At 36.1% G+C, this 72,089-nt stretch overlaps 5 protein-coding genes across 5 annotated transcripts; 1 reads left to right on the top strand and 4 right to left on the bottom strand.

The window, feature by feature from the left end:
• Nucleotides 1–8,280: 8,280 nt before the first annotated feature.
• Nucleotides 8,281–13,968, bottom strand: LOC144439806 (dapdiamide synthesis protein DdaC-like). Its single transcript, XM_078129040.1, has 5 exons — nucleotides 13,842–13,968; nucleotides 12,427–13,097; nucleotides 9,732–9,917; nucleotides 8,850–8,982; nucleotides 8,281–8,665 (listed from the first exon to the last, which is right to left on the bottom strand). The coding sequence occupies exons 1-5, from the start codon at nucleotides 13,966–13,968 to the stop codon at nucleotides 8,367–8,369; spliced, it is 1,416 nt and encodes a 471-aa protein (XP_077985166.1). The 3' UTR covers nucleotides 8,281–8,366.
• Nucleotides 13,969–15,791: 1,823 nt separating this feature from the next.
• Nucleotides 15,792–19,536, bottom strand: LOC144439805 (dapdiamide synthesis protein DdaC-like). Its single transcript, XM_078129039.1, has 4 exons — nucleotides 18,922–19,536; nucleotides 16,961–17,146; nucleotides 16,282–16,414; nucleotides 15,792–16,090 (listed from the first exon to the last, which is right to left on the bottom strand). The coding sequence occupies exons 1-4, from the start codon at nucleotides 19,534–19,536 to the stop codon at nucleotides 15,792–15,794; spliced, it is 1,233 nt and encodes a 410-aa protein (XP_077985165.1).
• Nucleotides 19,537–29,559: 10,023 nt separating this feature from the next.
• Nucleotides 29,560–35,919, bottom strand: LOC144439804 (dapdiamide synthesis protein DdaC-like). Its single transcript, XM_078129038.1, has 6 exons — nucleotides 35,742–35,919; nucleotides 34,948–35,011; nucleotides 33,950–34,421; nucleotides 31,634–31,819; nucleotides 30,504–30,636; nucleotides 29,560–30,319 (listed from the first exon to the last, which is right to left on the bottom strand). The coding sequence occupies exons 1-6, from the start codon at nucleotides 35,917–35,919 to the stop codon at nucleotides 30,021–30,023; spliced, it is 1,332 nt and encodes a 443-aa protein (XP_077985164.1). The 3' UTR covers nucleotides 29,560–30,020.
• Nucleotides 35,920–37,640: 1,721 nt separating this feature from the next.
• On the bottom strand, nucleotides 37,641–42,523 carry LOC144440394 (dapdiamide synthesis protein DdaC-like). The gene is made up of 4 exons (XM_078129764.1): nucleotides 41,894–42,523; nucleotides 38,876–39,061; nucleotides 38,210–38,342; nucleotides 37,641–38,020 (listed from the first exon to the last, which is right to left on the bottom strand). The coding sequence occupies exons 1-4, from the start codon at nucleotides 42,512–42,514 to the stop codon at nucleotides 37,722–37,724; spliced, it is 1,239 nt and encodes a 412-aa protein (XP_077985890.1). The 5' UTR covers nucleotides 42,515–42,523; the 3' UTR covers nucleotides 37,641–37,721.
• Nucleotides 42,524–47,553: 5,030 nt separating this feature from the next.
• LOC144439803 (dapdiamide synthesis protein DdaC-like) lies at nucleotides 47,554–69,255 on the top strand. Its single transcript, XM_078129037.1, has 5 exons — nucleotides 47,554–47,901; nucleotides 59,343–59,747; nucleotides 65,218–65,403; nucleotides 65,803–65,926; nucleotides 68,957–69,255. The coding sequence occupies exons 1-5, from the start codon at nucleotides 47,554–47,556 to the stop codon at nucleotides 69,253–69,255; spliced, it is 1,362 nt and encodes a 453-aa protein (XP_077985163.1).
• Nucleotides 69,256–72,089: the final 2,834 nt, after the last annotated feature.

Here is a 72,089-nt window from a genome sequence, read left to right as displayed (position 1 = left end):
ACACAGTTGTGATAAAAAAAAACTATTTTTTTGCACTCGCGCTGCGATCTATATTTGCCATGGGATGTCGAACACTTGATACTAACCCTTAACCTTCCATGGTCAAATTCGTTTACTAGCCATAAGCAGAAAGGTGCGAATCGGTGTCATACTGGTCGTACCTACACAATGCAGTACATACATGTTTTCTTTCTGACGTCCTACACCTTCACAGTTTCCCTATTATGTTGCCTTCAATAGAATACTGTATTTGACGACATAAATTCAATCAGCCAAACACATAGCCTACAAGCTCTGCGTTATAATGTATATAATATAGGCTGGCGTATATATATATATAGTGTTCTTTTAGACAAGGTCCACAGTCGGTGTACTCGAGTACATTAGGGCATGTGATTGTGTATAAAATCAATAATAGCATTAAAAATCAAGATAGCGTCTCCCCAACACTATGAAATTAACACCAGTCCTTCACTGTACAATGTTCTTTTGAATGCTTGTGCGATTTTTTTTTCGTATGCATATTCTGGTGATGACGTCATCATTTATTTAATGAAAATTGCAAGTTTTGGAACTATCGAAATCGCATGCACAAAGACTCAAAAAATCGCCAACTTTAGACGTTATACATTATTTTCGTTTGTTATGTTATAATATCTAGCTAGGAAGACATTGCTAAATCAATCTGTTTTTAGTAAACGTATATGTTAAAGTTACGAGGTTTATTCGAATATTGGTAAAAATAAAGATTATTGTTGATGCGCCGAAAACGATTAAAACAACCCGTCCATTCTCCCGTGAATATTTAAGTACTGAATGTTACTAAATACTTGACGGGAAAAAATAGACGGAAACCTTCCATCTTATCCTTGAATATTGATTTCAAATGCAAAAAATCAGCGATTCTATCGTCAGCAGAATAGATCGTTGACCTCAGTTGCTGCGTAGTTGAGCCAACCAATCAACGCTTGCGACCTAGGTTCAACGTTATAAAGGTCATATTAAAACAAGATGGCAGCCTCCTGTGCCTGAGATTTCATATGCTCAGGAAAATCCTCAGTAGATTGAGGGAAATCGAACATTTTTGTCATTTCCTATCATGGGGAACATTTTGAATATTGCCGTGTCTCTTGAGGAAATTTTGGTATGTATGTTGTGTAGTTTTTGGTGTAAATATACAGCTTTATGTAACATTACACATCCAGACTCGTTGATTTCATGAATGTCGAATGTGTGTTTTGATTGTATTACCACAACATTGGACGAGAAAATTCGAATGATTCCCATTTCAAAATGTCAATAAATAGTATCATTTTTCACATTAACATAATATATTTACAATGTTACGTAAAATCAGTCGTGTGCGCGGCAAATTCGATTTCAATCTCAGTTTTGGCGGACTGTCGATGTGCAGTGTCCAATTCTCCGTTTGAGTTTGGTCGTATGTACATGACTGTAGAACACCATTTGCTGTTTCTCTGAACCTGTTGTGGTATCATGTGTGAAGCTATCAACTGTGGGTATGCGAAGGCTGCTGTGAGGTATACAGGCATTGGCGATAATGGGGAAGTTGATTGGGAGAAAAGGCGTCAGCGTTTTCTGTCAATATTCAGTGGATATACGTCATTCGACATTAACTATTCCACATTCACAAAGAGGGGGAAGAAAATAATCAGTGATTTCCATGTATGGCGAAAACAGAATATTAAGAGAAAGTCTGAGTTAGAGGATTATATGGGCCATTTTTCCGAGGCTGCATGGTCTAATTTGCCAACAGCTCAAAAATCACAGCACACTCTGAGACAGTGTCAGATGTGTGAACAGCATCACCGTTACTATCACAAGCTATATCCTGAGAAGAAGAGGCACAGTGGAAAGAAATCAAGTGAGTCAGTCAAGGGTTCCAAGGGGAGTCTTTCAGAGAACACAGGCATTCAGCTGTGTATGAACAAAGAATATTGCACACCTGAATGTCTAAGTAAGACAGAAGTGAAATACATAGGTAGAGACATACTGCAAATGTTGAACAAACCTATTGATAAGTCAGGTACAACAGCTTTAGATACTCCAACTGCACTACCTTATGAAGAAGGTGGTATGACACTAAAGCAGAGTAGAGCTCAGAAACAGAAAGCAAAGCGTGCTGTGTTAAGAGAAGCGACAAGAGCCCTTGAAAGGAAGTGGGAAACGAATGATGCAGACACATTTTTAGCAACACGTGAGTCATATAGTAAGAGAAGTAAACGGAGATTAAGTCAGTACTTTGAGAGTCCACAACAAGCTAAACAAAGAGTAAAGAGAAGGAAAGAAATGGAAGAATGTGGCACACGTAAGAAGAAAAAACATTGCTCTGATTGGCAAGACATGGACTTCAACAGAGAAGAGTTACTGAATGAGGTAAAGAATTACAAAGAGGGTGACAAGGTAAGAAAACTAAATAATTTATTTGCATAAAAGATGAAATTGTCACGATGAATTACTAGTATTTTACTGAGAAAGCATAATATTGTATTTTCATAGAAGAGTACATTTTGTCATTTGATTGGGATTATGGGTACTCCATGCACTATTGAAAGGGGCATGCCACCCCATGAAATAAACTTATTTTGAAACAGAGCAATAGCAATCAGTACGTTATCACACATGGCATGGGGTCTCCATTGTAACTGTGCTACATTCTATCACCCATAAATGAAAAAAGGGGCTACACTCTGTACTTATCATTTGTTATTTTTTTTAAAAATGTTTTCAGATTAATTTTAGTGACCTTGCAAGGAGGCATGGAATAAATGATGGTGTTACAAGTGGCGTGGTGGTCAGGTCTTTCTTAGAAGAGAGTGGTCTCGATGTCAAGACGTTTACACTGTATAATAAAAACCCAATCCGTAAACCAAGGCGAGCAATATGTAGACCCTATGGAAGAAAAGACATTAGAGGACCAGTGACAAGAACTAATATAGAAATTAAGGAAACAATTAAAAGTAAGATAGATGAAGGAGAGTTTGTTCTTGGTGATGTTATAGTCCCTAGAACATATAAGAAATTAGTGAAAGATGGTGATGGGGGGTTGAAAGAGACTATGTTAACAGTCAGAGGTAGAAAAATACCACTACTTGAAATTCGGAAAAGGATGTTAAAAAGACAAGAGGATGCAGGTATTGTTAGGGCTAAACCATCCACTTACTATAATACACTCAATGCTGATATTGTAGAGCAAAGACTGAAAGCTATCGGGGAATATGATGCTGTAGACAGTATTCAGATTATGAGAGTAAAATTACAACAATATGAAACTACCCGCCATATGTTGATATGGCATGATCACAGCACACTGTTAAACACAGGCTACATGGCATTTACTGTTAATTGTGTGTATGACCCTGCTTTCTATTTTACAAGTGAAGAAATGGGTGGTGTAGATGTGCAAACACTTGTTGAAGAGCCACATGTGTATATACTTGGTAACAGCAGAGCCACAGAAGCAGATCAGCTGTCATACATTGATACCAGGGCAGACTGTCTGCATGACATGGCACTTCAACTTGAAACCAGCAAGGGAGGCAAGGTGACAGATGTGATGAGGATCATGAATGGAGATAAACCTGCACAACAGTTTGAAGTAGGTGAGCAAAAAGGGGGTGACTATGGTTGCTCGTTGTGTCAGCTTCATAACGACCATAATGAAATCTTTGGCGTTTACTACAGGCACCTGTCATATCCTTAAAAGACAGAATTGAGATTGTGATGGATGGGCCAGCTGGTGCCAACAACAGGAATAGTGGTGTGAAGCCTTTCCTGGGTTTGACAGTCAAAGAACTAAAGAGAGAGTGTGAAGAGAGAGGCCTTGAGACTGAAGGAAGCAAGAAAGATCTGGAAAATACATTGAAAGTTCACCTTGGAGGGGTTCAAAGATTGCCAGCAATGTTATTGTCTACAGAGAGAGCCACCCTAAGAGATCTTCACCTAAGTAAGTTTGAAGTTCTCACCACAGAGCCACTCCATGTGTTGAAAGAGCACATCAAGAACATCATCACTGAACTGCCTCCTCATTTGTCTCCAACAGAAAGGGCAGTGTTTGAGTCCACATTGAATACTCTGTTTGGAAATAAACATGTCATTCGTGGAGTTGATTATCGTGAAGGATTGATATATTTGCTGAAACAACTGATGCAAGCAGATGCAAGCACAGATGTTATCACACTGCTATCTACCCTTACAGAAATCAGTCTCCTTTTATACAGCCAAGACCAGAAAAGAAGTCCTAAGTACCTTCTACGACTTAGTAATACTGTGTTCCTTCATGCGATGACACTGAAGAAACTTGTTGGACCTAGCCCAAAAGTGTTGACAAAGAGGAAATTATATGGTCTGTATTGGCATGCTCTTATCGGGCATGCTGCAGTAGAGGCTAGGATTGTTTGCCTACGATCAGTAAATGCTGAGGAACAGGAGCGGTTATTCAGTGCTATATCTTGAATATCTTTAGCGACATCGAGTAGAAGACCTGGAGAGATAATACCCAATGGGCTGGTGAGGATTCAGGCAGAACAGAAGACCAGCACTGACAAGGCCATCATGAAGTCCGAATCAAGAATAAGCGCTTTGGAATCACATGTACTGCAACAACGCTCAGACACCATCATACCCTACCATATCATCAAATCCAAGCAGCGACAGTATCAGTCACACTTGAAAAGAATTGCTGATTTTCTGTTACCAGGAAAAGGTGTATGGTGGAGAAAGTGTGATTCAGGGGTTGAATTCATGGATGGTCCTGTTGAAGTTGAAACTAAACCTGAAGGTCCACAGATGCACCACTTTCGCTCTTCATCGATAAAAGATGAACATGAATATCTAGATGCAGTGTGGCAGAAGTGTGTGGACAAATTACAGAATGGGATAATAGAGTTACCCATCACAAAGGTATTCATACCAACTGAGATCAGAGTATTAACAACAGCATTTACATCCAACAACGATGAAGCTATAGAGCCAGTAGAACCATATGGAGATGAGGAGGTAGAAGGTGTAGTGTCAGTAGCCTCAAATAGAAATGAATTAGAAAACATAATGCCAGAACAACCAAGTGAAAATATGGTGGAAACAGATAAGAACTTGACAGAAGTGTACATCCAAGATGAAGCAAGTAAAGGTGATGTGAACAATGAAGAAGGTGCCTCTACTGAAGAGACACTTGTTGGTTTCAGTTGTAGTGATCCCATCATCGACCCCAACTCAGATGATACTCCTGCCGATGTAAATGAAATCAACCCAACTGTCACACAACACACTAACACAGCTACACATAATGTAAAAGACACTAACAATACAATAATACAGAGCTCACAATTCAACAATGTTGACATCACAAACACAAGTACTGTGAATATGCACAATCACATGTACAAAACATCAACATGTATAACCATCAGCAAAATAGTTCAAACTCATGAGCTACAAAACCTTGACAGGTTAAGACAGCTGGTAAGGAAATACCCACGTGACAAACACTACATAGCCGAGTATGAAAGATCCCTGGCAATAATTCAAACACTAGTTGTCAGGAAGTACAAGCAGTGCAAGCAGGATCTACAACAATGGGAAACTGATTTCTATGTCAAATACCAAAGGGAGCCCCTAGTACACGACATAAGAAAATGTAAAAAATCTAGATTACTATATGAAGACAAATTGACTGCCACAGGTACTTTAAAACGTTGGGGAATACTGTCTGAACATGAGTAAACTAATAGTACAGGTATGCCAGTATTAATGTGACTAGCATGCCTTCATCAGGCTAAAATAACATGAAGTGTGTGATGTCTATAGTACAGGTATGCCAGTGTTGGTGTGACTAGCATGCCTTCATCAGGCTAAAATAACATGAAGTGTGTCATGTGTATAGGAGTGGTATACCAATATCTTGTATTACAGATAAGTTTGTATTGCCTGACCTATGTGAATTATAGAGATATGTGTGCCATTACAATATATACAATACAGATACATGTATTAAAGTTTGTATTACCTGACCTATGTGAATTATAGAGATATGTGTGTCATTACAATATATACAATACAGATACATGTATTAAAGTTTGTATTGCCTGACCTATGTGAATTATAGAGATATGTGTGTCATTACAATATATACAATACAGATACATGTATTAAAGTTTGTATTACCTGACCTATGTGAATTATAGAGATATGTGTGTCATTACAATATATACAATACAGATACATGTATTAAAGTTTGTATTACCTGACCTATGTGAATTATAGAGATATGTGTGTCATTACAATATATACAATACAGATACATGTATTAAAGTTTGTATTACCTGACCTATGTGAATTATAGAGATATGTGTGTCATTACAATATATACAATACAGATACATGTATTAAAGTTTGTATTGCCTGACCTATGTGAATTATAGAGATATGTGTGTCATTACAATATATACAATACAGATACATGTATTAAAGTTTGTATTACCTGACCTATGTGAATTATAGAGATATGTGTGTCATTACAATATATACAATACAGATACATGTATTAAAGTTTGTATTACCTGACCTATGTGAATTATAGAGCTATGTGTGTCATTACAATATATACAATACAGATACATGTATTAAAGTTTGTATTACCTGACCTATGTGAATTATAGAGATATGTGTGTCATTACAATATATACAATACAGATACATGTATTAAAGTCTGTATTACCTGACCTATGTAAATTATAGAGGTATGTGTGTCATTACAATATATACAATACAGATACATGTATTAAAGTTTGTATTGCCTGACCTATGTGAATTATAGAGATATGTCATTAGAAAACAAAACAAAGAAGATTTATGGGAGATGAATTTTCAATATGTAGTTTGTTGGAAGAAGTAAACTTTTTGGATATATGTATGCTAAAACTTATTGATGTACAGTGGTTTATTTGTAAATGCAATTTTATTTCCAGTATATTTTCACATTCATTGAATGCATAGTAATCATCTTGCCAAACAAAACTGTTGTGAGAATGAATGTATGGAATATATCATTATCAGTCGGCTTAAAGGATGGAATATAATTTTATCGATTCAATAAAATATTTATTTTATTTTCACTGTTGGTGTGTTTTCTTTTCAAAGTATTCACATAGATTTGACCACATATTTGACTATACCATTATTAAGATAAATAGAAAATAAAGTAAGTACCAAAAACCTGTATAATGTATATAGAATATACAAATAGAATATAACAAAAATTCAGGAGGCATGTATTACAATAATTTTCAAGATGAGAATAATAGCCTGACACACTGAAGTTACATTAAATTGTAGTTTATTACTTTATTCAAGTTACCTGGAACAAGATATCGGCTATAATTGTGATCTGATTATCAAATTTTCAGCAGTCTTGAACCTGGATAGGGTATGAAGCTTAAGGAATATGAATATATGAATTATTCATGAGGCGACGCAATTTTGAATAAATTAACGTTGCGTCACAGGCCATAATGTACTCGAGTACGATGTAAGATATTTAACTTCCAATCAACGACAGAGTTCAGAGATCTCGTCATTCAGGACTACATAGCATATGATATCATATACCATTAACTTTTGGATCCATCAGACACACACAATTCATGCCGTGTAGTGATCACAGACTGTTTACGTTGTTCACCTATATGTCAATACAATATGCTAATTATCTGTCAACTGACTTAAATACCACATAAACATTTATTCATCCGGCAGCCTAATTGATAATTCACTATCAATTAATTTACATACAAAGTTAACACGCTCTGATTTACATACAACTTAAACATGTTAGGTCAATCAGGGGTCACTTCTAAGTCTATGCACAGGTTAACATACTTCTTCAACTTTGTAACATAATTTTTCACAACCTTTTAGAAAAGAATTTGGTTATGGAAAATAACAAGATTTGCCAAAGCCACTTATTATCCACTTATATTTCACTAACTTAAATAAGACATCAACATTAGTTCATATTGTTAGAGTTGAAAATTCGATATCTAGACAACATTAGTATTTAAAGGTAATATAAACCATTCGAATACATTGGTTCCTTTAAGGTACGACAATGTCCAAAGCATTAATTCTGTTTTGCTTATTCATTAAAATAATTATAGGATGTGAGTACCAATTTATATTTGAATTGGGATAACCATTTTGACAGTCAAACAGGCAGACAAATATGATAATAAAATGCCATTTACTGAAGTTACAAAGTGCTACAACGTTACCATTTGTACAATATGTGATACCATAATGCCAGTAAACAGTGGACACCATATGTTAGCATTGGTGTCCTTAGGTTCCTATTCATTTGTTAAAGCGACTAGCAGTTTACGATTGCACGTATAACCGATTCTTGCATGCTGGGCGTACATATTATCATAGACCAAGACATCAGATTTCTGCATCTGAAAACCAACTGCTGTCTGCCACAGGACATCACGAATATGCTGGATAACTTCGGGTTCAATTTCACTTCCATCACCATAGCTACTGTGGTAGGGGTATTGCCAATTTGGGATGTCCAAGTCAACAAAGTTTGGATGATCAAAGAAATACGATGCATGATGACCAGTTATTTGGTTATACCATACACGTTCACCTTTTGCAGAAAACAAACAAAAAGAGTGTCGGTTCGATATCTGTACATTAAATAGGGAGGTGAACATCAACTCAGACTGTTAGTACAACCAAGTCACGTTGTAGACTTTTGTCCAACTGCAAGTTGAGGACAGCAATTTCTCTTATTTAGAATAGAAACCAGAATAGAAAGTTCGTTTACTAACCTGTCAATGGATGTGTTCGGAATACAGGTAGATTTTGCCAATAAAACAACGAATCGTTCACCTCCCAACGATATTCAAATCCATTACCTTTCAAATACGTCACTACTTCGGTTTTGTCGTCGGTTTGAAAAGTCTACAAAGGAACAAAATGTTAACATCTTATGAACGAATAAATACATTTATACTGCCGTGTACATAAAGGCCTGGGACTTCTCTGCATATAAAATAACTCGGGTTGTCACTAGACCTGGAAGAATAGAGGTTGCAATGCGAATGCTTTAATTTTATGAGTTTATCAAGGATGTAATGGATTGTATGTTTTCCAGAGAGTTGAGTAAGTATAGGACAGTTGTGCCGATATTGATCAGAGCCAGGGGTAATAATTGTAAAGCGCCTTGAACACAGAGTGGGAAAGAGCTACACACAAACTAACATCATTATCATTATTGTTAGTATTATATTGGAATTGGAATTGTCGAGACATGGACGTTGGATTGCAAATTAGACCTTTAATTGAATATTTAATGTACCATGCATAAGCCAAGATATTGTCTTTGAACAGAAAATATTGATTATCTACCCTGGCTGATGTAATTAAGTCACGTGTCTACGTCGAAATATATGTCTAAACTTTATGTATCGTCATTATGTGCTCCCGCTTGTTCATAAATTACGCTTAAAGAGGTACACTTATATAGTACTCAAACCTTTGTCTTAAGTTAGCAGAAAAGATACTCTGGCCTAAGATTGTGTCACTACTCATCCGTAGACAAGGTGACAGGAACCCTTAAGCCACTCATCTTTTCCTTGGGTAAACTTGAAAATAATATTGACCTTAGCCTAGAAATAAAATATATATTATCTATGATTATCAATACTCACTTGTTGCCAACTTCGATGCGAATCATTCCTTTTCTTGCAGCCAACATAATTGTAATATCTAACTCCAAGTCTCTCAAATTTTTCAACAACTTTTTTATTTAGTTTCGGTAATATATCTCTCACGTCTGCTATTACACTTTCTCCTCCATGGCCTGGTGTAGCAGGATGATCACAGTAAAACAATACCTGTATAATAAAAAAATCATTGGACGCAGATGAATAGATGAAAGTAGGCATACTGCAATAGAATAGGAATTTAAGAATTCATGTACAAAAGTTGGGATCAGTTTATTTGTTATGTTGTGTGTTGATATCACATTAATTACGAAAAAGTAATAAAAATGAACGCATCAAATGAATACTCTGCTGACCCTGCAAATGACGTTTACTGGTCAACATTTGCTAGTACTGTTGCGCCCGCACCTATTGAATGATGACGCATATGCGCACGCATATATGTTTTCAAAATAAACGAACCTGACAACTTCTGTTTGTTTTGAGAATTACAGGAGCATAGAAACTTTATCATTTTTTTCTTTTCTTGAGACAAACTTGCCACCCTTGTTCCAGAAAATGATTCACAATGAACAGTTGTTAATTATTAAAGAAATGCAGTTTTCTATGTCCCTGTTGTCTTCTGAACTATCGTCACTGTTGCCATGTGTTAACCATAGGGAACAGTGTGCTTAGAGAGTTAGAATGTACAAGGTGCGTTTGATAGCACAGTTCGTGCTTGTGTAACATTCTCATTCAGTTTCCGTCCTGCCTGTGGGTTTATCCAAGACAGGTTGTTTCCCTCACGCTCGTGAAACTCTCTGTGTTTGGGTGACTAACAGTCCCTCGAGAAAACAGACGTACGATTAGATTAGATTAGATTAGATTAGATTAGATTAGGTATATTTTATTGTCAATAAAAAACATGGAAATTCGTCTTGGCACCAGGCAAACATCAAATGTAATAAAAGACATGATAATAGTACAGACAGAAACACCAACCGAGCCACAATACAATACTAAATATGACAATACTTTCTATGTAACTACGGTAGACAGATTCTAAAATGTGAACACTTACATTAAAGCTTCTGAGTTTCCTAAGCATGAATAGACGATGCTGTGCCTTCTTGAACATGCAATCAACGTTTTATTTGAAATTCAATTTATCATCCGCAACCTTGTGACACCCAAGTATTTAATAGTATGATACTGCCCTCTTGATCAGTCAACATGTGTATAATGTTACCACCACCCTCATTCATTATTCTAAATTACAGCCCGAGAACCAATGTGTAAAAAAATAGTGCAAATGGCGTTGTATCACAACTGTGCATTTTTTTAAAATTGTTTATCCATATGGTGATCCATGCTAGGTATAGGTGTTCATTTGCCGAATGACTATCTAGTTGCCTATCCAACAATGTTGTTATCTAGGCATTATATGCGATCATTTGGCAGTTACGATGGGTGTGGTCATGTTTCTAGACATATCTGCATACATTTCGAATATTTCTTCACTTGTCTATGAATCCCTTATGTTCTGTTTGCAATATATGTGCTCATTTCGCTGTCGCTATGGGTGTGGTCTTGTTATTAGGTATATTTGCGTGTATATTTGAATGTTTTTTTTCATTTGTCTATTAATACATGTTGTTATATTTGCAATAAATGTGACTGTTGCTATGGACGGGGTCTTTATGCTAGGCATATTTACATGCATTTTAAGTTATTCATTTGTCTACTAATTTCTGTCATCCTTACAATATTGGTGATCAGTTGGCTGTTGCCATGGGCGTGGTTTTGCTACTAGGCATATTTGCATAAATGTTATGAATGTTTATTAACTTTTCTATTGGTTATATTATTATTATCTTTGTGAAAAACACCACCTTTTGGCCGTTGTTATGGGCGTGGCCATTGTTGCTAGGGATATCTGCATACATTTTTTGAATGTCTACTCACTTGCCTACCATGTGATGTTATTTGACCAAAATATACTACCATTTGGTTGTTGTTAAGGGCGTGTCATGGATGCTAGGGCCAATTTTGTCAAAAGATTTGGAAGAAAATCTGTAGAATAACACTTATAAAACATCTCACCAAATTTCAGTCACATTGATCAAGTACTTTTTGAGATATAGATTTTTTGACCAAAATTGAGTTGTTTGTATCTAATATGCATATTACTGATTGAGATCATTATATGCTGAATATTTCTTCATCTGTACACCCCAGATGTATCCACATTAAATTTCACCCCAATCTGTTCAATCAGCCAAAAGTTTGAGAATTAACGACTTTTTGACCAAAACAACACATTTGTTGCCCTAATTTGCATATCATTGATGGAATCATGTCATGAACAAATCTTAATTTGCTTACCCCTAAAAATGTTCCCACCAAATTCACGCCAATCTCCCGTTCGTATTGACCCGAAACGCACATGATAATTTTCATTTGAACAATTTCCCAACTAGATAGACACCCAAGGTAACATAACCACCAAATATTACAGTAATCAGTCCAGCAGATTTTGACTTTAAGTTCTTTAAGTTGTTTACACACACACACACACACACACACACACACACACACACACACACACACACACAGGCAAACAGTCACTTAGCGATGCCTATAGTACTACTGAACCTTCAGTTCAGTTGTGCTTGCAATTACTGAAGGCTCCCTAACTAACCTTCATTGGAGGATGACTGCTGTAAGCCATTTCATTGTGTGGCTCTATGGTAAAGATAGGTGGGTCGTTATCACTGGCAGTGAATACCAAGTCGCTGACCTCATGTCTTGCCCCATTACTTCCAGCATAGCTTGCACTTTGGTAGCCTAATGCTTTAACAAATCGTGAGAAGTCATCAGCATTCCTCAGCGGTAAGCTTCTAAACAGAATGGTCCCATAGTTGTGAAGTCGTTCATCTATTATGGCACGAGCTCTTTCTGCTCTCGTTTCAATCGGAAAATTCGATAATGCTGCTTCATAAACTGCTGGCCTGTTTTCCCTGGGACACGCCAGATACTGGGGTAAATTGTGGCCAGGAAATGTTGATCCAGGAAGCCATTCTCTTTCTGCTATGCGAGGCTGGAAATGGGGCTTCGTAATCTCAACACGTTTGTGATAAACAAAGCTGCTTTTTGCACTCAAGCTATGACATCTATATGCTATGGGATGTCGAACACTTGGTACCAATCCACTGTTAACCTTCCATGGTGTAATTCGATTACTAGCCATAAGCAGAAATCTGTGAATCGGCTTCATACATGTTGTATTGGTGGTAATGATACAATACAATGCCATGTTTTCTTGCTGATGTCTATGACCTTCACACGTTGTCCCTATTGCATTACCTTCAACTAATATTTGAGGAAACAAATACGATCATTCAAACACATAGTCTACGTTCTCTGCTTGATACTATTTATGTATGACCGTGACCGGTCTTTCCTGTACCGTAAATGTCAACCTTTTGCAATTCGGCTGAATGAGTTCCACATCACAATAGATACTCTATATTGTCGGATACATTCTAAAGTGGTGTGCAATAAAACATTGACCCCATTCACAAAGAGATAGCAACCTCCTTGTTCGTGTCAAATTAAATTAAAGTTGGGTATATACTCGTTTTGTATTTTTATGGTATGTACTTTCTGATGTTGTTTTGTCGTTATTTGTGCTTATAGCTAAAATAAATAGATATATACAAAAATTAAAAAAACTGTGTCATTACATCTAGAAATTACGGTCTTCTAGTTCGATTCATCGTGTGATATAAGGCGTAGCTCTATGTGTCTACCTTTGTATCTTACTATTTCTATCTAATTATTATAATTTATTGATTGGTACCAACTTCATTCTCATTTTAATACGAATAACACAAAGTCACAAGTATACAAGGTTGTCCCTTGTTCGTTGTGAACATTATAGTGTGAGTGTATGTCTGTCAAATGTGTTGTTCCACGCTTCAACCCTGTAGCCTACGCGATATTCATTATCTGTCAGAAATCTTGGCTTGGCACTGAGACAGTGCGCCCATATACATCTTTAGTACCACGTTCATTTGATGACTGACTGACTGACTGACTGACTGACTGACTGACTGGCCTTCTTTGGAGGATGACTACTGTATGCCAGTTCATTGTACGGCTCTATGGTGTACATAAGTGGTTCATTATCGCCTGTCAATACACTGTCTGACCTCATTTCTTGCATCAGTATCTCCAGCATAGCTTGCACTTTTATAGCTCAATGCTTTAACAACTCGTGAAAAAGTCGTTGGCATTCTTCAATGGTATGTCTCTAAATACACTGGCTTGCGTGTTCTGGTCTGATTATGAAATGAATCATTTGGCACCACGGAATAATATAAAGGGTTAAAGGAAGTGACGTCAAATGAAGATTGTGTACAGACGAGTTTAAACTGGGGCGAGTTGAAAACTTTCCATGTTCAAAGTGTGATGAATAACCGAATTCAAAGACAGGCGAATTGTCAGCTTTCTATGGAGACAGGCAGCTATTGAACAAAGTAGTCTGACTGCATTAAGGCACATTGTATCTTTTGCATTGCTTTCCTTAAAACAATTTATGGGACATTGTTTTATTGATTAATTTAAACGCATTACTAATCTATACGATGTAATAAAACGTAAATTAGAAAAAAACAAACATACAAGTATATACGGTTTTGTCAATACACTACGCCACAGAGGGCAGTCTTTGAAGGGCACATCACATCAAGCAAGGTTACCGATAACGCAAACATGTTGCTCGGCCACTCTAAAAGAAACAACAGTATTTCCGACAAAGATATCAATTTTCAAAGAAAGTGATTCCAAAACCCTGTTCCCTTGAATAGTATAATGCGGTGCAAGTTTATATGACATCAAACAATGAATTTGTCATTATATGAAGTTTTAGAACAAACAGCATGGGGATAGGGGCCTCGATACTGGAGAATAGTAAAGTACACACACTCACACACTAGTTCAAAGATTTAACCCAATCTGGTCGTATTTCAAAGTGAAATAAAAGTACAGTCCTTTTTGCAGCTAAACAGATCCTACTCAAAATAACACTACTCAACCAAAAAATATAGATTACACAGATTGAAATAAATGATGGCGCGATTGTGATTAATAATTAATCTGTCAATTAAAATACTTTTTGTCTCGTACCAAACCCAGACGTGATACTTGCTGGAGGTCCATAAATCGTAGATGAAGTGTTCTAATACACATGGTCCACAGTCGGTGTACGATGTCAGATATTTAACTTGCAATCAACGATAGAGTTCAGAGATTTCTTCATACAAGACTACATAGCATATAATATAATATACAACTAACTTCTGGATCCATCACACACATAATTTATGCCGTTAAGCGTTCACAGACTGTTTACGTTGTTCACCTATATGTCAATACAATATGCTAATTATCTGTCAACTGATTTAAATACCACATAAACATCTATTAATCGGGTAGCCTAATTACTAATTCACTATCAATTAATTTACATACAAAGTTAACACTCTCTGATTTACATACAACTTAAACATGTTAGGTCAATCAGGGATCACCCCTAAGTCTATGTACAGGTTGACATACTTTTTTGACTTTGTTACATAATCTTCCACAATCCTTTAGAAAAACAATGGTTATGAAAACAACAAAATTTGCCAAGGCCCTGATTATTTACTTATTTTTCACCAACTTATAGAAAAAAAGGACATCAAAATTAGTTCCTATTGTTACAACTGACAATTGTATATTTATACAGCATTAGTATTTAAAGGTGTTATAAACCATTTGATTCCATTGGTTCCTTGAAGGTACGAGAATGCCCAAAAGCGTTAATTCTGTTTTGCTTATTCATTGAAATAATTACAGAATGATAACCATTTTGACAGTCAAACAGGCAAAACGATATGATAATAACATTTAATTTACAGAATTTACAATGTGCTACAACGTTACTATTCGTACAATATGTGATATCGCAATGCCACTAAACAGTGGAGATCATATGTTAAAATTAGTGTCCTTAGGTTGCTAGCCATTTGCTAAAGCGAGTAGCAGTTTACGATTGCCCGTATAACCGATTCTTGCATGCTGGGCGTATATATTATCATAGACCAAGACATCAGATTTCTGCATCCGAAAACCAACTGCTGTCTGCCACAGGACATCACGAATATGCTGGATAACTTCGGGTTCAATTTCACTTCCATCACCATAGCCACTGTGGTGGGGGTATTGCCAATTTGGGATGTCCAAGTCAACAAAGTTTGGATGATCAAAGAAAAACGATGCGTGATGACCAGTAATTTGGTTATACCATACACGTTCACCTTTTGCAAAAAAACAAACAAACAAATGGATTGAGTGTCACTTCGATATCTATACATAAAAAGGGAAGGTGAACATCAACTCAGACAGATAGTACAAACAATTCACGTTGTAGGCTTTGTCCAACTTCACCTTGAGGACAGAAATTTCTTATATTTAGAATAGAAACAAGAATAGAAGTTCGTTTACTGACCTGTCAATGGATGTCTTCGGAATACAGGTAGATTTTGCCAATAAAACAACGAATCGTTCACCTCCCAACGATATTCAAATCCATTATCTTCCAAATACGTCACTACTTCGGCTTTGTTATCGGTTTGAAAAGTCTACAAACGAACGAAATGTTAACATCTTAGGAACAAATAAATTATTTAATACTGTTATACATTTTATTTAAATAGTTGGATTTTGGTCGCACTATTTCTAAAAATTGTAATTTGATAAACATAGGAATTGTAGAGACATGGACGTTGGACTGCAAATTAGACCTTTAACTGAATGTTTAATGTACCATGCATTAACCAAGATATCGTCTTTGAACAGAAAATATTGATTATCTACCCTGGCTGATGTAATTAAGTCACGCCCATCGTGTCTACGTCGATATATATGTCAAAACTTTATAAATTGCCATTATTTGTTACCTCTTGTTCATAATTTATGCTTGAACAGATCAACTTATATAGTACTCAAAACTTTGTCTTAAGTTATCAGAAAAAACACTCTGTCATAAGGTTGTGTCACTACTTATCGAGAGACAATGTGACAGGGACCCTTAGGCCACTCGTCTTTTCCTTGGGTAAACTTGAAAATAATATTGACCCCAGCCTAGAAATAAAATATATATTATCTATGATTTTATAAATACTCACTTGTTGCCAACTTCGATGCAAATCACTCTTTTTCTTGCAGCCAACATAATTGTAATATCTAACTCCAAGTCTCTCGAATCTGTCAACAACTTCTTTATTTAGTTTCGGTAATATATCTCTCACGTCTGCTACTACACTTTCCCCTCCATGGCCTGGTGTAGCAGGGTGATCACAGTAAAAAAGTACCTGTATAATAAAAAAAATCATTGGACGCAGATGTAAACTGAATAGATGAAAGTAGGCATACTGTAATAGTGTAGGAATTTAAGAAATTATGTACAAATGATTGGATCAGTTTATTTGTTCTGTTGTGTGTTGGTATCACATTAATTACGAAAGAGTTTCCTAAGCATGAATAGTCGATGTTGTGTCTTCTTGAATATGCAATCAACGTTTTATTTGAAATTCAAATCATCATCCACAACCTTGTGGCACCCCAGGATTTAAGAATATGGTGTTGCCCTCGTGAGCTGTCAACATGTGTATAATGTTACCACCACCCCATTCCATATTCTAATATACAACAGAGAACCAATATGTAAAACAAATAGTGCAAATAGCGTTGTATCACAAATGTGCAGTTTTTTGAAATTGTTTATCCACATGGTGATCCATGCTAGGTAGAGGTGTTCATTTGTTGAATGCCAACAATGTTATCTAGGCATTATATGCGATCATTTGGCTGTTACTATGGGTGTGGTCATGTTTCTAGACATATTTGCATACATTTCGAATATTTCTTCACTTGTCTATGAATCCCTTATGTTATCTTTGCAATATATGTGCCCATTTCGCTGTCGCTATGGGTGTGGTCGTGTTGCTAGGTATATTTGCATACATATTTGAATGTTTATTCATTTGTCTATTAATCCATGTTGTTATCTTTGCAATAAATGTGACCATTTGGCTGTTGCTATGGACGGGGTCTTAATGCTAGGCATATTTACATACATTTTAATTTATTCATTTGTCTACTAATTTATGTTATCCTTTCAAAATTGTTGATCATTTGGCTGTTGGCATAGGCGTGGTTTAGTTGCTAGGCATATTTGCATAAATGTTATTAATGTTTATTAACTTGTCTATTGATTATATTATTATCTTTGTGAAAAACACCACCGTTTGGCTGTTGCTATGGGCGTGATCATTGTTGCTAGGATATTTGCATACATTTTAAAATGTCTACTCACTTGCCTACCAGATGATGTTATTTGATCAAAATATACAACCATTTGGTTGTTGCTAAGGGCGTGTCAAAAAATATGGAAGAAAATCTGTAGAATAACACAAATTTCAGTCTCATTGATCAAGTACTTTTTGAGATAAAAATTCTTTTGACCAAAATTCAATTGTTTGTACCTAATATGTATATTAGTGATTGAGATCATTATATGCTGAATATTTCTTCATGTATACACTCCCAGATGCATCCCCATTAAATTTCACCCCAATCTCTTAAATCAGCACAAAGTTTTAGAATTAAAGATTTTTGTCAAAAACAACACATTTATTGCCCTAATTTGCATATCATTGATGGAATCATCATGTCATGAACAAATCTTAATTCACTTACCCCTAACAATGTTCCTACCAAATTTCAGGCCAATATATCTAGTAGTTTTAGAGTTTAAGGTTTTTGACCAAAAATCACATGTTTTGACCGAAAACGCTCATCTATGATACGATCATTTTCTTTGAACAATTTCCCAACTAGAGACCAAAAGTAACATGACCACCAAATATTAAAGCAATCAATCCAGCAGATTTTGACTTTAGGTTGTTTACACACACAGACACACACACACACACACACACACACACACACACACACACACACACACACATACACATACACAGGGAAACAGACAGGCAAACATGCCTATAGTACTACTGAACCTTCAGTTCAGTTGTACTAAAAAGAGACCCCCCAAACTGCAATTACTGAAGGCTCCCTAACTAACCTTCATTGGCGGATGACTGATGTAAGACATTTCATTGTGTGGCTCTAAGGTAAAGATAGGTGGGTCGATATCACTGGCAGTGAATACCATTTCGCTGACCTCATGTCTTGCCCCAATACCTCCAGCATAGCTTGCACTTTGGTAGCCTAATGCTTTAACAAATCGTGAGAAGTCGCCGGCATTTTTCAGTGGTAACCTTCTAAACAGAATGGTCCCATAGTTGTGAAGTCGTTCATCTATTATGGCACGAGCTCTTTCCGCCCACGTTTCAATCGAAACATTCGATGATGCTGCTTCATAAACTGCTGGCCTGTTTTCCCTGGGACACGCCAGATACTCGGGTAAATTGTGGCCAGGAAATGTTGATCCAGGAAGCCATTCTCTTTCTGCTATGCGAGGTTGGAAATGGGGCTTCGTAATCTCAACGCGTTTGTGATAGACGAAGCTGTCTGTTGCACTCACGCTGTGATCTCTATATGCTATAGGATGTCGAACTTTTGATAACACTCCACTGTTCACTTTCCATGATGAAATTCGCTTACTAGCCATAAACAGGAATCTGTGAATCGGCTTCATACATGTTGCCTTGGTCGTAATAACACTATACAGTGCCATGTTTAAATGTACTTACTGACGTCCTTTACATCCACAGGTTGTCCCTATTGCATTACCTTCAACTAACTATTGAGTAAGCAAATACATAATCTATGTTATCTGCTTGATCATATTGATATAACGTATATATTTAATACCTTGACCTGTGTTCTGTACCATCAACCTTTACAGCATATATTAGACTGCATGAGTTCGACATCACAATAGATACTCTATATTGTCGGAAACATTCTAAAGGTGTGTGCAGTGAAACATTGACCCAATCACAGAGAGATAGCAACCTCCTTGATCGTGTCAAATTTAAAATAGTCGGGTGTCTACTCGTCTTGTATTTTTACGTTATGTACTTTCTGGTGTTGCTTTTGTCATTATTTGTGTTTATAGTTAAAATAAACAGATACATACACAAATAAAGCACTGTGACATTACCTATAGAGATAACGGTCTTCAGGTTCGATTCATCGTGTGATATAAGGGAGCCTTCACTAATTACAAGGTGGGGGCGGGGGAATCGGGAGTGTGTCACATTTTAAAAACCTGTTCTTTAATAGGGGGGTGTCATATTTTGCTTTACAATATTGGGAGGGGGTGCACATTGTACAATCCGTAGTTTTGTGACCAAATATAATATTCAATTATTGTCAATTTATTTTGTGTATGTAAACATGAGATGAGCACTCGACGAGTACTTTACATGCCAAAATACACAAATAAAAACACACATATTGTAAGAAATTGCTCAATAAAATTATGCATTTTGTTGAGTGTACGATCTCACCTTATCCCTCACACTGTCCGTGAATGTTGTTGTTAAAATATGATGGTGATGGTAGCAGTAATGATGATGATGATGATGATGATGATGATGACTCCATATTGGAAGCTGTGTAAAATAGACGCTCCGTGTAAATAGTCATTTCCGTCGTCCTACGCTACAACAAGTTCGAAATTGTGCCATAGAAACCTTTATATTAGTTATTGGAACACTTTCGTTTGTCTTAAATCAACGTTCTTCAGTGGATTGAAGAGATAACCGCGGATTTCGATCCCGGTGCCCGTGAGTGGCGAATAGTGACAATATGGCCGCCCGTACCCACGGTAGCCAACCATCGCCAACTCCTACTCCGACCAGAAAACATGGCATAAAGTGTGAATCACTAGATGGAGTAACCGTCGAAACCTACCTACAAGCAATGGCTACAACTACAGGACCCGAAAATATAACGTCAGCGTCAAGAGCACATGGGTCAGTACTCGTATTCTTCATCTCCGTTACCTGGGTTGAAACCATATGTATCAAAGGCCTAGAAATAAATGGATTCTCAGTCTACGTCGAACCACTAGTAAAACCAGCAACAAAAGTAATAGTATCCGGAATACCACCCTTTATTCCAAATGAAATCATCGAACACGAACTATCAAGATTTGGCAAACTCGTGAGTACAGTGAAAACTATTCCACTGGGATGTAAAAGTGAAAATCTGAAGCACGTCAAATCTTTCCGACGACAAGCATTTATACTACTGGATAGCGACCTGAATGGCACTGTAAATGGATCTACAAACGTCCAATATGAAGATAGAAATTACAAAGTATACCTGTCTACCGATGAAATGCGTTGCTTTAAATGCAAACAGAAAGGACACCTTCAACGAAACTGCAAACAAGTACAAACTGAAAATGAAAACACGGACAATTCAACCGCCATTACCAACGAAGATAATCAACAGGTTGTAAATAACAATAACACACATACCAACAATACCGATCAACCAATGAATACCACAGCTGAACCAACGACCAACCTGCAACCCACTGTCAACGAACTATTGGTAAATACCGCTACAAACGAAACCCAAAACAACAACATTATTGATCAACACAACCAGTCAGATACTCACGAAAATACCGATAACACAGAAAATGAAGATCATTGGTTTATACCGTATACCTCCATTCAAGAACAAATCAATGATCAAAGACACAAGGAAACCACAGATCCGACCGTTAACCAAGGAAAAGAAACCGTAACTCCCAACAACGATACACACATCAATGACGTCGAAGAGAGGGTACGAACCCCTCCTTCACCCTTTCCTCCTACTCCCAATCTGGACTTCACCCTCCCTTCCCAACCAACGTCTCCTGAACCAACACCGTCGTTCGAATTGTCTGTCGAACTTTCAGATCCCGGAACATCAAAGAAAAACTCTCATCAAAATATGAACAACGAAAACAGCCAAGAACCATCATACTCGCCTCTCAACACCACCCCCGTTGATTCATCAACTCAAGACAGCTCAACTGCAAGTCCACATGAAACAACCACCAATGAAATAGACGACAATGACAATGACAATGAATCCATCATGTCTGACATATCGGACACACCAATAACCCATGAAATGTCAGCACAATCCATAGAAGAATTCCTAGAAGACACGAAACATTCAAGAAAGTTTATCGAACAGTGTACACTATTCAACCCAAACCTGAAAGCCCTCGCAAAAAACCTACAACGATACCGCACAAACCAACCACTGCCAGCCGCAAAGAAAGCACGAATTTACAAAATGGTAACAAAAATAAAAAGCCACCTCCTTAAATCACGAAACGTTGCAGACACTCAATCAACAGCCTCTTCATCATGGTAAAATGTTTTTCCTTAATAACACTAATCATGGCATCTCTCTCATGTGCTACACTCAACGTACGTGGATGCCGTGATTCAATGAAACGCTACCAACTCTTTGAACTATTGAAAAATACCAGCCATCATGCAGACTTCTACCTACTACAAGAAACACATTCCATAACAAGAGATGAACAAATATGGCCACTAGTATGGCGAGGAAAATGCATCCTCTCTCACAAAAATAACAACAGTGCTGGCATTGCTATTTTATTCCACCCAAACTCCACAGTAGAAATTATCGACAAATCAGAACCCATCCCAGGACACCTATTACATACCCAAGTCAAACTCAACGGAACACTTGTTAATATCATCAACGTATATGCTCACACTGACGCAAATGAACGCCTACAATGCTTCACTCGCCTAAATACACTATTAACAAACATGAACCAAGAACCAGTCATAATAGGAGGAGACTTCAACTGTACCCTCAACCCTGAACTTGACAGACTCCAATGTACTGAATCAGATCGTCACTCAACACGTCTCCTTGACAACATGATACACAGACACAAACTAATCGACAGCTGGCGCCACTACCATGGCAACAACCGTAACTATACATAGCACAGAAACAATACAAAGGCTCGCCTCGACAGAATTTACATCAACAGATGTATGAAAACACGTATCACAACAGTAACAATACAAAACTCTTCACTCTCCCTATCCGATCACTCCTTCGTCAAATTAACAATTTCACAAAAGCAGGTGAAGAAACGTAACCCGGTTTGGTGTCTGAACACCAATATTTTAAAAGAAGACAGCTACCGCGAAATAATTACCCATTTTTGGACAAATTGGAAACAAGAATCAGAAAAATATAATGATATACTGATGTGGTGGGAAATCGGGAAATGGAAAATTAAACACCTTACGCAACAGTACTGTGTCTCCCATAGCAACGATCATAAACAAAGGAAAACCCAGCTGGAACGCGAAATTCAACACATTGAGAGAAAACTTCACCAGGACAATAACCTAATACATGAATACACCACAAAGAAAAATCTACTCGCTGACCTAGTTCACAACGAAAGTAGAGGAGCAGCTATCCGAGCACGCCATCAAATACTGCAACAGAGCGACATATCAAGTAAATTCTTCTTCGCCCTCGAGAAGGAAAAAGGAAAATCAAGACCAATAATACAACTGAAACGTACAGACAACACCATTGCAGAAGACCCACACGAAATACGCAATATAATATATGACTTTTACCAGGAACTTTATACACCGGACCCAGTAGACCAAAATGACCAAAACGAACTACTTAAAAATCTACCCAAACTGAACACATCCGACCGCGAATATCTCGACAATGATATCACATATGAAGAACTCACCAAGGCAGTCACGCAACTTTCAACAGATCGCTCGCCTGGAATAGATGGACTACCAAATGAATTTTACAAAACATTCTGGTCACTCATAGGTAAAGACTTACACAAAGTAATCATCAAATCTCTTCAAAGTGGTATACTTCCACTATCCTGTAGGAGGGCAGTGATAAGTCTACATCCCAAATCCAGTGATAACACAATGGTTAAGAACTGGCGACCCATCAGCCTTTTATGCAGCGATTACAAAATACTCACTAAAGCACTCTCACTCCGTCTCCGCTCCGTACTAGCAACAATTATACACGAAGACCAAACCTGCAGCATACCGGGCCGTCAGATATTTGACAATATTCACTTGCTTCGCGACTCCATATCATACGCCAATATCACCGATACACCACTGGGGATAGTAGCATTGGACCAAGAAAAAGCCTTCGACCGTGTTCACCATGAGTACCTGTTAAAAACTCTCAATGCTTTCGGTTTCGGTCCACGTTTCATTAATACCATCAAAGTCTTGTACACAGATATCCAATCACTATTCAGAATAAATAACAAGCTAACATCTCCCTTGAACATCAAACGCGGTATTCGACAAGGGTGCTCCCTCTCCGGACAGCTGTACGTCATCGCCTTTGAACCATTATTGGACAAGATTAGAACCACCAGTGAAATTGCAGGACTCACAATACCAGAAACTCCAAATCGTACTGTTTACTTATCTGCATATGCCGACGATGTCGAAATAATGCACACCAAAGAAGGCGATTTAACTAAGTTAAAAACGTGCCTCGTGAACTATGAAAAGGCATCAAATGCAAAAATTAACTTTGAAAAATCAAAAGGCCTATGGGTAGGAAAATGGAGACACCGTACCGACAACCAACTTGGAATTGCATGGAATAATATCGGACTCAAACTCCTTGGCGTACACCTAGGTAACAATGAAACATATAATCAACAAAACTGGACAAAATTAATCAATACCATAGAAAACAAAATTAAAGGCTGGTCGTCATTTGCTTCATGTATGTCATACAGGGGACGCGTACTCGTCATTAACCAAGTAATAGCTGCAAAACTACTCTACTGTCTAGCATGTACTACACCCACTAAAGCAACTATTTCACATATTCAAACGCTATTTCTACGATTTTTCTGGCAAGGCCGCCACTGGATACCTCCTGATACCCTTTACTTACCACTTGATAAGGGTGGACAAGGACTGATTAATCTACAAACAAGACTTACCTCTCTACGCCTCGGTCACATTCAAAACTACCTATATAAAGACAATCAACACCCCTGCTTCACTTTCATGGATCATTATTTCAAAAAAGTTAACCAGTTGAACTACAGAAAACAACTCCTCGTAACAACCGGCATCGAACCAAACAAAACACACATACCACAATTCTACACTGAATTACTACGCTGTTGGAATGCAACCGACAAAATCCGGAAAGGAGGACCAGAAAACATTTCAGATATACTGAACGAACCGATCTTTCAAAACCCGCTAATACTACATCCAAAACAGAACACGCCTTTTACACTGATTCACTTTGCAAACGCAGGCATCACAACCATAGGGGATCTCATACACGATACTCGACAACGTTGGTTAAACTCAACAGATCTCACCGGTAAAGTCAACATTCGCTCTGAACGTATCCTCGACTTATCTATTCAAGTAATACACCAAGCTATCCCAGACAACTTCAAAACAATGATCAACAACTACTTCCAAAATCCGTCTCCAAATAACTCACCAAGTACGAACTATTCTTTTGAACTCCATCACTCGACTGAACTCAACTTGCCACTGTACAAACTCGAAAGGGGAGCAATCTATAAATATAAGATCCTTGAAAATCAAGCAAAAAGACAACCTTTCAGACTCGACACCGTTTGGCGAGATATTCTCAGCCTACCCGATTACATACATCCGAACTTCACAGCCTGCTATTATCCACCAACAACCGCAAGAGAAGGAGATCTTCACTGGCGCATCCTACACGGCGCGTACACGACAGGAACCTTCCTATATATATACAATGCCGGTTTTCGCACTGACCCAAACTGCCCGCTATGTGAGGACAGAGATGCTCTACAACATATCTTCCTGGAATGCCCGAATATACAACTGCTCCTAGCCTTCATCACCAAAATAATATCACACCTAGTTACTGCCCATCAAGTCATACCAATGTCATGGTTCCTAGTAAACCCACCAAGGAAAAGTACCAAATTCATCAGCAAACACGCCATGCAACTGTCAACATACACCATATCGACCGCTAAAATGTCTATACACCTAGCAAGAAGAAACACCATGGATAACAGGACACCGATCGACCCTCTCGAAATCTTCAAGACAAGAATCCGCACACGACTCAGCCTTGAATTTGAACATTACAGACTCAGACATAACCTTGTAGCTTTCACATCTATTTGGGCCATTAACAATGCATTATGCGAGGTAATCAATAACCAACTACATTTCACATATGACCATTAGTAATACAACCTAATCAGTAACTAAATGACAGCCGTACGATCCTTGTAACATTTTAAAATTCTCAGCATTGTCCAAATTGTACACATCTACTTCACACTGAAATATATAATCCACCGTTGTTAAATTCACGCAATTTAATTTTACCAGGAACATTTACTTTTACAAAGCCAATTCACTCGTATTTCGCTAATTGTCTTCTTTTTGTACATAGTTTAGCACTTCATTGTATATAGTTAGGGCAAATACGAATAAATGTTCCATTTGATGATGATGATGATGATGATGATGATGATGATGATGATGATGATGGTGATGATGATGATGATGATGATGATGCTGATGATGAGTGATGATGATGATGATGATGATGATGATGATGATGATGATGATGATTATTATTATTATTATTATCATTATTGTTATTATTATTATTATTATTATTATTATTATTATAAGAGAAAGATTGTAAGATGATTGTGTATGATTATAAGAGAAAGGTCACTAGCCAGTTTTTAATGTTTGTTTCTTTACAACCATTGCATGATTATATGGAAACGCCTGTGATCAGAACGTCGTTTTATCAGTGGTGTACAATGAAAACTGTCTTTGAGGGTGCTGAAAAAAGTCTCTTCTTATCACTATCAAACTGACAAACATTGAAACAAAAATCAACATCGGGTCCCATAGGTTCACGCGACTCTCTTATCAGTTTGTTTATGTCTGTAAAAGTTAGTCATGTTGTTACACGAAGTTCGAGTGTAAGCTCATAGAATAATTTTGAATTTACACTAAAAGTCGAATTCTACTGTTAATATGCTTTAACATAGACCATCCATCAATGTCTTTGAATTAACCAATTTCAGAAAATGTTGCTCACACACTCTAGATCTTTTCTGTAGTGACATGAACATTTTCTACGCTACCCTTGAAAAACGACCAAGAAACTCCTGACCAGTTGTTTTGTCACATCCACAGACTTTCAACTCTGTAACTATTTGTTGACGATCGAAAGTCTTCATTTAGGCTTTCTCCTTATTGAAATAGACGACCGCTACTGGAAGGTTTCATCATTACCGTATTACAGAAAAGTCGGCTGATTGGATATTTAATATGACGTGGAGTCATGATGGGTGAATGGTTAGCGTGACCGGCTTGGAATCTACAGGTTGCAGGTTCGAGCCCTGTTGCTGCCTGCTGTTTGTTTCTGAGTGGCTAAAGTCCTTGGGCAAGATTTGAACCACGACTGTGCTTCAGTCAACCCAGCTGTATAATTGGGGACCTGGTAGGATGTAGGTTGCAATGTGTGGGAAAGCGCTATATAAGAACCCAACATTATTATTATTATTATGACCTACATATTGGTGTCAGATCACCCATTGGTTTGAAGGTACATACACGAAAAAGTGTGGAGTAGCAATGAGAAAATCATATTTGATATCCGAATAGCATTGGTTCAATATTAAAGTCACTCTATATTGTAAATTATCATCAAAACTGTATAATTGTAAAATGCTAAACATTAATTAATAAATTGGTAGTCGTTCATTACATAGACCTAGTTACATAAAATGATATTGTCAAACGAAAATATTTAGCACCCATTTCGGTAATGAACAATTATCCTGTTTAGGCTGTTAGTCCTGCTTGCATACGGAGTAAGTCAGCCCTGGGGGGGGGGGGGTCATGTTTTTCGTAACAGACCATGTGTGATTTCCTCCGGCCCCCTGTAAATACTGAAGGCTTCCTAAGGCGCATCTCTATGTCACTACCTTTGTATCTTATTATTTCTATCTAATTATTATAATTCATTGGTATAAACTTCATTCTCATTTTAATACGAATAACATAAAGTATATAAGGTTGTCCCTTGTACGTTGTGAACATTATAGTGTAAGTGTATGGCAGACAAATGTGTTGTTCCATGGTTTAACCTTGTAGTCTTTGTTATATTCATTATCTCTCAGAAGTCTAGGCTGAAACTGAGACAATACACCCATATCAATCCTAAGTACCGCATTCATTTGATGACTGACTGGGTGACTGACTAACTGAGTGTGTGACTGACTGACTTGCCTTCATTGGAGGATGGCTCTTGTATGTCAGTTCATTGGGTGACTCTATGGTATAACTAGGTGGTTCGTTATCACAGTCCAATTCGCAAACCTCGTGTCTTACACCAGTACCTCCAGCATAGATTGCACTTTTCAATCCCAATACTATAACAACTCGTGAAAAAGCCAATTTGCATTCTTCAATGGTACGTATCTAAAAAGAATGGCTTGCGCGTTCTGCTCGGATTATCAAATGAATCACATGACACCTCTGAAGAGTGTCAAAGGTTAAATGAAGTGACGTCAAATGAAGATTGTGTACAGACGAGTTTAAATTGGGGCGAGTTGAAAACTTTCCATGTTCAAAGTGTGATGAATTACCGAATTCACAGACATACGAATTGTCGGGTTGAAATTGAGACATAGTAGTTGCTATGGAACAAGTAGTCTGACTTCATTAAGGCATATTGTATCTTTTGCATTGCTTTCCTTAAAACAATTGATGGGACATTGTTTTAGTTATTAATAACTTTAAACGCATTACTAATCTATAACACACCATATAATAAAGCGTAAATTTTAAAAAACAAACGTACACGTATAGGTTATGACAACATATTACGCCATAGAGGGCAGTCTTTCAATGGCACACCCCATCAAGCCAGTTACCAATAGGCCTCTCCAGAAGAAAGAACAGTTTTGGCCACAAAGCTATCAATTTTCAAAGAAACTGCTTCCAAAACCCTGGTCCCTTGAATAGTATAATACGGTGCAAATATATACGATGTAAAACAATGAATGAATTTGTCATTATACGGTTTTTTTTTTTTTTTTTAAAAACAGCATGGGGATAGGGGACACAATACTAGATAAAGTAACAAAGTACACACACTCACACACAAGTTCAAAGATTTTACCCAATCTAGTCTTATTACCAAAGTAAAATAGAATTACAGTTCTTTATGCAGCTACACAGCTCCTACTCAAAATAATACTTAACCCAATAAACTATAGTACACATAAAATGATGGCTCGACTTTGAATAATAATGAAACTAATTATTAAAAGACTTTTTTTTTGTCTTGTACCAAAACCAGATGTGATACTTGCTGTAGGTACACAAATCGCAGATGAAGTGTTCATTTAGACACGGTCCACAGTTGGTGTACGGTGTCAGATATTTAACTTGCAATCAACGATAGAGTTTAGATACTTCTTCATACAGGACTACATAGCATATAATATCATATACCAGTAGCTTCTGGATCCATCACGTACACACACAATTCAGGCCGTGTAGTGTTCACAGACTGCTTACGTTGTTCACCAATATGTCAATACAATTTAAATACCACGTAAACATATAGTCATCTGGTAGCCTAATTAATAACTCACTATCAATTAATTTATATACAACTTAAACACGTTAGGTCAATCAGGGGTCACTACTAAGTCTATGCACATGTTAACGTACGTTCACGACTTTGTTACATAATCTTTCACTTTCCTTTAAGAAATTGGCTATGAAAAACAACGAAATTTGCTGGAGCCCTGATTATTCACTTACTTTCCACTAACTTATATATTACAAGTTAATATAAACCATTCCAATAACATGATTCATGTGAGGAACGTGTATGTCCAAAGCATTAATTCTGTTTTGTGACGTCATTGAAATATAAAATATGAGTACCAATTTATATTTCAATTGGGCTAACAATTTTGACAGTCAGACAGGCAGACATATATGATAATAAAATGCCATTTACTGAAGTTACAAAGTGCTACAACGTTACCATTTGTACAATATGTGATACCATAATGCCAGTAAACAGTGGATATCATATGTTAGCATTAGTGTCCTAAGGTTCCTATTCATTTGTTAAAGCGACTAGCAGTTTACGATTGCACGTATAACCGATTCTTGCATGCTGGGCGTACATATTATCATAGACCAATACATCAGATTTCTGCATCTGAAAACCAACTGCTGTCTGCCACAGAACATCACGAATATGCCGGATAACTTCGGGTTCAATTTCACTTCCATCACCATAGCCACTGTGGTAGGGGTATTGCCAATTTGGGATGTCCAAGTCAACAAAGTTTGGATGATTAAAGAAATACGATGCGTGATGAATAGTAATTTGGTTATACCATACACGTTCACCTTTTGCAGAAAACAAACAAAAATAGTGTCAGTTCGATGTCTATACATTAAATAGGGAGGTGAACATCGACTCAGACTGTTAGTAGAAACAAGTCACGTTGTAGACTTTTGTCTAACTTCAACTTGAGGACAGCAACTTCTCTTATTTAGAATAGAAACCAGAATAGAAAGTTCGTTTACTGACCTGTCAATGGATGTGTCTGGAATACAGGTCGATTGTACCAGTAAAACAACGAATCGTTCACCTCCCAACGATATTCAAATCCATTATCTTCCAAATACGTCACTACTTCGGTTTTGTCATCCGTTTGAAAAGTCTACAAAGGAACAAAATGTTAACATATTATGAACGAATAAATAAGTTTATACTGTCGCGTACATAATGGCCTGGGACTTCTCTGCATATAAATTAACGTAGGTTGTCACTAGACGTGGAAGGATAGAGGTTGCAATGTGAATGCTTTAATTCTATGTGTTTATCAAGTATGTAATGGATTGTATGCTTAACTCCCCAGAGAGTTGAGTAAGTATAAAGGACCGTTGTGCCGATATTGATCAGAGCCAGGGGTAATAATTGAAAAGCGCTTTGAGCACAGAGTGGGAAAGAGCTACATACAAACTAACATTATTATCATCATTGTTAGCATTATAATTATTATTATTGCAAATAGTGGTAGTATTAAAATGATACACATTATGGTAGACGACTTTGACCATGCAACACACGGAGCTCATATAGCGCCTACGAAACTGCCTTTTATAGAGTATCCCCCAGATTTGTTAGGTCCTCATATTGGACAATGGTATTGTGAACATACAGGAAAAATGGTCACTTTACATTTTTTTTAAATAGTTGGATTTTGGCCACACTATTTTAAAAAATTGTGATTTGATACAATTGGAATTGTCGAGACATGGACGTTGGATTGCAAATTAGGCCTTTAAATGAATGTTTAATTTACCATGCATAAGCCAAAATATTGCCTTTGAACAAAAAATATTGATTATCTACCCTGGCTGATGTAATTAAGTCACGTGTCTACGTCGAAATATATGTCTAAACTTTATATATCGTCATTATGTGCTCCCGCTTGTTCATAAATTATCCTTGAAGAGGTACACTTATATAGTACCCAAACCTTTGTCATAAGTTAGCAGAAAAAATACTCTGGCCTAAGGTTGTGTCACTACTCATCCATAGACAAGGTGACAGGGACCCTTAGGCCACTCGTCTTTTCCTTGGGTAAACTTGAAAATAATGTTGACACCAGCCTAGAAATAAAATATATATTATCTATGATTATCAATACTCACTTCTTGCCAACTTAGATGCGAATCATTCCTTTTCTTGCAACCAACGTAACTGTAATATCTAACTCCAAGTCTCTCAAATTTGTCAACAACTTCTTTATTTAGTTTCGGTAATATATCTCTCACGTCTCCTACAACACTTTCCCCTCCATGGCCTGGTGTAGCAGGATGATCACAGTAAAACAATACCTGTATAATAAAAGGAGCATTGGACGGAGGTGTAAACTGAATAGATGCAAGTAGACATACTGTAATAGAATAGGAATTTAAGAATTCATGTACAAAAGTTGGGATCAGTTTATTTGTTCTGTTGTGTGTTGGTATCACATTAATTACGAAAAAGTAATAGAAATGAACGTATCGAATGAATACTCTTGTGACTGCAAATGATGTTTACTTGTCAACATTTGCTAGTGTTGTTGCCCCCGCACCTATTGAACGATGACGTATATATTGGAGTGACAGTGAACAAGAATGAAGACAATTCGCGTAAGAAAGGCATGCCTAGGCATGCGGTTGAAATTATGCAAGAGCAGTCTCACTGCCGACTGTGAATCGACCAAACTCTGTTTATTGGCCGACAGTTTACATGTAAAGTTAAACGACATGAACGTGTCTTGCCATTTCCAAAATGCAAACATTTGGCAAGTAAAAATAATTAAAATAATTACAACTTTAATTTGGCTCCAGACTTTGCATTATGTTTTTCGTATCTTTCCCCGTTTTACATGTAAATCTGAAAAGGTTCTCTCTGGTCATGCCAGTGGTTAGCCCTGCTTACATACGACAGACGATGCACGAGTTTATATTGCTGACTTGGCTCTAAACAAATAGTAGGGACAATTGTCAGAATCGAGTCCTGGATTACTCAGTATGCAAGCACGACTAGTCAGTGATCATACCGGGACTGCCTTGAGTACGAGCGACGTGAGGCATGTTGAGGTATTTTGTTGAGAATTATAAATATTGCGAAATGTCAAGTACAAGGTTTAAATACATTGAATGATGAAAAAAAAAATTGGCTGAGTCTGCTGACAGGTGCCGACCACAAGAAACTCTGTAAATTAACATATCAGACGATGTTATGTCTACTACAACTAGTGCAAGTTGAATGTTGTTGACTTAGTAAATTTGTTAGAAAATTGAAATTCGATTTGCCTCAAAATTATTTTAGATCCCTAGTTTATTTCATTCGTCATTAAAAATGTCCAGGGTTAAAGCTGTAAGACACTGGAATTATTTATAGCCAACCTCAAAATCCTCTTTTTTCTTTTTCTTGTGTGCATTTCCCAGTCATTATTTTTCTGCGATTTTGTGTAATTTTTAATAACAGTAGATTTTTTTTTATAAAATGGTGACTATGGTATAAAAGTACAATACATTACCAACTTTTTGTGTGAAATGTGTTTTATAGTGAGACATCATATAAAACCATTAACCACTTTATTACATCGCTAAAACAAAACTGCATAGTGAAGAGCTGAAGAACTGAACCACGTCTACATGTTACCAAAATAAAAAATTAAATTAAAAACAACAACGGAGCTATTCTGACCGATAGGTGGCTTGTTTTATATGTGGTCTTTTAATGAACGTAACCATATATGTTTCATAAAATTAACATGCATTTCCCACGAAAACCAATATGCTCCTGCACTATTATATAACATCTCACCAAATTTCAGTCTCATTGATCAAGTACTTTTTGAGATATAATTTTTTGACCAAAAGTCAATTGTTTATACCTAATATGTATATTACTGATTGAGATCATTATATGCTGAATATTTCTTCATCTATACACCCCAGATGCATCCCCATTAAATTTCACCCCAATCTGTTTAATCAGCCAAAAGTTTTAGAATTAAAGATTTGTGACCAAAACGACACATTTTTAGCCCAAATTTGCATATCATTGATAGAATCATCATGTCCTGAACAAATCTTAATTCACTTACCCCTAACAATGTTCCCACTAAATTTCACGCCAATCTGCCCAGTAGTATTGACCCAAAACGCACATCTCTGATGTGATTATTTTCATTTGAACAATTTCCCAACTAGAGAACCCAAAGTAACATGAACACCACATATTAAAGCAATCGGTCCAGCAGATTTTGACTTTAAGTTGTTTACACACACACACACACACACACACACACACACACACACACACACACACACACATACACATACATACATACATACATACATACATACATACATACATACAGGCAAACAGTCACTTAGCGATGCCTATAGTACTACTGAACCTTCAGTTCAGTTGTGCTTGCAATTACTGAAGGCTCGCCAACTCACCTTCACTGGCGGATTACTGCTGTAAGCCATTTCATTGTGTGGCTCTATGGTATAGATAGGTGGGTCGTTATCACTGGCAGTCAATACCAAGTCGCTGACCTCATGTCTTGACCCATTACTTCCAGCACGGCTTGCACTTTGATAGCCTAATGCTTTAACAAATCGTGAGAAGTCATCAGCATTCCTCAGCGGTAAGCTTCTAAACAGAATGGTCCCATAGTTGTGAAGTCGTTCATCTATTATGACACGAGCTGTTTCCGCCCACTTTTCAATCGGATAATTCGACGATGCTGCTTCATAAACTGCTGGCCTGTTTTCCCTGGGACACGCCAGATACTGGGGTAAACTGTGGCCAGGAAATGTTGATCCAGGAAGCCATTCTCTGTCTGCTATGCGAGGCTGGAAATGGGGCTTCGTAATCTCAACACGTTTGTGATAAACAACGCTGCTTTTTGCACTCAAGCTATGACCTCTATATAATAATAATGTTAATAATAATGTTCGGTTCTTATATAGCGCTTTCCCACACCGTGCTCAAAGCGCTTTACAATTTATTACCCCTGGCTCGGATCAGAACGGCACAACGGCCCTTTAGTCTTCCTCAACTCCCCGGGGAGCATACAATCCATTGCAGCCATTTAAGCGCATAGGATTAAAGCCTTCACATTGCAACCTACATCCTACCAGGTCCCCAATTATACAGCTGGGTTGACTGAAGCACAGTCGTGGTTCAAATCTTGCCCAAGGACTTTAGCCACTCAGAAACAAACAGCAAGCAGCGACAGGGCTCGAACCTGCAACCTGTAGATTCCAAGCCAGTCACGCTAACCATTCACCCATCATGACTCCACGTTATAGCTCATTTATATGCTATGGGATGTCGAACACTTGGTACCAATCCACTGTTAACCTTCCATTGTGTATTTCGATTACTAGCCATAAGCAGAAATCTGCGAATCGGCTTCATATATGTTGTATTGGTGGTAATAATACCATACAATGCCATGTTTTCTTGCTGATGTCTTTTACCTTCACACGTAGTCCCTATTGCATTGCCTTCAACTAATATTTGAGGAAACAAATACGATCATTCAAACACATAGTCTACGTTCTCTGCTTGATACTATTTATGTATGACCTTTTATGTAAATATCAACCTTTTTTACAATTCGTCTGAATGAGTTCCACATCACAATAGATACTCTATATTGTCTGAAACATTCTAAAGGAGTGTACAACAAAACATTGACCCCAATCACAGACAGATAGCAACCTCCTTGTTCGTGTCAAATTTAAGTAAAGTTGGGTAGCTACTCGTTTTGTATTTTTATGGTATGTACATTCTGGTGTTGTTTTGTCGTTATTTGTGCTTATAGCTAAAATAAATAGATATATACAAAAATAAAAATACTGTGTCATTACCTCTAGACATTACGGTCTTCTAGTTCGATTCATCATGTGATATAAGGCGCATCTCTATGTGTCTACCTTTGTATCTTATTATTTCTATCTAATTATTATAATTAATTAATTGGTACCAACTTCATTCTCATTTTATTACGAATAAAACAAAGTCACAAGTATACAAGGTTGTCCCTTGTTCGTTGTGAACATTATAGTGTGAGTGTATGTCTGTCAAATGTGTTGTTCCACGCTTCAACCCTGTAGCCTACGCGATATTCATTATCTGTCAGAAATCTTGGCTTGACACTGAGACAGTGCACCCATATATATATTTAGTGCCACATTCATTTGATAACTGACTGACTGACTGACTGACTGACTGACTGACTGGCCTTCATTGGAGGATGACTACTGTATGCCAGTTCAGTGTGTGGCTCTATGGTGTACATAAGTGGTTCAGTATCGCCTGTCAATACACTGACCTCACGTCTCGCATCAGTATCTCCAGCATAGCTTGCACTGTTATAGCTCAATGCTTTAACAACTCGTGAAAAAATCGTTGGCATTCTTCAATGGTATGTCTCTAAATAGATTGGCTTGCGCGTTCTGCTCTGATTATGAAATGAATCATTTGACACCACGGAATAATGTAAAAGGTTAAAGGAAGTGACGTCAAATGAAGATTGTGTACAGACGAGTTTAAATTGGGGTGAGTTGAAAACTTTCCATGTTCAAAGTGTGATGAATAACCGAATTCAAAGACAGTCGAATTGTCAGCTTTCTATGGAGACAGGCAGCTATTGAACAAAGTAGTCTGACTGCATTAAGGCACATTGTATCTTTTGCATTGCTTTCCTTAAAATAATTTATGGGACATTGTTTTATTGATTAATTTAAACGCATTACTAATCTATACGATGTAATGAAACGTAAATTAGAAAAAACAAACATACAAGTATATACGGTTTTGTCACTACACTACGCCACAGAGGGCAGTCTTTGAAGGGCACATCACATCAAGCAAGGTTACCGATAACGCAAACATGTTGCTCGGCCACTCTAAAAGAAACAACAGTCTTTCCGACAAAGATATCAATTTTCAAAGAAAGTGATTCCAAAACCCTGTTCCCTTGAATAGTATAATGCGGTGCAAGTTTATATGACATCAAACAATGAATTTGTCATTATATGAAGTTTTAGAACAAACAGCATGGGGATAGGGGCCTCGATACTGGAGAATAGTAAAGTACACACACTCACACACTAGTTCAAAGATTTAACCCAATCTGGTCGTATTTCAAAGTGAAATAAAATTACAGTCTTTTTTGCAGCTAAACAGATCCTACTCAAAATAACACTACTCAACCCAAGAAACTAGAGTACACAGATTGAAATAAATGATGGCGCGATTGTGATTACTAATTAAACTGTCAATTAAAATACTTTTTGTCTCGTACCAAACCCAGACGTGATACTTGCTGGTCCATAAATTAAGATGTGTATTAAGATCCATAATACATATGTGTATTATGGTCCATAAATCGTAGATGAAGTGTTCTAATACACATGGTCCACAGTCGGTGTACGGTGTCAGATATTTAACTTGCAATCAATGATAGAGTTCAGAGATTTCTTCACACAAGACTACATAGCATATAATATAATATACAACTAACTTCTGGATCCATCACACACACAATTTATGCCGTTAAGCGTTCACAGACTGTTTACGTTGTTCACCTATATGTCAATACAATATGCTAATTATCTGTCAACTGATTTAAATACCACATAAACATCTATTAATCGGGTAGCCTAATTACTAATTCACTATCAATTAATTTACATACAAAGTTAACACTCTCTGATTTACATACAACTTAAACATGTTAGGTCAATCAGGGATCACCCCAGGTTGACATACTTTTTTGACTTTGTTACATAATCTTCCACAATCCTTTAGAAAAACAATGATTATGAAAACAACAAAATTTGCCAAGGCCCTGATTATTTACTTATTTTTCACCAACTTATAGAAAAAAAGGACATCAAAATTAGTTCCTATTGTTACAACTGACAATTGTATATTTATACAGCATTAGTATTTAAAGGTGTTATAAACCATTTGAATCCATTGGTTCCTTGAAGGTACGAGAATGCCCAAAAGCGTTAATTCTGTTTTGCTTATTCATTGAAATAATTACAGAATGATAACCATTTTGACAGTCAAACAGGCAAAACGATATGATAATAACATTTAATTTACAGAATTTACAATGTGCTACAACGTTACTATTCGTACAATATGTGATATCGCAATGCCACTAAATAGTGGAGATCATATGTTAAAATTAGTGTCCTTAGGTTGCTAGCCATTTGCTAAAGCGAGTAGCAGTTTACGATTGCCCGTATAACCGATTCTTGCATGCTGTGCGTATATATTATCATAGACCAAGACATCAGATTTCTGCATCCGAAAACCAACTGCTGTCTGCCACAGGACATCACGAATATGCTGGATAACTTCGGGTTCAATTTCACTTCCATCACCATAGCCACTGTGGTGGGGGTATTGCCAATTTGGGATGTCCAAGTCAACAAAGTTTGGATGATCAAAGAAAAACGATGCGTGATGACCAGTAATTTGGTTATACCATACACGTTCACCTTTTGCAAAAAAAACAAAACAAATGGATTGAGTGTCACTTCGATATCTATACATAAAAAGGGAAGGTGAACATCAACTCAGACAGATAGTACAAACAATTCACGTTGTAGGCTTTGTCCAACTTCACCTTGAGGACAGAAATTTCTTTTATTTAGAATAGAAACAAGAATAGAAGTTCGTTTACTGACCTGTCAATGGATGTCTTCGGAATACAGGTAGATTTTGCCAATAAAACAACGAATCGTTCACCTCCCAACGATATTCAAATCCATTATCTTCCAAATACGTCACTACTTCGGCTTTGTTATCGGTTTGAAAAGTCTACAAACGAACGAAATGTACAAATAAATTATTTAATACTGTTATACATTTTATTTAAATAGCTGGATTTTGGCCGCACTATTTCTAAAAATTGTAATTTGATAAACATAGGAATTGTAGAGACATGGACGTTGGACTGCAAATTAGGCCTTTAAATGAATGTTTAATGTACCATGCATAAACCAAGATATTGTCTTTGAACAGAAAATATTGATTATCTACCCTGGCTGATGTAATTAAGTCACGCCCATCGTGTCTACGTCGATATATATGTCAAAACTTTATAAATTGCCATTATTTGTTACCTCTTGTTCATAATTTATGCTTGAACAGATCAACTTATATAGTACTCAAAACTTTGTCTTAAGTTAGCAGAAAAAACACTCGGTCATAAGGTTGTGTCACTACTTATCGAGAGACAAGGTGACAGGGACCCTTAGGCCACTCGTCTTTTCCTTGGGTAAACTTGAAAATAATATTGACCCCAGCCTAGAAATAAAATACATATTATCTATGATTTTATAAATACTCACTTGTTGCCAACTTCGATGCAAATCACTCTTTTTCTTGCAGCCAACATAATTGTAATATCTAACTCCAAGTCTCTCGAATCTGTCAACAACTTCTTCATTTAGTTTCGGTAATATATCTCTCACGTCTGCTACTACACTTTCCCCTCCATGGCCTGGTGTAGCAGGGTGATCACAGTAAAAAAGTACCTGTATAATAAAAAAAATCATTAGACGCAGATGTAAACTGAATAGATGAAAGTAGGCATACTGTAATAGTGTAGGAATTTAAGAAATTATGTACAATGATTGGATCAGTTTATTTGTTCTGTTGTGTGTTGGTATCACATTAATTACGAAAGGTAATAAAACTAAACGTATCAAATGAACACTCTGCTGACTGCAAATGACGTTTACCGGTCAACAGTTGCTATTGCTGTTGCCCATGTAGCTATTGAATGCGCATGCATACATGTTTTCAAAAAAAAAGGAATATGGCATCTCCTGTTTGCTCTGTCAATTACAAGAGCATAGAAACTTCATTTTTTCATTTCTTGAGACAAACTTGCCACCCTTCTTCCAGAAAAGGATTCGGAATGAACACTTGTTGATTATTAATGAGGTACAATTTCCTATGTCCTTGTTGTCTTCTGAACTATCCTCACTGTTGCCATGTGTTAACCATAGGGAACAGTTTGCTTAGAGAGTTAGAATGTATTAGGTGCGTTTGATAACACATTTCGTGCTTGTTTGAAATGATAATTCATTTTCTCTCCTGCCTGTGGGTTAATCCAAGACAGGCTATTTCCATCACGCTCGAGAAACTGTCTGTGTTTGGGTGACCAACAGTTCCTCGAGAAAACAGACGTATGATTAGATTAGATTAGATTAGATTAAATTAAATTAGGTATACGTCATTGTCCTTAAAAACATGGAAATTCGTCTTGGCACCAGACAAACATCAAATGTAATAAAAGAAAAGATACTAGTACAGACAAAAATACCAATGAAAAAGTGAGGGTATACATTCAATTAAAACAAATACTACAAATTAGAAGTGCTTGTTAAATTTGTGGTACAGAAAAATAACCAAGAAAAATAGCATGACAATTTGCATTTACTCTTGGCTAAGTCCAAGTTTAAAAGTTACACAGCTGATGGAATGAAGGACATCTGAAAAACCTTCTTTCGATCTCCTGGCTTCATTAGACGGTGACCTGATGGTAAATATTGGAGGTGGCCATTTAGTGGGTGCGAAGGTTCTCTTACAATGGTTTATCATTTCCTATGGAGCACTGAATTATATAGGTCACCAAGGTCTTTCTGTTGCTTACCTTTGATCCTACTAGAGATATTTAATATTCTTGCAAGCCTCGACTTGTCTTTAACTGACAGGTGCCCGAACCACAACGCAATATTAAATATGACAATAAATTCTATGTAACTACGGTAGGCAGATTCTAGAATGTGAGGGCTTACATTAAAGCTTCTGAGTTTCCTAAGCATGAATAGTCGATGCTGTGTCTTCTTGAATATGCAATCAACGTTTTATTTGAAATTCAATTCATTATCCACAACCTTGTGGCACCCCAGGATTTAAGAATATGGTGTTGCCCTCGTGATCTGTCAACATGTGTATAATGTTACCACCACCCCATTCCATATTCTAATATACAACAGAGAACCAATATGTAAAACAAATAGTGCAAATAGCGTTGTATCACAACTGTGCAGTTTTTTGAAATTGTTTATACATATGGTGATCCATGCTAGGTATAGGTGTTCATTTGCTGAATGACTATCCAGTTGCCTATCCAACAATGTTATCTAGGCATTATATGCGATCATTTGGCTGTTACTATGGGTGTGGTCATGTTTCTAGACATATTTGCATACATTTCGAATATTTCTTCACTTGTCTATGAATCCCTTATGTTATCTTTGCAATATATGTGCCCATTTCGCTGTCGCTATGGGTGTGGTCGTGTTGCTAGGTATATTTGCATACATATTTGAATGTTTATTCATTTGTCTAGTAATCCATGTTGTTATCTTTGCAATAACTGTGACCATTTGGCTGTGCTATGGACGGGGTCTTAATGCTAGGCATATTTACATACATTTTAATTTATTCATTTGTCTACTAATTTATGTTATCCTTTCAATATTGGTGATCATTTGGCTGCTGGCATGGGCGTGGTTTAGTTGCTAGGCATATTTGCATAAATGTTATGAATGTTTATTAACTTTTCTATTGATTATATTATTATCTTTGTGAAAAACACCACCGTTTGGCTGTTGCTATGGGCGTGATCATTATTGCTAGAGATATTTGCATACATTTTAGAATGTCTACTCACTTGCCTACCAGATGATGTTATTTGATCAAAATATACAACCATTTGGTTGTTGCTAAGGGCGTGTTAAAAGATATGGAAGAAAATCTGTAGAATAACACAAATTTCAGTCTCATTGATCAAGTACTTTTTGAGATAAAAATTCTTTTGACCAAAATTCAATTGTTTGTACCTAATATGTATATTAGTGATTGAGATCATTATATGCTGAATATTTCTTCATGTATACACTCCCATCCCCATTAAATTTCACCCCAATCTCTTAAATCATCATGTCATGAACAAATCTTAATTCACTTACCCCTAAAAATGTTCCTACCAAATTTCAGGCCAATCTATCCAGTAGTTTTAGAGTTTAAGGTTTTTGACCAAAAATCACATGTTTTGACCGAAAACGCTCATCTATGAACAATTTCCCAACTAGAGACCAAAAGTAACATGACCACCAAATATTAAAGCAATCAATCCAGCAGATTTTGACTTTAGGTTGTTTACACACACACACACACACACACACACACACACACACACACACACACACACACACACACACACACACACATACACATACACATACACAGGGAAACAGACAGGCAAACATGCCTATAGTACTACTGAACCTTCAGTTCAGTTGTACTAAAAAGAGACCCCCCAAACTGCAATTACTGAAGGCTCCCTAACTAACCTTCATTGGCGGATGACTGATGTAAGACATTTCATTGTGTGGCTCTAAGGTAAAGATAGGTGGGTCGATATCACTGGCAGTGAATACCATTTCGCTGACCTCATGTCTTGCCCCAATACCTCCAGCATAGCTTGCACTTTGGTAGCCTAATGCTTTAACAAATCGTGAGAAGTCGCCGGCATTTTTCAGTGGTAACCTTCTAAACAGAATGGTCCCATAGTTGTGAAGTCGTTCATCTATTATGGCACGAGCTCTTTCCGCCCACGTTTCAATCGAAACATTCGATGATGCTGCTTCATAAACTGCTGGCCTGTTTTCCCTGGGACACGCCAGATACTCGGGTAAATTGTGGCCAGGAAATGTTGATCCAGGAAGCCATTCTCTTTCTGCTATGCGAGGTTGGAAATGGGGCTTCGTAATCTCAACGCGTTTGTGATAGACGAAGCTGTCTGTTGCACTCACATGCACACTGTGATCTCTATATGCCATGGGATGTCGAACACTTGATACCAATCCACTGTTAACCTTCCATGGTGAAATTCGTTTACTAGCCATAAACAGAAATATGTGAATCGGCTTCATACATGTTGTATTGGTCGTAATGATTCCATACAGTGCCATGTTTTCTTGCTGACGTGCCCTGTCACGTGTCAACAGCGGTCATGAACCCAGGGTTACATATTTGTCCGTGTTTGCACGTAGCTGAGTTGCTAGACCTTCGGGTTTTCGTCTCAGTGATACGTATACGATGCGATGTGTGTCAGAACGTCGCTTTATCGAGGATGGAACATCGGCGTTGGGCTCTCGAAAAGAAAGAGAGAAAGCCTGAAAGTCTAGCAGCAAGACCATGTTACATGTCCGTATACCCTGACATTAATGTGTTTTCATATCACTTTAGCATAAAACTGCAAGACCAAAGAGTTGTGTTGTGTCATGTTTCATATGTTGGCAATCGGTCGTTATCATTCAGAAATTTTGGGCGATATTGAAAACCACCTCTCCCTATCATTATATGGTTAGATCGTACAGTTGATTATGTAGGCTACCTGTGTCATAGATTACAGTTAGACATTTAAACAACCGTCACACGGTTTATTGTTCATAAAGTACTGGATCAAAAGAATCACGATTTCTGATAGAAAGCTAGAAGCAGTAAATAAAGGAGACCCATAGCCTCAGATTTTCAATAAAGTTGTATTGTTAAATATCGAACAAAGAAGGCTTTAAGTTTGGGTCAAAGATGACACAAGGTTATAGGTACTTTAATTTCAATGGCTACATAGCCGAGACAGCAAGTCACGGGGAGCAATTGTTTAGTCTATTACCATGACTATAACAATATCACTTGTTCTTCTTGTTCTTCTCTTTATTGTTTTATGTTGGGACTTGCTCTCAGCTATTTTTATGGAGTCATTAAAACACACAACCACGTTTTTTGGTAAAATCCAGGGACTACTTGACAGAGCTATGATGCAGGGTCATTTAACAGTCCTGTGGAACTATCAATGCTTTCCCAGTCAAGCCACATGATATACCATGGTCACCCAGACTCTTCAAATACAGCATATATATGCGGGCTCACTGTGAGTAATCGTCCCGGACTGTTTGTTTCATCCAACCAGGTATTCACCCAATATTGGCACTCGTTTTGTGAGTGAAAGATGGTAGACTTATACAGCCTTCTCATCGAGTCATGATTAGTAGAACACTACTTTTGGAAACAGATTGAAAAATATGTGTCCAGTCGGATTCAAGCCCATGACCTCTAGACTGACAACTAAACACAAGCTCTGACCCAGTACCCCACTGCTAATGATGAGCTATAACCGCTACTTCCACAGGGAGCCGTTTCAGTTTCAGAGAGTTGATATAAATAGTGCAGTATAAGAGAATACGGTAGCAATGTCTATAGTGTTTATATCTTGCGTTCAACGAACGTGATACATAAAGTCACGTTGGTGTATCCCATTCGACGAATTGTTATGATATTCAATATAATATTAATATTTTATGATGCAATGGAAACTGAGTAACACCTAATATATGAATAAATATTTAAGGCTCTGATGGGTACCTTTGAAGGCGTACCTGTTAGGTGAAAGTTCAACAGGGCAAGCAAACAACTGAATTGGATAATAAAACTTGCAACATAATAATGGAGTACAGAGACTTGTATTACAATTTGATCATTTGATAAGAACAGTCGTACGGCTTAACATAAATAGTTCACATTCACAAACAAAATTCAAGTTCTCCTGGTATTTCATGTACACATGAAGAAGCAATAAACTGTACCTTATCAAAAGATTAAATTTGAAACAAATCTCTGCTGTTGCAATATGCTATACCAATGTTATACATCCAATTCATTAGTTTGCATACGTTCCCTGTTTGTAACAGTTTCTTTCGCCAATGCTTTGAATTCGGCAGGTTTAATTGTTAGACACTCATATACATTATCTGCTTGTTATATTGGCTGCGTGTATGGTGCTCTGAGAACCAAATGTACCACACTCACTCACTCACTCACTCAGTCAAGAAGCCAAAGGTTACTGGAAATGATGCAAATGAAATACTTTGTTACAGACAAATAATTGTTAAATAATCATAAAATCATAGACAAATGATCAAATAATGGTGGCTTAATTATAACGCAATCAAATAATTATTAATTGAGTACAAAATAATGATAAAGCCGTGAACTAATCCTTAAATAACGATGATGTAATGAATAAAATAATTACAAAATAAGGATAAAACCGTCAATTAATGATACAACGGTAATAAAATAATAAGATAAAAAAAAAAGATAAATATCTATCAAATAACCAATAAATCAATAAATCGATCAGTCGATCGAAATATCAGTTGCATACTAGATTCTTCCTATGGAACTTGAAACATAGATAAAAAGTAATTATAGTGTATGGTGGTGTGCAATACACCCATACCAGTAATACACCATTTCTTAAAAATAAAACAGCAGAATCATGAATGGCGTGATGTTAGTTCAAAATTCATATCACCTAATAAATTACGCGCGTTGCTCCAACAATCAAACGAATCACGTGATACGCACTCCTTAATGTCAAAGGTGAAAGGAAGTGAAGTCAGATTTTGAACAGATGAGTCTGGGGCGAGTTGAAAATCACCATGTTCATAGTGTGATGAATCGCCGAGAGAGACGAATTGTCGGGTTGAAAATGAGACTAATAGCTGTGGAACCAGTAGTCCGGCCGCATTAAGGCACATACTATTGTTTTGTGTGTAATGCATTCCCTTAAACAATGTCTGGGAAATTAATGTATTGAATTTCATTACTTACACACATTACTGATCTATAACGTTCAATATAATAAACCGCAAATTACACGTATAGTTTTTTCATACATAACACCATAGAGGGCAGCCTTTCATGGAAACATCACATCAAACACGGTGCAAATAAAGCAAACGAGATGCAAGGCCTCCTTAAAAGAAACATTAAACAGCAATTTTGAAAGAAACTGCTTCCAAAACCCTCGTCCCTTCAAAATTAAAATAGTGTGCAAATATATGATCCCCACTATTAGTATTAAGTAACAAATGATCACTAGAGAGAATACAGCACTATTCAGCACGATTAGTTATACACATTTACAAACCTGAAGCTAGTGTCACAGATATATTTAAAAGTGGTTTAACTTGAAATTCGAAATAAAACAATCTTCTGCTAAACACTATCTACAAGAAGTGGCGTGCTCTCACGTCCCCACCGTTAAACTTGATCCAACACCTTCAGTCAGAGTTACAATACGAAGCACCGGTCCACACAATATGTGGAAGTCTAAAGCCCTTAGACTTGGTCAATAGAATAATTATAGAATGTGTGTGACTATATATGTTTCAATTGAGCGAACCATTTTGACAGACAGACAGACAGACAGACAGACAGACAGACAGACAGACAGACAGACAGACAGACAGACAGACAGACAGTCAGTCAGTCAGTCAGACAGAATATTTTTTTAAAAAATACGTAAGTTATAAAGGGTTGAAATATTACCATTCGTACAATGTGTGCAGTCACAATGACACTAAAATGCGAATGTGTGATGTTAGAGTAAGTTTAGACTCCTTAGTTTGCTAGTCATTTGTTGAAGCGACTAGCAGTTTACGTTTGCATGTGTATCCGATTCTTGCATGCTGGGCGTAAATATTATCATAGACCAATACATCAGATTTCTGCATCTGAAAACCAACTGCTGTCTGCCACGAATATGCTGAATAACTTCAATTTCAATTTCACTTCCATCACCATAGACACTGTGGTAGGGGTATTGCCAATTTGGGATGTCCTTGTCAGCAAAGTTTGGATGGTCAAAGAAATACGATGCATGTTGACTAGTAATTTGGTTGAACCATACACATTCACCTTTTGGGGAAAACAAACAACAAGATTGCGTTTCATTTCGAAATGTATTCATTAAATAAGAAGGAAAACATTAACTCAGGCTGTTACTAGAAATAAGGTACATTGTAGACTATTCTCCAAAGGTAACTTGATGACAAAAATTGTTATATTTAGAATAGCAGAATAGAAAGTTTGTTTACTAACCTGTCAATGGATGTGTTCGGAATGCAGGTTGATTTTGCCAATAAAACAGTGAGTCGTTCTCCTCCCAACGATATTCAAATCTATGATCTTCCCAATTCTTCTGTCGTGAATTACATTTATTGATTCATATTTTGTGTTATACGTTGTTGTTGTTGTTGTTGTTGTTGTTAACATTGTTGCCGTTTCTGATGAACTCATTATATAGTCATACGTCATACATAATCAACCAATCAGCACGCAGCCCGACTCTTCCCCATTCTTGCTAATCAATATTTATGCGCCAAATGACGAGAAATTTCACAGTTCTTTTCTGGAACAAATTGAGCATTGCATTCAAGAAATCGAGTGTGAGCCAGATACTCATATTGTACTTGGAGGGGATTTCAATTTCACATATGATGTAACAATGGATCGCCTGAGTGGAAATCCACATACTTGGGTTAAATCTAAGAAGATACTTTATGACTTGATGGAAAAATACGATTTAATCGATATCTGACGTATTCGCAACCCAGGGTATCGGCGATTTACATGGTTGAGAGGTGGGCCCTCCCATGTGAGTAGTAGACTTGATTATTTTTTTCATTTCTGACCATACGCAAACTATTACTGATTCGACAGACATTTGCCCTGTGTCATTTAGTGTTCACTCAGCAGTTGTCCTCTCATTGGACTCGCGAGATTCGAAAAGGGGACCGTCCCACTGGAAATTAAATTTTAGCCTCTTGAACGATAGAGATTACCTCGATCAAATCAATTCAAATTTTCATGATTGGTGTGGTGCATATGCTGATATTCACAGTAAAAGCCTTCTATGGGATCTCCTTAAATACAGGATAAGGAATTTCACTATCAAGTACAGTAAGCAAAAAGCTAGGGAGAGACGTCATAGAATAAGCGAACTTGAAAAGAAACTAGAATATTTAGACATTTTGTATAGCGACAACTTAACCCTTCATCCGAAACCGCTGAGCTCCTGAACAATGCTAAAATCGAGTTAGATTCACTATACGACTATATCACCCAAGGGATAATTGTCCGCTCTAGAGCGATATGGGTGGAAATGGGTGAAAAGAGTACGAAATATTTTCTAGGCCTTGAAAAGAGAAATCAAACCAGGTCTCATATCCAGACAATCATTGGTAGTGATAGCGAGGTCAAACGGAACCAGTCAGATATTCTCTCAGAATTGAAATCGTTTTATAGTAATCTGTATAGCAGTCATCATAGTCATTCTCAAAACCCCAGTAATCCAAATAATGTTATTTCTCAGTTGAATATTCCAAAACTTTCACAAGATGAACAAAACAGTTTAGAAGGTCCGATTACCCTTGGGGAGGCATATAAATCCCTTATCTCTATGACAAAAGGAAAAACACCTGGTAACGATGGCCTCCCGGTTGAATTTTATGTTAGTTTTGGCACATTGTAGGACCGTGTGTGGTAGATTCAATTAACTATGCTCATGAAAAATGTTGTATGTCGACATCTCATCAGCGTCAAAAATTATTACTCTCATAGAAAAAGTTGGTAAAGACAAACAATTCATTAAAAACTGGCGACCGATCTCACTGATTAATATTGATGCCAAGATTGGGTCACGTTGCATTTCAAAAAGAATGGAAAAGATCCTACCAAATATTATTTCTCATACTCAATCGGCATTTGTGAAAGGCAGAGACATCTCTGACTGTATCCGTTTGATTGAGGAAGTACTTGCGTGTACGTCTGAGTTAAACATCCCAGGTATTTTACTTTTTTAGTAGCAAAATATATTTTGAAAAGGCTTTTGATTCTCTTGAGTGGAATTTTTTATTTGCCTGCTTAAACGCCTTTAATTTGGACCATCCTTGATAAAGTAGGTTAGAACTTTTTACTCAGATGTTGAGAGTTCAGTCATGAATAATGGATACACAACAGGATATTTCAAAATTGAAAGAGGAGTCCATCAAGGAGATCCGCTACCCCCATCTCTCTTCATTTTTGATTTCTCTAAGGGCTAACAAAAATATCAAAGGTATTCATTTGCGTAATACAGTTGTTACCGAGTGCGCTTTCGCCGATGATCTAACCTGCTTTGTTGGTGATGAGTCTTCCATAAAGCATCTTTTTGATTTACTTGATAGTTTTGGTAAAATTTCTGGTCTGAAAACGAACATTGGGAAAACCGAAGCCATGTGGCTTAGACCCTGGAAAAGTAGAGTAGACAAGCCCTTTGGTATAATGTGTGCTTCAAAACCATTGAAAATTGTAGGGGTTTATATTTCACATGATACTCAATGGGCTACAGCGTTGAATTATGCTAAGCCAATTGAAAGTTTGGAATCAACATTGCGTTTTTTGAAACAACGCAGTTTGTCATTATTGGGGAAAATACAAATTGTAAAGAGTCTTGCTATCTCGAAATTAGTGTACATTATGAGAATGTCATATGTCCCTAAAGAAATTCTTAACAGTATTAAAGCAAAAATTTTCAATTTATTTGGAATGGTCGAGACTGTATTTCAAGAAATGTGTTGATGTCAGAAATGGGCGATGGTGGTCTTAGAGCACCAGACATTTTTACAATGCACAAGACCTTCCGCATCATGTGGTTAAAACGATTCTTTGATCCCTCCATCACCCATCCTTGGAAAAAGCTTTACCAAAGGCGCTTACAGTCTATAGGAGGAAATTTTCAGTTTAATTGTCATTTTGGCATTAATAACCTAAAGTTGAGTTTTTCAAACTTTTACAAAGAGGTACTGTACAACCGACATTTGTAATAATTGCCGAAATTTGTAATAAACCGAAAGTTGTAATAAAATTGCCGACATTTGTAATAAATTGCCGATATTTGTAATAAACTGACGACATTTGTAATAAAAATTGCCGATATTTGTAATAAATTTCAGAAAAAAATGTGTAATAAACCTGCCGAAATTTGTAATAAAAAAAGGTTAAGGGGGTTCCTCTCTGACTTTAAAAGAAATGGAATTACTCATTCTAAACTTAGAAATGATTTAAAATATCGTCATTACAGGCTTCCTAGAATTAATTTACAACAATTATGTCAGCCACTTGGATCTTTGAGTCTTTGTCAATCAATCAATCAATCAATCAATCAATCAATCAATCAATCAATCAATCAATCAATCAATCAATCAATCAATCAATCAGTCAATAATAAGTCTACTTATCTACCTAGCTACTTACTTACCTGCTAGTACCTACATTATATACCCAGCAGTACTCATGTACTGACCCATCAGTTCAAATCATAATTCACTTGATGAACACGTCGTGCTTTATTGAACGAATGTAAATTTTGATCATTGGTGGACGTGTTGTTAAATTGACTTTGTCAAAAGATAACTTGTCGGTTGGTTGGTTGGTTGGCTGGTTGGTTGGCTGGTTGGCTGGTCGGTTGGTTGGTTGGTTGACTGACTGACTGACTGACTGACTGACTGACTGGCTGGCTGGCTGACTGACTGACTGACGGAGGAAAGACGGGCGTATGGAGGGTAGCTAAAAAGTAATTTCAATCTGTTTTCTAACCTGATTTTATCTAGTTCTTAAATCTTACTTCCTCTAGTGTACAAGCGGCAAATGTATGAGTTGTTTGTGATTGTGAAGGCTTCTGAGTGATGAGTGAATATACGAACTAGCATCATCAATCCATTTGTGGTTGTATGATCGAATGTATATATTTTAATCATTGCGGACAAAGTGTTGGTTGGTTGGTTGGTTGGTTGGTTGGTTGGTTAGCTGGTCGGTTGACTACCTACAAACTGATTTCTCTAGAAATCTTAGAAACGGCGATTTCACAACCAATTTTAGAGTGCATTTTGGGGCAAAAATTGAAAGCTTCATAATGGCTTGAGAAGTAAGTGGTATGAGTATTTTTTAAAAACAAATTAGTTAGTATATCAATAAGTCTACAGGGACATATTCTTGTCCGTGAGTGTGAAGAGATTAATATGCATAAAGGCGAATATTTCAGACATCATACATTACGGACACTTGGTGTTATGGATACTGTATATCACTATATCTCACCAAAGTCTAGCGACACACATACCAGTTTCCAGGTTCGATTATTGTTGGTCTGTGAACTAATTGTACTTACGTATAAAAAGAAACGTAATCGCTTGCCAATATTTGCCTGATGGTTTTATAAACACAAACCTATGACAGGCCAAACAAAGATAAACTCTGATATATAAAGGAAGAATTTTGGATTTGAATCATAGAAGTAAATACATAACAATATAGTTCTGTGTCAATTTTTGGTGCTAAATACCGGCGCAAAACTTCCCTGGCTTAACTTGTAGAATAAGTTTTTACACAGGGAATTTTGATAAAGTTTCTTAGATCCAGGTGTTTAATTTGTTGAAATCTAGGATTGGTGAAGATGAGGCACTTATTTTGTAAATTTTTACTGTCAGTTTAACTTTAAATGTCGTTACAAATGTCGGCAATTGTGTTACAAATGTCGGCAATGTTATTACAAATGTCGTTAGTTTATTAAAAATGTCGTCAATTTTATTACAAATGTCGTTAGTTTATTACAAATGTCGGCAATTTTATTACAAATGTCGGCAATGTTATTACAAATGTCGGCAATTTTATTACAATTGTCGTTAGTTTATTACAAATGTCAATTTTATTACAAATGTCGTTAGTTTATTAAAAATGTTGGCAATGTTATTACAAATGTCGTTAATAAGTTATTACAAATGTCGGCAACGTTATATTACAAATGTCGGCAATTTTATTACAATTGTTGTTAGTTTATTACAAATGTCGTCAATTGTATTACAAATGTCGTCAATTTTATTACAAATGTTGTTAGTTTATTACAAATGTCGTCAATTTTATTACAAATGTCGTCAGTTTATTACAAATGTCAAAGTTTATTACAAATGTCGGCAATTTTATTACAATTATCGTTAGTTTATTACAAAGGTCGGCAATTTTGTTACAAGTTTTCAGCAACATTATTACAAGTATATTCGTAATTGGTACAAGTCTCTGTAAATATACAAAACAAGTTGTAATGTTATATATAGTGGCCACAACAACATTTGGTTGTGCTATTATAAAACATTCTACAAGTTCAAAATTGAAATACACAAAATAATGATTTAATTGAAATGGAGATAAGATTTCATTATTTTAGAGAAAGGGATTGGGGAGACGTTATTCTCCCCTTTTTTCTGTCCTTCATCTAAATAAATCAGAACTCATTCCCAGCTCTACTGGTCAACTATCCCTGAAATCCCTTCCCTATCAGATTTAAAATGATGAACTACTACCCATAGTGCACAGCTCACTAAACCATGCACATCCTCGAAAACGCCACTAAAATTGAATATAACAAAACTCCGCTAAGAATTACACAGTGTACATTCATTCATTCATTCATTCATTCATTCATTCATTCATCCATCCATCCATCCAACCATCCATTAATTAATTTGTTCGTTCGTTCATTCATTCATTCATTCATTCATTCATTCATTCATTCATTCATTCATTCATTCATTCATTCATTCATTCATTCATTCATTCATTCGTTCGTTCATCCATCCATCCATCCATCAATTAATTAATTAGTTCCTTCAAATGAATGGCATCCACCCATCAATTAACTAATCAATTAATTTGTTCGATCATTCATTCATTCATTCATTCATTTCTTTGTTCGTTAATTCGATCGTTTGTTTGTTCAATCATTCTTAAACTTCCTCATCACATACCATACATACATACATACATACATACATACATATATGCGGATTGATTGAAATAATAATAACTTGTTTAATTGTTCAATTAATTATTATATTAACCAATTCAATTAATGCTTGTTAAATCCACTTTCGTTTGACGTGATGTTTTTGCGATCTTGTATTTCTTTATTTAGATAACCCATGTTTTAGTGTGAAAGGAAGGACCCTCCTTCGGTTGTACAAGGCACTCTCAGCCTGGGCAGATTTGTATGCTACTGATCCAAAGAATCTTGAAATCGGTCGTAAAATTTTATGGAACAACAATGACATTACTATAAATAATGAGTCTGTTTATTGTTCAGAAATCCACACAAAGGGAATTATTTTTGTCAACGATCTGTTTGAAAACAATCATCCACTTAAGGGCCCTTCTCTAATACATAGGTATGGCCTCTCTAGGCTAGAATTGTTTCATGTGTCTCGACGTTTTACATATGCTAATTATTGGCCAACCGATTTAAATACCACCAAAAAACATCTAAGCATCGGGTATGCTGACATGATAATTCTCTACCAACTTATTTACATACAAAGTTGACACTCTCTGATTTACACACAATTTAAATTTTAACATACTTTTATGACTTTGTAACAGAAGAATTTTAAAAAAAAAATAAACCTACGGAAAATAACGAAATTTGCAAAATGCCTGATTATTTACTCATATTTCACAAATTTATATAAAAATAATACATCAACATTAATTCATATTGTTACATCTGACAATCGATAATATATGAGCAATGTCAAAATTAAAAAAAAATAATAACATAAACCATTGGGATACACTGATTCCTGTATAAAGGTTCATGTATTTCCAAAGCCCTAGTTCTGTTTTGTGACGTCATGAGTTCATGGGTTCAATTTCACTTCCATCACCATAGGTACTGTGGTAGGGGTATTTCCAATTTGGGATGTCCAAGTCAACACAGTTTGGATGGTCAAAACAATACGATGCATGATTACCAGTAATTTGGTTGAACCATATACGTTCACCTTTTGAAAAAAAAGAGTAACAACTAGATTACATATCCGTATCTGAACTGCGGTAAATTATAAGAACAAACTCTAGTGTACTGTAATACGGTAGTATTTTGTTAGAAATGATGCTATTAATGATATTAGAAATTTGTTTATATCAGCAGATGTCATATCCCCATCCATTACAGGTGTCTTCAATTACTTCATTCACTCGGGTGCTTTTCCCGCCTTATGGAAACGTGCGAAGGTTACCCCATTACACAAGGGCGGGAGTATATGTGACCCTGGTAATTATCGACCAGTAAGTATTTTACCACAGGGTAAAGGACCAATGATCAATTTTGTACTCGCTATTTTCCAGATTTCTAATTATATTATTTTCTGTATATTGCAAATAAAGTTTTAAATACTGTTTCCTCTTACTGTTTTTTTCTATTTCCTACCTGATATCAATGTCTTATCTGAGTTTATCAGCTTTGCATTAATTAGTAGCTTGCTAGAACAAACTCACTATTTGCCCAAATTAACGCATTATACCGTGAGTGTAAACATCTACTGATACGACTAATGGTAATACACGGAAAGGGGTGAAACTCCAAAGGGACGTGTCCAGAAATTTGCAAAGAAATCAACTTTCAAACGGTACAATGGTAATTCCACAACCAGAAATCCTAATGTACAAATGAAGGGAAGCATTGATGAAGTTACAGCATTGAAGCTTGTCTGTAAGTGCCCTAACACGAAACCAGGCCAACACACTGACGATGTCCCGATGACATCCGTAAAGCAGGAAGTCGGAAGTTGAAACCTTTGACCCCTGAGTTGTTTATTACTGGCGACATGTGCCTAACTTGTAAACAAATTACCCAGGATTCTCTGGGAATAAACTCGCATTCTGTCAATGCTATCTTCGCTTCGTAGCAAATGTTGGGACATAAGGAAGGAGAAAAGGGTAAAATACACTCATGAAACACTGCACAGAAGTCAATACTTTTTCATTTTTGAGTTTCGTCCTACATTTTCCTCATTTTTGTGACGTTTTCGCACTATTTAATAAAAACCAAAAGTCCTATCATGTACCAAACGACGCGACGTTCTATTTTCGAAAATGTCGATCGTGCTGCACGGGTTACATTTTGGGGACATTTTTGGTTTTCAATCGTGAATATCTATCATGCAAGTATTTCTTTGAATACGTCGGCTTTTAAATATATCATCCATGCTACATTTTTCACGATACACATTTTTGGTTTTCAATCGTGAATATCTATCGGGCAAGCAATTCTTGGACAACATCGGCTTTTTAATATGTCAATCCTATACATCCATGATCCTAATAAACGACACACTGTTTTGTCCAGACGACAGACGTTTTTGGTTTTCAATCGTGTCAAAACTGTCTTCGCAAGCATTTCTTCAAATACGTCGGCTTTTTAATTTGAGAATGAAATAACAGTATGCATGATAATAACATATGCATGATTTTACCATTTGTTTATTTCCTGTTGTTTTGTGAATTCATGAATAAATTAAGTGGCAGGGTGATTTACGGATGTCCTCTGGACACGTCCCTTTGGAGTTTCACCCCTTTCCGTGTATTACCATTTAGTCGCATCAGTAGATGTTTACACTCACGGCATAATGCGTTAATTTGGGCAAATAGTGAGTTTGTTCTAGCAAGCTACTAATTAATGCAAAGCTGATAAACTCAGATAAGACATTGATATCAGGTAGGAAATAGAAAAAAACAGTAAGAGGAAACAGTATTTAAAACTTTATTTCGAAATATACAGAAAATAATATTAGAAATCTGGAAAATAGCGAGTACAAAATTGATCATTGGTCCTTTACCCTGTGATTTTACCAGTGTTATCCAAAGTGTTGGAGCTACATAGTCATAATCAGCTCATTGTTTACTTTCAAGGTAATAATCTACTTCACGGCAAGCAATCCGGATTTAGAGCTTTTCACTCATGTAAGTCTGCTTTAACTTGACTATTGGATTCCTGGTGTTGTATCCGACAAAAAACAATTAATTGGTGTAATTTTCCTAGACTTTTAAGGAAAGCGTTTGATCTTGTAAACCATATGATTTTAAGAATTATGGAGTAAGAGATAACGTCCCTATTTCTTTTCGGTCATATCTTGTCGACAGAGAACAATGTGTAGTTATGAGTGGATGCAAATCCGACAGTGTCCCAATATGAGTACCCTAGGGGTCAAATTCTTGGCCCTCTACTGTCTTTTTTTGAAAGTCAATGACATGCCTCTTCATACATCTAAATGCCAAGTAGATGACTATACAATGCATACGTCAGGTAAGACTACTGTCAACTTAGAAAGTAGATTACTTGGCGATCTGGAACATGTAAATAATTGTTTAGATAACAAAATATGCCATAATAATAAGAAAATCAAATGCATATTAGTCACTACTAGGCAGTAAAGATCACGCTTGGCTAATCCAGTGCTAAGTGTTAAAATCGGTGAAAATGATATTGAACATGTAGAATGTGAAAATCTGCTTGGTGTTACTCTTCAGGGTCATTTGTACTGGTCATTTCATGTTGATAGTGTGGTAAAAAAATGTAAATTATATCTCTTATCAAGAATTAAGCAATTTTACCAGTTACTGCGAGGCGTCAGTTTTATGATTGTTTTATTTTGCCTTATTTCGACTATTGTTTGAGTATTTGGCATTGTTGTAGTCAGAAAGATATGGATCGTTTGAACTGTCTTTTCAAGCGAGCAATGCGGTTGATATTAAATTGTGAAACTAGTACTCCTTCTGATGAAGTGTTTAAACTGTTACCATGGTACCCACTATATTATCGTTATAAGTTTAACCAAGTTGTAACTGTACACAAGGCTCTTTGTGGTCTGTCGTCACCTTACATCCGGGACATGTTAACAGTGTACAACCCACAGAGATTTTTAAGGTATGTTAGTAATAATGCCCTACAAGTACCATTTGTTAGAACTGAATTGTTAAAACAGTCTTTTAGAGTAACTGCTCCTAGCCTGTATAACGAATTACCTATTGTAATAAGGAGCTGTACAAGTCTTAAAGCTTTTAAGCATGCTTGTTATGAATTTTATCTACACAGTTATACACACAATTCTTAGTTTCTTTCTTTAGGTACTTTGTAACCTATCCCCTGTGCTGTAGTTATCCTTGTAAATATTTTCGTCTTTTTATGCTCGACCCTTATGAAAACAGGCGTATACCTATCAAGGCTATCGAGTTGAAATAAAGTTTATTATTACTATTATTATTATTATCATTATTATTATAATTGATTGGCGCGGGCTGTTTTTTTTTTTTTTTGAAAGGCGTTGTACTTGTTATTACACATTACGTTAGCTATTCTTATTTGTAATTATTCAAAACCTATTTTAAAAAATACAATAGGATTACAATTCCCTTATTTGAATTTACAAAAGCATAGCATTCGTATTATATTGTAGAAATGGAAATGTTTATTCAAGTTAGAACCAGCAATAAGTCACACCTAGACCTCGTTAAAGATTCTGACAGAATCTTTTTTACTAAGAATGAAAAATAGACTCCCAAACTGTGGTCTTTTTATCTCTATTACCTTTGCTAACTATTTTAAACAGTTATTTGTTATGCATAATTGGAAATATCACATTCTTTCAACCAAGCTTTGTATTGCATCTGATATAAACATATTGTTGATCAATAGCATAGCATCAATTGAATGGTTACTATACAAAGTTATGTATTCGAGTGAATAGACCCAATTATTTTTATTCAAAACTACTCTCGCCATTATGTCGTAGGCATTGTCTACGTTTCTACTAGCATAGCTATTTGGGTGGCGTTACATGTCAATTCAATGGAACAACATGAATAGACGTGTTCTCCGCTGTTACATTTGATTACGTTATTTCCTCGAAATTCTAAAATAAAACAAGATCAACGACAATGTAGTATAAAATAACGATGATAAATTCAGTATCTGAAGAATATCTTTTATAATATTTCAAAGGAACAATATGAATAATGCATATTTAGTTTAGTAATTCAGCATGAAGGCACTCTTACATTCGATTACGCAACGAACTTCCTCTTGGTCAGTCATGAATAAAGGTTGAAAGTAACAGCAGAGACAGATTCTAATGTACCACCAAACCCCAACCCACCAGAAAATAGTATCTTAAATCAAATTTTATTGCATTGTTAGCTATTATTCCACGTGTTTTAGTCCTCAAAGAAATCTGACATTCAAATCCTCAATGTAAACGTCTCATACATAAATAACCTTCATTGCTGGGAATAAGTAGTCACATGCCAACTTGATGACTAAGTCTATCTCATTTTGACACCATTGCCAAGTGGGAAATTAATAAGCACTCATGAAATGCCTTTAACAACGATTCATTTACTTTTTAATATGATATTTCTACAGAACGTAGAGGGAGAACTGCATACAGAACAAATAACAAAAACGTTCTAAAGTAGCTGCCATATTGACTTTTTCCATTGCTCTAGAAAGTATCTCAATTGGTCAAAAGTGGGGGGGGGTTTAAACATTCTGAAGGTTTCTAAATGTGTTTTACTGAGTGATGTTTCTTTTTCTATATAATATTTGCAAGAGGTCCAATTTATGTAACTTGTATGCTAATATTGAGAGGTAAAATTTCAAATTTTGTGTAGACCTAAACTTGGACTCTATATCCTATGTAGAATGTACCTGTCCAGGATTCAATACTACATGTGTAGATAAGTATTAAAACCAGATGCCAGATCTGAAAAGGAATATTTTAATGTGTGTATATACACTTGATAACAAGTCACACAAATACGTCGAAATTGGTCAAAAGGACATATCATTTGGCAAGGGTCGTTCAATGCAATAAATGAATGCCTGTATTTTTTACGATGCATGTACCCATGAATGTACATGGGATGGAAGCCATTGATGCTTTTATAGACCCTTACTGTTCTGAGGTGTTATCAATACAAACTATAAAATGATTAATTGATGTAGTCACAATAACCCTTTCTGGTAAACTGTTCCAAATGTTTACAACATAAAAAATATTTTGGTATATACAATCCGGATCTGTCTTTAAATCATTTCAATCTATATCCCCTTGTTGTCGAAGTAGATACTTTGAAAAATACAACTGGATCAAGGAGAATATGTTAATGGAAAGTTTATATACTTCAAGCAAATCAGCTCTAATTTATCTAAAGTTGTCAGTTTAAGTATGCGTAACTGTCCTCATAATTTAAGCCACCAAGCTGCAGAATCATCCTGGTGAACCGACATTGCACTTTTTCCAAAAATGCAATATCCCTACTTGTATATATGTGGGGAAGACACTGGGGAAGCAAAGTCAAGGTGTGGACTTACTAGTGCTTTAAAAGATGAAAACCAACCAGAGTATTCATATCATAGTAACTGAAATAATTCATGGTTGGCGTACTTTTTTTGAAAGAATAGCAATCACCAACATCAAACAATACAGGAAATCAAATAAACCGGAAGCATCATACATAATATGCAAATGATATGCAAAGAAAGAAGCCATAATTTATCATTTTGTGATTAAAATGCAAAATTATACAACTGTCTACAAGTTTATAGTCTACAGGGTGCCCATAAGTACATGTATACAGATATAAAGCAATCGTACTGTTCACATATTTTAATTTGCCATCAATATACAGAAAACCATGATCTTACTTCATTTATGAAACTGCTGCAAAAATTACCCTTAATATTGAAATAAAAATTGCCAACATATATTTTTAACACTTGTTGAACATGTATGGTTATCTAATTAGGGAGATATTTAATGATGAAAAGACAATGCATGCAAGTTTGATTATATAACACTCCCTGTTAAATTAGTGAAGGACCGCAGTTGACACACACATATGCAGGTTATTCATGACAACATGAGTTGGATTCACAACACTGTGTGTCAGGTTAGAAAGATAATTTTACCATGGAAGGTGAATACACGATTACTATCCAGTAGTCGATACTCATGGAGGGATCAGGGAGTAAGAACAAGGGAGAGTTTTGTCTATCACAAGCGTGTTTAGGCTACAACGCCCCAGATACAACCTCGTATAGCGGGTAGACAATGGCTGCCTGGGTCAACATTTCCCGGCCACGATTTACCGGAGTATCTAGCATGTCCGAAAGACAACAAACCTGCGCTATATCAAGCTGTGGCGTCGGATGTGTCGATTGAAACCTGGGCTGAGAGGGCTCGTGCCATGATAGATGAAAAACTCCACATCTACGGCACGATTCTCTTTAGAGGATTGCCACTGAATGGTGTCGACAACTTCTCACGATTTGTCAAAGCCCTCAGATATAAGAATAAGTTATATATTGGGGGTAGTGGTCAGAGACATGAAGTTGACGAATTGGTATACACAGCCGCCGATAATGAACCACCTGTCTACACCATAGAGCCACACAATGAGATGGCATATCACAACGATCCACCCATGAAGGTTAGTTCTAAAACATTCCAAATCGTCTCCTTAAGAAAAAGATACTGCCAAAATGTTGCCACTAAACTCATGATATACTTGGGAAAAAAATTGAAAACATGATGGTTTATCATTAACAAACACATACGCCACACACATACCCATGAGTTATGAAACTGTGACATTAAGTAGCCAAACAATATACCTATTGACAATCTCAAATAGAATATAGATATTTAGGCAAAATCTAATGGATATGCAATATCATGTCTGGTAGCGCAGAATTTTTCTTTCTACAAGGCGTGAAGGAACAGCAATCTAAAGTTTTGCTTTTATTGAAGGCATTCAGTTTACATCTGATATAAACATATTGTTGATCAATAGCATAGCATCAATTGAATTGTTACTTTACAAAGTTATGTATTCGAGTGAATAGACTCAATTATTTTTTATTCAAAACTACTCGCGCCATTATGTCGTAGGCATTGTCTACGTTTCTATTAGTATAGCTATTTGGGTGGTGTTACATGTCAATTCAAAGGAACAACATGAATAGACGTGTTCTCCGCTGTTACATTAGGTCTCTCGATTGTGGTGTCCCCCAAGGCTCCGTCCTTGGACCTGTTTTGTTTACGCTTTACACAGCCCCCTTGGAGGATATCATAATCCGTCATGGTTTAAATTGTGTCATGTATGCGGACGATTCCGAACTGTATCTCACGTGTGAGGGTGACCGGGTTCCGACTTCAGTTATTGAGTCATGCACTGGTGAAGTTAGACAGTGGATGCGTGATAATATGCTCTGTCTTAACGACGGTAAAACAGAAATTGTGCATTTTTCTTCTAAATTTGGTGGTGCGGGTCCGGTACCCCGGTGTGAGATACGGATTGGCGATGTCGATATACAACCATCTAATGTTGTTCGCAATCTTGGTGTTTCCATGGATTCGGCGGCTACTATGTCTAATCATGTAATTAATATTTGTAAAGCTGCCTCTCATGCTCTGTGGAAAATTGGCAAAATTCGCACTCTTCTTGATCAAAGTTGTACTGAAAAACTAGTTCATGCTTTTATTACATCACGTTTAGATTATTGCAACAGTTTATTATATGGTCTCCCACTTCAACAAATTCGTAAACTCCAAATTATCCAGAATTCAGCAGCAAGACTTGTCGTTAGAAAGAAAAAAGTTGAGCATATTACCCCAGTTCTTCATTCATTACACTGGCTACCTATTCAGAAGCGCATTGAATTCAAAGTACTCTGCATTGTTTTTAAAGTTCTTAATGGGTGCGGGCCTTCATATCTAGGCGATTTACTAATGATAAGATCCACCCGTCGTTCCCTTCGGTCGCAATCCGGTAGCGTGGTGAATTTGCACCAACCGATAGGGAACACTGCATACTATGGTGATCGGGCCTTCTTTATTTGCGGCCCACGCCTTTGGAATGCCCTGCCACCATGTCTTCGTTCTTCACACACTTTGAACAGTTTTAAATCTGCATTGAAATATCATCTTTTTAGATCTCATTATTATTAATTTTTAACTTTTTTACATTTCTGTTTTTTTAAATGTCTTTCCGTGTCTTTGTATTTTTATCCTGTTTCATATTTTGTTTATACTTGTGTATATGTACATTTTAAAATACGTTTATACTTTTGTTCAGCGCATTGAGATTGTTTTTAATGTAATGCGCTCTATAAGAAATAAATATTATTATTATTATTACGTTATTTCATCGAAATTCTAAATTAAAACAAGATTAGGGACAATGTAGTATAAAATAAAGATGATAAATTCAGTATCTGAAGAATATCTTTTATAATGTTTCAAAGGAACACTATGAATATATGCATATTTAGTTTAGTTATTCAGCATGAAGGCACTCTTACATTCGATTACGCAACGAACTTCCTCTTGGTCAGTCATGAATAAAGGTTGAAAGTAACATCAGAGACAAATTCTAATGTACCATCCAACCCCAATCACCAACCCACCAGAAAATAGCATCTTAAATCAAATTTTATTGCATTGTTAGCTATTATTCCACGTGTTGTAGTACTCAAAGAAAATCTGACATTCAAATCCTCAACGTAAACGTCTCATACACAAATAACCTTCATTGCTGGGAATAAGTAGTCACATGCCAACTTGATGACTAAGTATATCTCATTTTGCCACTATTGCAAAGTGGGAAATTAATAAGCACTCATGAAATGCCTTTAACAACGATTCATTTACTTTTTAATATGATATTTCTACAGAACGTAGAGGGAGAACTGCATACAGAACAAATAACAAGTAAAGTAGCTGCCATATTGACTTTTTCCATTGCTCTATAAAGTATCTCAATTGGTCAAAAGTGAGGGTAAAACATTCTGAACGTTTCTAAAGGTGTTTTACTGAGTGTTGTTTCTTTTCTATCTAATATTTGCAAGAGGTCCAATTTATGTAACTTGTATGCTAATATTGAGAGGTAAAATTTCAAATTTTGTGTAGACCTAAACTTGGACTCTATATCGTGTGTAGAATGTACCTGTCCAGGATTCAATACTACATGTGTAGATACGTATTAAAACCAGATGCCTGATCTGAAAAGTCACACAAATACGTCGAAATTGGTGAAAAGGACATATCGTTTGGCAAGGGTCGTTCTATGCAATAAATGATTGCCTTTATTTTTTAAGATGCATGTACCCATGAATGTACATGGGATGGAAGCCATTGATGCTTTTATAGAGTCAAACTTTGAAAGGTAACTTATGGAACGTGGAGAGAAAAAAACAAGTAGTGTTGCGTACAACACAGCTGTGTGAATACTCGAGTCACGGGACATGCAAGTACATTTACAGTTTATAAATTATATAAACGCACAGTATACAAACCTGTATTCAACTCATTTAGTATATTTCAACCTGGTATGGTAAACAGCACAGTTACTCTCGGTAATCCAATTCAACCCTTGTTTTATTTCTTTTATGCCTTACGTCATACCGGTATTTACCGAGAAAGATAGTGATTCTCAGCTTGGTCGTTAATTATTCAGGATTACGTTAGGATTACGTCGTTTGGGTGGAGAAGTGCATAAATACATGCGTAGTGAACACGTGTGATTGATTAACTTACAAAACTACACACGTCTACTTCCTTTTTTCTCGAGGGGCATTCTATATAATATAGCATCCATTTCATGCAAATTTTACTCCAGGGGAGGGCAATATCTAGATAATGCCCCGGACGGGGGCAATATCTAGATATTGCCCTGCACCAGAGCAAACACGTGTACTGAAGAAAGCACAAACAAACGAATATATTATGACAGGTGCATGACGTGCGACTTTAATACTATTGAATTGCTAATTACATGATCATTTTTTCGTTATTTTGAAATAAAAAATTCCATTTCCTGGTATTACAGCTTCAACCTGTACGTAATTGACTTTACTTTCTTGTTCGGTTTCATTTCCCCCACTCGCGCTTTCTACCTCGATGTCACGCTTTGTTTGACTGCCATTTTTGGTGTGCGAGGTCTTAGGTATTTTTGAAGCCTTTCCTTGAAGCACCTTGCTCACCTCAAACTGCTGCTCCATACTGGTACGCTGTAAAATTACAGAGAATGTAGCTACATTAATGAAATATATTAACATTACAGAACTTCAGTTTTCGATTCTGTGAAGGGTATACAAATGTAGTGAATACATTAAATTATAATAGTTTGACATGCAATTTGACATTTAGCAGTAGGTTGTCCGGTACACTGTCATTGTTCAGTTATGTTAGTAGTTCTTGTGCAGTGTCAGTTTTACAGGCTACGTATTACGTATACTTGGTTCAATGTTGGTTTGACATTTCTTATTCAATTAAGTATGACTACCAGCGTACCCTGTATCTGACGGCACAGCTTCGGTGTCCTGTTTTTTCGACAATGAGCTGCTATTGAGTGCATTAGAGGGTGTCGGCTCGGTATGAGCGAGCGGGACGGACGTTGACAAACCTGACAAAATGGCAGTTTCTTCAAATGCCTACTCTTGGAACCTTTCTCCTTCGAGAATTTCGTCGAAATCCTGAAAGAGCCAGTCATCCTCGTTGGAATCTTGTTGCATTTCAGCTTCTTCTTTGAAAGTATTTTGAGTTTTGTATTTTTGTACTCTACGTCGCTGTCTGACGTCTTTCCCCCTCAAAGACAGTGAAGTGAATGACGTGGCACATAGAAATCTGCAGAGTATTAACATCTGTGTATGTCTAGCACGTGACAACCTTAAACCAATAAAATTAACTGAATACATGTGTGCATATTAAGGTCGTTAATTGTCCGACCCACAAGCCCCACGTCGTTCCCGATTGGTTAATATTTGAACCATTTGCTGTTGACGTGTTGTAAGCCGGATAATGCGACTCGTGTCTTGCAATCGTTGAGATACTGACCTCCACTCGGGCCTACGGCCCTCGTGTCGGTCAGTATCTCAACGATTGCACTCCACTCGTGCATTATCCTATACTTACAGACCCTCCACCCACAGGATACGCAACTGCGGCATTTCCTTTGAAGCGATGTGCGTTTGCATACATTACATGTATGTATGATTAATCTGATACGTATAGCGGTAATGCAGTGGGTGGAGGGTCTATGTTTTTAAGAAGGCATTATGTTTATTCCGTATGCCAATACAATATAATGATAATAAGCAACTTATCCGTTTATTGTATATGGTTATGGTGGGTTTTTTTAATTTATGCGAGAATATGCCCTGGCAGTTTCATAAGTTTGAAAGCTATTTCCACGACAATAGCATTATGTTTATTCGAGACTGTTGTCCGAAACTGTATCACCAATTTCTAAAAAAAACACCGACTGTATGGTTCAATTCAAACGACATTTAAGACACGTGCTCCGTAAGGTAATGGCAAGAACTGGTTATGTTTCCATAAACATGGTTTTCGGTAATTAGGTTATATCTCCAGAATGCACTCTTCAAATTCAATATAATTTGGTTCATTTATTTGTGATACCAAAGCACTGTGTTCAAATGATACCAATAAGTCCTAACATTTGTTTTGTATGCATGGGTAAATGTACGTTTGTCTGTTTGTGTGTGTATCCCTGTTAATTTGAATAATTTTATTTCAAAACCTTTACACCTGCTGCACTGCATACCTAGATTGATATCCTTTCCGATTTCTTGTAGTTTGGCACCTCTTTTTTGTCTTGAGGGGGGTATCATGTACTAAAAAACAGCCTACGATAGCCAAGATTTTTCCATTCGAGCAATAATTATATGTAGGAACAAAAAAATCAAGATTACCCTTACGGAAGACATTCAGTTTAAATCTGGTTTACATTGATTCATACATTCTGCCTTATTTACCTAACACAAAGCTCCACTATAACGAGTGATTTTGCATACGGATGCCTCCCTTTTTATTGTTTTAAAGTATGCTTGCTTTCCTGTTTACATATGCGTTCAGAGCTCTTTTTTTTAATTTCATAGCTATTGTTTTACTGTGATCATCCTGCTACACCAGGTCATGGAGGGGAAAGTGTGGTAGCAGACGTGAGAGATATATTACCGAAACTAAATAAAGAAGTTGTTGACAAATTTGAGAGACTTGGAGTTAGATATCACAACTATGTCGGGTGCAAGAATAAGAATGATTCCCCTCGAAATTGGCAGGAAGTAAGTTCTATAGCTTATAATGACCATTTATAGAACGTGAAAAGGAAAATCAATGTAATCAGCAGTGCCATAATGAAAAATAACTGATGAAACACGTACGTGGTGCAATATAGTAATGTACTTTATGTAAAGGATACAGTATTATGCTTTTTACTTCAGCGGTCAGGAATCAACAACAAATATGTTAGTAAAAACAAGTTAGAAGAAAAAAAACATTAATATGAGCTGTGCAAAAGCAATGGCTATTATCGTACTGTCAAATATTTGAATGTATAGATGGATGGATGGATGGATGGATGGATGGATGGATGGATGTATGCATGTATGGATGTATATATATCTACATTTTATTTATTTTCATGTTGATAATCTACCGACATTTCATTTTAGACTTTTCAGATTAACGATAAAATCAAGCTATCATTATTTTTGGAAAATCATGGCTATGGATATCGATGGGAAGACAACAATTCGTTGATTTTTTGGCAGAACGTACCTGCATTCCGAAGACATCCACTGACAGGTAATTAACCATAACGAGAACATATTCTTTTGGCAAGATGATTGACATTACTGGATTAGGGCTATATAATAAATTCCCCAATCTTCGGAATTGTACAAAAATATTAAAAATCTACTGAACGTGAATTTTTAATGTGAATTGTGTTTACTTATTACACTAATATATGGAACTTTCCTCGTTTTTTTCGCCAAAAAGGTCAAATATCAACGACTTTACAGAATATTAGAGAAAACTATCTAAATAAGGCTTTTTATGTGTCAAGTCCAAAAGTTATTAATTTGTTATGTTGCTGAAGTTTATGTTTAATTATAGAAATCAGCATAAAAGGAAACTTGACTTGATATTTTTAAATTAGGCTAGCACATAATGCAAAATAAATTTATACAATTAATTTGTTTTGCTGGCTATTTTAATGGTATTCCCCAGCATTTGTCTTCTTTCAGACAAGGGAAATACAAATTACCTAGGGGCCTTTGTCACTGCGAATCACTCGATGAGTAGTGACAACCCTTAGGTTATGAGTTTTTTTCCAACTGAATGAAGAAACAATGTATGAGAATAACATAATAATATCAGCGCCAGTAATATAAAAGAAAATTCAGAGAAGGTGATGGCAATTTTAGACGTATTGATTCATATTGTCGAACACAGCAGAACCAGTGACGTAGACACGCGTTGTTGTGACGTAAAACGACCAGAATACATATTCAATATTTTTTTGTTAAACGTGGCTCGTGCATGTTATACATAAGTTCGCTTAAGCAATAGCCGTGTAAAAAAAAAACAAAAACAAAAAAAAAACAACAACAACAACAACAACAACAACAACAACAACAACAACACATACATCGAGTGGAAATAGAGGAAGGACATCATTATATGTTGTAATTGCATGTTTTCTGTTAGACAACAAATGATACAACATATCAGGATTGCAACTCTGTAATATTTTGGCTTCCACAATACAAAGCTTGGTTGAAAGAATGTGATATTTCCAATTATGCATAACAAATAACTGTTTAAAATAGTTAGCAAAGGTAATAGAGATAAAAAGACCACAGTTTGGGAGTCTATTTTTCATTCTTAGTAAAAAAGATTCTGTCAGAAGCTTTAACGAGGTCTAGGTGTGACTTATTGCTGGTTCTAACTTGAATAAACATTTCCATTTCTACAATATAATACGAATGCTATGCTTTTGTAAATTCAAATAAGGGAATTGTAATCCTATTGTATTTTTTAAAATAGGTTTTGAATAATTACAAATAAGAATAGCTAACGTAATGTGTAATAACAAGTACAACGCCTTTCAAAAAAAACAGCCCGCGCCAATCAATTATAATAATAATGATAATAATAATAACAGTAATAATAAACTTTATTTCAACTCGATAGCCTTGATAGGTATACGCCTGTTTTCATAAGGGTCGAGCATAAAAAGACGAAAATATTTACAAGGATAACTACAGCACAGGGGATAGATTACAAAGTACCTAAAGAAAGAAACTAAGAATTGTGTGTATAACTGTGTAGATAAAATTCATAACAAGCATGCTTAAAAGCTTTAAGACTTGTACAGCTCCTTATTACAATAGGTAATTCGTTATACAGGCTAGGAGCAGTTACTCTAAAGGACTGTTTTAACAATTCAGTTCTAACAAATGGTACTTGTAGGGCATTATTACTAACATATCGTAAAGATCTCTGTAGGTTGTACACTGTTAACATGTCCCGGATGTAAGGTGGCGACAGACCACAAAGAGCCTTGTGTACAGTTACAACTTGGTTAAACTTATAACGATAATATAGTGGGTACCATGGTAACAGTTTAAACACTTCATCAGAAGGAGTACTAGTTTCACAATTTAATATCAACCGCATTGCTCGCTTGAAAAGACAGTTCAAACGATCCATATCTTTCTGACTACAACAATGCCAAATACTCAAACAATAGTCGAAATAAGGCAAAATAAAACAATCATAAAACTGACGCCTCGCAGTAACTGGTAAAATTGCTTAATTCTTGATAAGAGATATAATTTACATTTTTTACCACACTATCAACATGAAATGACCAGTACAAATGACCCTGAAGAGTAACACCAAGCAGATTTTCACATTCTACATGTTCAATATCATTTTCACCGATTTTAACACTTAGCACTGGATTAGCCAAGCGTGATCTTTACTGCCTAGTAGTGACTAATATGCATTTGATTTTCTTATTATTATGGCATATTTTGTTATCTAAACAATTATTTACATGTTCCAGATCGCCAAGTAATCTACTTTCTAAGTTGACAGTAGTCTTACCTGACGTATGCATTGTATAGTCATCTACTTGGCATTTAGATGTATGAAGAGGCATGTCATTGACTTTCAAAAAAAGACAGTAGAGGGCCAAGAATTTGACCCCTAGGGTACTCATATTGGGACACTGTCGGATTTGCATCCACTCATAACTACACAAATAGGGACGTTATCTCTTACTCCATAATTCTTAAAAATCATATGGTTTACAAGATCAAACACTTTCCTTAAAAGTCTAGGAAAATTACACCAAATAATTGTTTTTTGTCGGATACAACACCAGGAATCCAATAGTCAAGTTAAAGCAGACTTACATGAGTGAAAAGCTCTAAATCCGGATTGCTTGCCGTGAAGTAGATTATTACCTTGAAAGTAAACAATGAGCTGATTATGACTATGTAGCTCCAACACTTTGGATAACACTGGTAAAATACTTACTGGTCGATAATTACCAGGGTCACATATACTCCCGCCCTTGTGTAATGGGGTAACCTTCGCACGTTTCCATAAGGCGGGAAAAGCACCCGAGTGAATGAAGTAATTGAAGACACCTGTAATGGATGGGGATATGACATCTGCTGATATAAACAAATTTCTAATATCATTAATAGCATCATTTCTAACAAAATACTACCATATTACAGTACACTAGAGTTTGTTCTTATAATTTACCGCAGTTCAGATACGGATATGTAATCTAGTTGTTACTCTTTTTTTCAAAAGGTGAACGTATATGGTTCAACCAAATTACTGGTAATCATGCATCGTATTGTTTTGACCATCCAAACTTTGTTGACTTGGACATCCCAAATTGGAAATACCCCTACCACAGTACCTATGGTGATGGAAGTGAAATTGAACCCGAAGTTATCCAGCATATTCGTGATGTTCTGTGGCAGACAGCAGTTGGTTTTCAGATGCAGAAATCTGATGTCTTGGTCTATGATAATATGTACACCCAGCATGCAAGAATCGGGTATACTGGCAAGCGTAAACTGGTCGTTGCTTTAACAAGTGACTAGCGACCTCAGGACACTAACTCTAACACGTGATGTCCACTGTTAAGTGGTATTGCAATAGAACACATATGCACGAATGGTAACATTGTAGTAATTTGTATTTTGTAATACTTTGTAACTTCCGTAACGGAAATTTTACTGTCATTGGTGTTTTCCTATGTGTTTCTGTTTGACTGTTAAAGTGTATGTCCCAATTCAAATATAAATTGGTCCTCACATACTATAATGCAATGACGTCACAAAACAGAACTAGGGCTTTGGAAATACATGAACCTTTATACAGGAATCAGTGTATCCCAATGGTTTATGTTATTATTTTTTTTTAATTTTGACATTGCTCATATATTATCGATTGTCAGATGTAACAATATGAATTAATGTCGATGTATTATTTTTATATAAATTTGTGAAATATGAGTAAATAATCAGGCATTTTGCAAATTTCGTTATTTTCCGTAGGTTTATTTTTTTTTTAATTCTTCTGTTACAAAGTCATAAAAGTATGTTAAAATTTAAATTGTGTGTCAACTTTGTATGTAAATAAGTTGGTAGAGAATCATCATGTCAGCATACCCGATGCTTAGATGTTTTTTGGTGGTATTTAAATCGGTTGGCCAATAATTAGCATATGTAAAACGTCGAGACACATGAAACAATTCTAGCCTAGAGAGGCCATACATATGTATTAGAGAAGGGCCCTTAAGTGGACGATTGTTTTCAAACAGATCGTTGACAAAAATAATTCCCTTTGTGTGGATTTCTGAACAATAAACAGACTCATTATTTATAGTAATGTCATTGTTGTTCCATAAAATTTTACGACCGATTTCAAGATTCTTTGGATCAGTAGCATACAAATCTGCCCAGGCTGAGAGTGCCTTGTACAACCGAAGGAGGGTCCTTCCTTTCACACTAAAACATGGGTTATCTAAATAAAGAAATACAAGATCGCAAAAACATCACGTCAAACGAAAGTGGATTTAACAAGCATTAATTGAATTGGTTAATATAATAATTAATTGAACAATTAAACAAGTTATTATTATTTCAATCAATCCGCATATATGTATGTATGTATGTATGTATGTATGTATGTATGTATGTATGTATGTATGTATGTATGGTATGTGATGAGGAAGTTTAAGAATGATTGAACAAACAAACGATCGAATTAACGAACAAAGAAATGAATGAATGAATGAATGAATGAATGAATGAATGAATGAATGAATGAATGAATGAATGAATGAATGAATGAATGAATGAATGAATGATCGAACAAATTAATTGATTAGTTAATTGATGGGTGGATGCCATTCATTTGAAGGAACTAATTAACTAATTGATGGATGGATGGATGAGTGAATGAATGAATGAATGAATGAATGAATGAATGAATGAACGAACGAACAAATTAATTAATGGATGGTTGGATGGATGGATGGATGGATGAATGAATGAATGAATGAATGAATGTACACTGTGTAATTCTTAGCGGAGTTTTGTTATATTCAATTTTAGTGGCGTTTTCGAGGATGTGCATGGTTTAGTGAGCTGTGCACTATGGGTAGTAGTTCATCATTTTAAATCTGATAGGGAAGGGATTTCAGGGATAGTTGACCAGTAGAGCTGGGAATGAGTTCATGAGTTCTGATTTATTTAGATGAAGGACAGAAAAAAGGGGAGAATAACGTCTCCCCAATCCCTTTCTCTAAAATAATGAAATCTTATCTCCATTTCAATTAAATCATTATTTTGTGTATTTCAATTTTGAACTTGTAGAATGTTTTATAATGGCACAACCAAATGTTGTTATGGCCACTATATATAACATTACAACTTGTTTTGTATATTTACAGAGACTTGTACCAATTACGAATATACTTGTAATAATGTTGCTGAAAACTTGTAACAAAATTGCCGACCTTTGTAATAAACTAACGATAATTGTAATAAAATTGCCGACATTTGTAATAAACTTTGACATTTGTAATAAACTTTGACATTTGTAATAAACTGACGACATTTGTAATAAAATTGCCGACATTTGTAATAAACTGACGACATTTGTAATAAAATTGACGACATTTGTAATAAACTAACAACATTTGTAATAAAATTGACGACATTTGTAATACAATTGACGACATTTGTAATAAACTAACAACAATTGTAATAAAATTGCCGACATTTGTAATATAACGTTGCCGACATTTGTAATAACTTATTAACGACATTTGTAATAAAATTGCCGACATTTGTAATAACATTGCCAACATTTTTAATAAACTAACGACATTTGTAATAAAATTGCCGACATTTGTAATAAACTAACGACATTTGTAATAAAATTGACATTTGTAATAAACTAACGACAATTGTAATAAAATTGCCGACATTTGTAATATAACGTTGCCGACATTTGTAATAACTTATTAACGACATTTGTAATAAAATTGCCGACATTTGTAATAACATTGCCAACATTTTTAATAAACTAACGACATTTGTAATAAAATTGCCGACATTTGTAATAAACTAACGACATTTGTAATAAAATTGACATTTGTAATAAACTAACGACAATTGTAATAAAATTGCCGACATTTGTAATAACATTGCCGACATTTGTAATAAAATTGCCGACATTTGTAATAAACTAACGACATTTGTAATAAAATTGACGACATTTTTAATAAACTAACGACATTTGTAATAACATTGCCGACATTTGTAACACAATTGCCGACATTTGTAACGACATTTAAAGTTAAACTGACAGTAAAAATTTACAAAATAAGTGCCTCATCTTCACCAATCCTAGATTTCAACAAATT

This window comes from Glandiceps talaboti, chromosome 9, assembly GCF_964340395.1.
Source record: "Glandiceps talaboti chromosome 9, keGlaTala1.1, whole genome shotgun sequence".
In the NCBI taxonomy this organism is placed as follows: Eukaryota; Metazoa; Hemichordata; class Enteropneusta; family Spengelidae; genus Glandiceps; species Glandiceps talaboti.
This window is presented reverse-complemented; position numbering and strand designations above follow the sequence as displayed.

Excerpts from the sequence above, each read along its gene's own strand:
- LOC144439806 (XM_078129040.1), bottom strand. The coding sequence starts at position 13,968 with ATGCTGGAGATACTGATGCAAGAAATGAGGTCAGACAGTGTATTGACA. Across the intron at positions 13,098-13,841 it reads TCATCCTCCAAAGAAGGCCA|TTGAAGGTAATGCAATAGGG; the intron begins GTCAGTCAGTCA and ends CTCAAATATTAG. Across the intron at positions 8,983-9,731 it reads CGCATCGAAGTTGGCAACAA|ACTTTTCAAACCGACGACAA; the intron begins GTGAGTATTGAT and ends GTTCCTTTGTAG.
- LOC144439805 (XM_078129039.1), bottom strand. The coding sequence starts at position 19,536 with ATGGCACTGTATAGTGTTATTACGACCAAGGCAACATGTATGAAGCCG. Across the intron at positions 16,415-16,960 it reads TGCATCGAAGTTGGCAACAA|ACTTTTCAAACCGATAACAA; the intron begins GTGAGTATTTAT and ends GTTCGTTTGTAG. Across the intron at positions 16,091-16,281 it reads CCGAAGACATCCATTGACAG|GTGAACGTGTATGGTATAAC; the intron begins GTCAGTAAACGA and ends TTTTTGCAAAAG.
- LOC144439804 (XM_078129038.1), bottom strand. The coding sequence starts at position 35,919 with ATGCCAACGATTTTTTCACGAGTTGTTAAAGCATTGAGCTATAACAGT. Across the intron at positions 35,012-35,741 it reads TCATCCTCCAATGAAGGCCA|TTGAAGGCAATGCAATAGGG; the intron begins GTCAGTCAGTCA and ends CTCAAATATTAG. Across the intron at positions 31,820-33,949 it reads GCAGTAATCCGCCAGTGAAG|GTATTGTTTTACTGTGATCA; the intron begins GTGAGTTGGCGA and ends TTTATTATACAG.
- LOC144440394 (XM_078129764.1), bottom strand. The coding sequence starts at position 42,514 with ATGGCACTGTATGGAATCATTACGACCAATACAACATGTATGAAGCCG. Across the intron at positions 39,062-41,893 it reads TCAGTCATCCGCCAATGAAG|GTACTTTTTTACTGTGATCA; the intron begins GTTAGTTAGGGA and ends TTTATTATACAG. Across the intron at positions 38,343-38,875 it reads TGCATCGAAGTTGGCAACAA|ACTTTTCAAACCGATAACAA; the intron begins GTGAGTATTTAT and ends GTTCGTTTGTAG.
- LOC144439803 (XM_078129037.1), top strand. The coding sequence starts at position 47,554 with ATGGGTGAAAAGAGTACGAAATATTTTCTAGGCCTTGAAAAGAGAAAT. Across the intron at positions 47,902-59,342 it reads GCCTCCCGGTTGAATTTTAT|ATACAACCTCGTATAGCGGG; the intron begins GTTAGTTTTGGC and ends ACAACGCCCCAG. Across the intron at positions 65,927-68,956 it reads CCGAAGACATCCACTGACAG|GTGAACGTATATGGTTCAAC; the intron begins GTAATTAACCAT and ends TTTTTTCAAAAG.